The 60,948-nt window shown below is 41.6% G+C and overlaps 3 protein-coding genes, 1 long non-coding RNA gene and 2 other non-coding genes across 7 annotated transcripts in view; 2 read left to right on the top strand and 4 right to left on the bottom strand.

The window, feature by feature from the left end:
* Window positions 1–235: 235 nt before the first annotated feature.
* rps12 (ribosomal protein S12) lies at window positions 236–5,306 on the bottom strand. The gene is given in 6 exon segments (NM_001293042.1): window positions 236–405; window positions 1,229–1,330; window positions 2,067–2,169; window positions 3,420–3,536; window positions 5,104–5,153; window positions 5,278–5,306. Coding segments are annotated over 5 exon segments (414 nt in total). The 5' UTR covers window positions 5,118–5,153; window positions 5,278–5,306; the 3' UTR covers window positions 236–327.
* LOC121848606 lies at window positions 3,674–3,745 on the bottom strand. Its single transcript, XR_006084983.1, has one exon. It is a non-coding gene; the product is annotated as a small nucleolar RNA SNORD101 (small nucleolar RNA).
* Window positions 5,307–8,301: 2,995 nt separating the features above from the next.
* Window positions 8,302–31,074, bottom strand: slc18b1 (solute carrier family 18 member B1). Its single transcript, XM_007903531.2, has 14 exons — window positions 30,984–31,074; window positions 25,646–25,788; window positions 25,131–25,226; window positions 21,809–21,882; window positions 20,623–20,770; window positions 18,154–18,310; window positions 16,968–17,104; window positions 16,505–16,606; window positions 15,706–15,797; window positions 13,872–13,967; window positions 11,981–12,055; window positions 9,298–9,391; window positions 9,157–9,209; window positions 8,302–8,663 (listed from the first exon to the last, which is right to left on the bottom strand). Exons 1-14 carry the CDS (start codon window positions 31,048–31,050, stop codon window positions 8,606–8,608), a joined length of 1,392 nt encoding a protein of 463 aa, XP_007901722.1. The 5' UTR covers window positions 31,051–31,074; the 3' UTR covers window positions 8,302–8,605.
* A 2,764-nt stretch (window positions 31,075–33,838) lies between these two features.
* Window positions 33,839–37,246, top strand: LOC103185152. The gene is made up of 4 exons (XR_488613.1): window positions 33,839–34,057; window positions 34,976–35,092; window positions 35,476–35,541; window positions 37,070–37,246. It is a non-coding gene; the product is annotated as an uncharacterized LOC103185152 (long non-coding RNA).
* Window positions 34,761–34,832, top strand: LOC121848607. The gene has a single exon (XR_006084984.1). It is a non-coding gene; the product is annotated as a small nucleolar RNA SNORD101 (small nucleolar RNA).
* Window positions 37,247–42,140: 4,894 nt separating the features above from the next.
* Window positions 42,141–60,948, bottom strand: part of casp8ap2 (caspase 8 associated protein 2) — a 21,599-nt gene continuing 2,791 nt past the window's right edge. For both annotated transcript variants that reach the window (XM_007903532.2, XM_042333337.1), the window contains exons 2-10: window positions 58,969–59,060; window positions 58,190–58,279; window positions 55,850–55,950; window positions 55,676–55,750; window positions 54,184–54,299; window positions 50,159–52,608; window positions 46,342–49,093; window positions 45,414–45,513; window positions 42,141–44,158 (exon numbers count right to left, since the gene is read on the bottom strand). In XM_007903532.2, coding sequence (XP_007901723.2) covers window positions 44,096–44,158; window positions 45,414–45,513; window positions 46,342–49,093; window positions 50,159–52,608; window positions 54,184–54,299; window positions 55,676–55,750; window positions 55,850–55,950; window positions 58,190–58,279; window positions 58,969–59,035 — 5,814 coding nt within the window. In that variant the 5' untranslated portion in view covers window positions 59,036–59,060 and the 3' untranslated portion in view covers window positions 42,141–44,095. The remainder of the gene's footprint in view (window positions 44,159–45,413; window positions 45,514–46,341; window positions 49,094–50,158; window positions 52,609–54,183; window positions 54,300–55,675; window positions 55,751–55,849; window positions 55,951–58,189; window positions 58,280–58,968; window positions 59,061–60,948) is intronic.

Genomic DNA, 60,948 nt, shown 5'->3' with positions numbered 1-60,948 from the left:
CTGTTTTATGTTCAGTAGAGGGAGCCAAGCAATCAGCAGTTACAGCAAATCATTACTCTTACTAATCAAAGAAGATGGCTTAAAATATAATTCATAGGTCATATATGTCAACCTCAATTTGACATGATTATTGTAGATTTGAAAGTTAGGCAACTTATCCCTACTTAATGTACAATACCTTTGGACCTATTGTCACCAGTTTGTTTTGGCAGGATATGGAATAATGAATCTGTTTCAATAAATCAGTTTAATTCATAGAATGCCTCATCAAAAACAGAAAGCAGTCAACACTGAAAAAAAAACAAGTCAGTAAATGTGTCTGGTCGTTTATTTCTGCATAGTTTGCTTCTTTGAGTTGAAATAGTTTTCAATGACATCCTTAGCTTCTGATTCTTTGCCATAATCCTATAAATAGGGGAGAAATGGATTTTAAGAACATACATCACAATCTTATCACAATTTAATCTCCAACTAACCTATTGATGATCAGATTCACTATAAGAGAACAACCTACAAAGTCATTTACTATAAGAGAACAAACCATATGATGGAGATGGGCTTTTCTCCAATGTAGTCATTTTAGGGACCTTAAGGACTATATGAAGAGTCCCAAAGGCTCGTATATCTGACTTTTATTTCTGCCAGTTTTATTCGTTCCTGCTGCAGAACACTGTCAGATCAGCAGCTGTAAGACACCGGCAAACTACAGCAGATTTGAAGTTTAGGTTGCAATGCATTGAAAAATAATTCCATTTAATACAACTCAAATAATGGCCAGAATGAAAAGTGAGTCTTGTTGCCTATTTATTTGGCAAGTTGCTTTTCAGTAAGTTTCTTCCCACCACCAAACCATTGCGGATATAAATCTATGAGACTTGCAGCTCTTCAATACCTCACCAAAGTGACCATTTTACATACAAGAGACTTGAATCAGGAGGATATTTGTCTGTGGGCCACAACAAAGCTGAGCCCATTGCAATGCTCATCCAACGTACACACTTCCTAACAGTGTCAGTGCAAAGTATCTTGCATAGTGAATATTTTCCAAATCCAGCCCTGGAACAATGAGTCCCAACCACCACCCCAGAAAGATCAGCAAACTGACCATAGATCAACAATCAAACCTTGTGCAATACATGTACCCATTAAACAGTCAAATAACTTTTTTTTAAAAATGTATATTTCTTGATAGTGGATTACTTTTCTTTAAAGTAGATAATCAACTCACCTTTACCACAGTACAACTGCAGCCTACAACCTTGCGAGGTTTTCCTTCTTTGTCTATTTTGCAGAGGCCTACCCACTCGCCAAGTTTCTTGCTGTCATCAACCTTTGTGTAGAAGGCAGTAATTAGTTTTGATTAATATGAAGTTAAGCAGTTTAGTACATTGGAAAATAATTCTACTCTGGCATCAAAAATAAGGCACAATTTCTTGATTGATATAATATTTTCTCAATGGCGCCCAAGTTTCAGGAAACTATTCTGTCACTTGGAAGAATCCACGTGGTAGATATCAGCACCATTTCTTCCTTATACAAGAAATTGTGAAGGTTCCTTATAAGATGAACTCCCTAACAGACTAAACACATATATACTGAGAAAATACCAACCCTGGAATGCCAGTCCTATCTGGTATTTGAGGAGCTACAGCACCCTACCAATCGGGCAGAAACCAACACACAATGCAGTAAAATTAAGATATAAATCAACGTTATCAGCCAAGTAACAGCCTTCTTTAAAGCATGTGATATATTTAACCAGGTGGAAACAAAGAATTTGGCAATGAATAGGAATATTTTTAAAGCCAGTCATTATTCACTATAAATTTATTACAGATTTACTATAAGAAAACTACCTATGATGGAGATGGACTTTTCTCCAATGTAGTCATTTTAGGGACCTTAAGGACTATATGTTGAGTCCAGAAGGCTCGTATATCTGACTTTGATTTCTGCCAGTTTTATTCATTCCTGCTGCTGAACATTGTCAGATCAGCAGCTGTAAGACACCGGCAAATTAGAGATGTGAAGTTTAGGGTGCAATGCCTTACACATGACATACACACCTTAATCAGGTTGATCTGATGTTCAGCACATAGAGCCTCCACCAGCTTAACATATGCTGGTTCGTCACAACTGGTTGCAAGGACACACAGATGAGCTTGACGCCTGGAAACACACATGATATTAGAAACATTTTCTGTAGCCTCAGGCTGTAACATTTGCTCAGACACATTCCCAATTAAACTCTAATAACATTGACTTAAAAGTGAATAAAATAAATCTTAAACTAGCTTTCACATTTTAGTAACAATGGCCAGCAATGATGTATGACAAACAGCCTTCATCACGTGCTTAATATTTACAAATATAGAACAGTCATGGACAAGTTACTTCAGGGCCAATAGAAAACCAGAACAGAAGGAAAAGGAATTAAATATCTTCAAGACTTATGGCGCAAATTGAGGAAAAGGTAGAACTTCACTCATTTCATCCTTATGGGTTTGGTCTTAATAGATCAAAAGCACAAGTATAAACAAGTTGCCCAATAAAACAGTAGCAGATTTCCCGAAGCACTTTAACGTTTAAAATTTCAATTATAAGTGTTGTAATCTGTACCTAAAATCTTAGCATTAGGGACAGTAATTTGGTGTAATAAAATTTTAGTAATTTATATGAATTCTCCTAAAAACTATTTAGAAATTAGAAACATTAAACCACAATTTTAATTCAAATAATACAAGGAAATCTACAATCACTGGTTGTAACTGAAACATTACTTGGGTTATTTGTTTGAACAAAATCCATTTCCTTTAAACTACTGATTTAAGAATGTAATATTTTTGCAAGTAACATTGTATTTAAACCATTCATTAGGAGAGAATATGCTTGTTTTGAACTACTGATGTATTAACTTAAAGATTCCACTCAGTACCCTGTTCTAATTATTTTATCAATGAGGTATGATTTTGCATGTGATTTCAGGAATTTAATACGTACATCTTTTAGACAAAATGGTGAGATCAAGCAATAAACTAGTCAGAATACTACTTGGCTCATTTCAAAATTACACCTGCTCTTAATAAACCTCAGCAAGTTTTTACTAATTCTGTGGGATCCTGTAGATCTCCTTCTTTTATTGGAAAAACGATGATTCCAGTTAATGGCCCATTACCAGGTAGCAACCAAAATTGAAATAATTAAAATAACATAACCAGGGAACCTATTAGGAGAATTCAATCAATCTATTATACCAAGATATGTGTAAACTTACTTTACGGTACACAATGCTTTTTTAAAAAAAATTTGCTACAACATTTCTACCTCTAAAGTTTCACCCATCTTAGATTCTCACTGTATACCTTCATTGAACCAGAACGCACATTCAAGCCATGTTGTGATTTAATTGAAGTACTCACTTGTCCAAGGCCTTGATAGCCTCACGGATGCCACGAGCTAAGCCAGCATGGATGCATGCTGTTTTCAGCACTTCCTGAAGTGCAGTGTTAACATCCATTCCACCTCCAGCAATAATGCTGCAAACAAAACACAACTATTATCAAGAGAATGGTATAACTTCCTCTATTAGCATAATTTACAATTATTTAATTTCTTATCAACCCGGAGTCTTCATCACACTTTTCATGAGAATGTTGAGGATTCAAGCTACAAGGTTGTCAGAACAAAATGACTCACTCATCAGGAGAGTGAAGGGGTATCCGACAAATTAATTCATCATTTCAACAATGTAGCTTATTTTCATGAATAATCCTAACTGTGTGATGAAACACTTAGATGTAAAAAGTAGTTAATACTTTGAACAAACTTAAATAGCTATTGACTTTGCAACTATTACATTTGTGTCTTTCATAATCATTAACAGCGCAATTGGTCACATTGTAGAGGGGATTATGGTATCAACACACAATCTGGAGAATCACGGTATCCTAGAAAACATCAGAAATTAGGAAAAGGAGGCCATTCAGCCCATCAAGCCTGTTCCACCAGTTCATCAGATCTCTGTAGATCTTTTAATCCAATTACTGCATCATTCTCCATACCGTTTAATTCTTTACGACCCAAGTACCTGTCCTCTCCTTTTCAAACAATGCTATTGATGCCAGAATTCTAAGGCATAGAATTCAACGAGTTTCAGGCGTAATGGCTGAAAGCACGGCCGCCGCCGATGGAGAAGAGGGGACAAGGGACGAGCAGGAGGCCAGAGCCAGCCAAGCAGAGGTGGCGGGTGGCAGTGTGGGGAATGCAGGTCGGACAGGTAGGGAGGTTCCAAGGTTTGAACAAATTTTTAGCGAATGTGAGGATCTTGAAATCGACCCATTCTGTGATCACTATTATTTTGCTTACATATGATAGTACGCCTTATCGCGTCATTGAGGCACCTTAAAGCACTTCACAGAATACACTGTGAATTTTTTGTGGGTGAAACATGGCAGCAAGTGTCCCGCAAACAGTTGCGGATTGAAGTGACCAATTTTTTTTAGGGAAGGGAGTATTACCCCGGCAAAAGCGATCCGCCAATCGATTAAGAACCGGGTTCCTGCTTACTGCTAGAAAACCAAGAGGCCTGTGGAGTAAGGAAACTTGCCCAACTGTTCATCCCGCCCAGGGGTGGGGGGGGGGGAGCCGGGGGGGGGGGGAGACTGGGGGGAGCCGGGGGGTGGGAGAGAGCCCGGGGGGGGGGGAGCCGGGGGGGGGGGGGGGGGGGGGAGCCGGGGGGTGGGGAGCCGGGGGGTGGGGGAGCCGGGGTTGGGGGGGGTGGCAGTGGAGCTCAACCCAAAACCGAGTTCAGGAATCAGGCGGATTGTGCACTGTGTGAAACCCTGAGAGCACAGAGCAACTAAAGCCCGAGCCCGTGTGTGTGTGTGTGTGTGTGCGCGCGGTACCCGCCCTCCCTCTCTCTGCACAGCCTCAGCGGCTGGAGACGGAGAGGCCGCGGCTCCGGTGCGCACACGTTTTGAAGAGCCTCCGCAGCTCAGCCTTCAGCGGGGAGAGGCGGCGGCCTGTGCTCCCCGCCCTACACTCAGCCCGGGTGAGCCCTCTCCCCCCCCCAGGCTGGCGGCGCGGTGCGGCGCGGCCACTCACCCTTCCTCGGCCATCTTGGCTTCTTGTTGTCAAATCACGCGGCCTCGACGCTGCAATATAAAAGGGGAAAGGCGGCATTAGCGGTGCGGGTGTCGGGCGCGGGGTTCCCGCCGCCGGGCAGTGCGGGATGGCTGCGATAGCGCCCGGATTCCCCGCCGCCTCCATGTTACCCACCCGAACATGAACCGCCAGCGCCGGAAGAGACCGAGCGCCGTGACGTCGGCCGCTTCCGGCCCCGCGCTCGGCGTCACGTGCTTCAACCCAGACCGCCCCCCCCTCTCCCCCGGGCGGTGTTGGGCGGGTTGGGGCGGCTTCACGCCCAATTGGGCGGGATTTTGTTGCATTGCTCTGCAGGGGCTCATTTTTTTTTAACCACAAAAAAAAACATTGATTTGAACCTGCAGAAGGTTTTGCACAGTTTCGAAAGCACCACTCTGCTACCCATAGGAGGCAACACATAATTTGGGGCTAATGTTTGGTTGACTTTAGGCTGCAAACATAATACAATATCTGGCAACTTTGACCCCCACTCTGCACCAACACCAGCTCAACCCAAGTCGACTGTATATTTTCTGGGTGAAACGCAGCAGCCAATTGCACACAGCAGTGTCCCACAAACAGTCATGGATTAATTTTTTCAAGGAATTATTACCCCCAGACTAGTCGGTCATTTGACATCTGAGAAACATGGATTTGTGCCCTCTCTGTGGATGGCAGATACTAGGAACTTCCTGCAATCAATGCTTAGAATGAAATGGGTGAAAGCATTACCACCCTCACTCTACACCACAGCTGTCATCGTCATCAGCCATTCAACAAGCATCTGTCATCAATATGGTGGCAGGACGTTTACAGGACAGCTTGACACGCCAGCTGCATACATTTGCCAAAGGTCCAATCCAATGATGCATTACTCAGGTTTACTCAGCACCAATTGCTTAATCCATGTCCTTGTGTAAGGAGCTTTGGCAAATAAATGTGCTCACCCTGAAGCTAAAACCACCAATATGATTCACTAGAAACTCAGACATTACTGAGGAATTCTGCTGGTAAGCAACAGAATGTCATAGCAGACTCGCAGCTGAAATCACTGCTCTGAAGCAACAGAAGAACATTGGAAGGTCCCCACAGTTTGGTCATGACATTTCGTGCCGACTTGGTAATTACATTGCAGCCTAGATTTGATATTGTAAATACAGATTACGTTAACTTCATCAATTTCTTTCTAATCAAAAAAGGGGAGGGGACATGGATGAAACAGGATCTCCCTTCTTCTTGTGACTGGTTTCAGCAACAATATTGCAGTGAGTAAATAAGGGTTGAATACCAGCAGATGAAGCCAACAGGCAGTCATCTGCCCATGTTTAGCATTGCTAGCCAACCATTACTGAGGCTTACTCAGCACCAACTTCTTAATCCATGTCCTTGTGTAAGGGGCTTTGACAAATAAATGTGCTTGCCCTGACGCTGAAACCACCATGTGATTCACTAAAAACTCAGGGACTATTGAGGAATTCTGCTGGTAAGCAACCGTATATCATGGCAGACTCACAGCTGAAATCACTGCTGTGAAGCAACAGAAAAACCCTGCAGTTTGGTCATGACATTTGGTCATGGGGGTGGGGGATGATAAGTTATGTATGATATTCAGTTCATTTTATACATTATTTTGTTCGTTCAAGGAGCCACCCATTCAAATACCTGCTCAATGGGTAAAGAGGTGTAAGTACAAGCTGTGGATAGAAGGATGCTGAGGAAGTAAGATGCATCCTTTTAAAGCAGGTGTTTTCAAACTGGATGGGGGAGGGTGTTATTGGGTGCAATTTGTTTTCTTGTCTTCCCAGCAATTTGCCCAAGTGGGGGTGGGAGGGAATGAGAAGTTGAGTGTAAAGAGGCCAGTCCTGAGAGAGAGGTACAAGATACCAATACATCATGTTCCCTCTGATTGAAATATCAGTCACTAACCAACAGCACCAACAAATTACATTTGTATAGTGCTTTTCAGCAGGACAGCCAGGGAACAAAAACAAGATGCCAAGGGGTAAGATGAGCCTGTAGCTCCTGAGAAGTGCATGAGCATGGCATGTTCTATAAAGACAGTGGTGCGCACAGAACAAATGGGGAGACACCACACAAAAGTTTGAAAAACGCTGCTCTAGGAAAAGTAGGTACTATTCTAGACAGGAAAGTTTCCATGTGTAAGTGGTGTACATATGGAACTGGTAATTTGGATACTTGAGCATGGTGTTGGATTTCCAACATTTGACTGAACGAAAAAATCCTAATCCAATTCTCTGATGTATTCCTCACATGAATAGATTTTTGCTTGTTTATGCTAATGCAATCAAGTGGGGCATTTTTTTTAAAAAATGGACTAAGAGGCCTCTGCCAAATTATTCCATATGTTGCCAACCCACTGGGAGAAGTTCTTCCAAAACTTCACTTTTACTCACATAGTCAATCACATCCTTTCGTCCTCAAATTCTCTATCAACAAAATAGTTTCTGATTAATTCTCTCATACCCTATTGACGTAAACACCACCACTCCTGCAACTAACAACAATCCTTACTAATAATTGGGAAAACAGGCCAATTTGATTGTTTTAGGACTTGTTAAATGCCTATTAAAGATGAATTTATACAGCATTTGAAAACGCCTGTGACAAAGCATATATTGATGTCAGATAAGACACAGAAGTAGTCATTGGGAAATATAATTGAATAAAAGAAGTGCATTGCTGGACATTAAGATCAGAAATTCCTGTCAGAGCTTGGTTTTAGTGGTATTGGTGGCTTCACATCTCTGGAAAAATGTTCAAGGTTATTTTTAGCTTCACTAAATAAATGAGTAAAATGCAATCCCTTCTCTATATACAAAAGGCCATTTCTACAATAAATCTTGTGAAGCACTGAGATGTCCTCCAGACACAACAGGCACGATATCAAAAGACAGGATTAAAATGGATCCTCAATTCAATTAAACTACATAAATTACTAGCAACTTCAGTGCATCACAAAATGCTATTTGCATTAACATCTGATTTTTCAGGGACAAATGAAACAGAAAACCAAGAACTTATAAACTAACTTTAGGTTAATTTCATCCAGTTACCAATTATTAAAATTGTCCTTACTCTATACTGTTAGTAATTAATTTATTTCAAACTCCAAAAAGCAAGAAAATGAGAATACAGTAATTCATTATATACTTGTACCTTTAATGTATTCTGTGTACAGTAGGAGGATATTGTGGCACAAAACAGTTTAATGCAAAACCTATTTGCCATATTACATTTGGTGAGCAACTAAATTGTACATCTTTTATATACATCAAGTGAATTAAATTAATACCACTTCTGAATATAAAGCACTTTAACATTAAGTAAATCATTTCCAAGTACATAATATGTGGTTCATCTGAAAAGTCTGTTAAAAATTTTTTTCCCCCTTTGTAGGTTTCCAAAGACTGGTTACAAAACAACTGTAGTTTCTTAAAACGACTTATTTCAGTAGTTGTTTGCTTTCTTCGGCTGTGCAATTCTCAATTCGGGAACAAGACCTTTTAAAAAGGTAGACAACAAAAATGACAAACATCACAACCAAGAATTTAAATAATGTCTAATTTCACAATTACATTTTGAGTCTATATGATTTTAAACTAACACCACTAATATGCAGAAAATTAGTTATGGTATCTTATTATAGTTAGTAATTATACCCTTTAAATCTTTTCCCCCAAACCTTGGGGAAATGCTAGCAAGACACCAATCAATTCTGTGAAGCACTTTGAGACAAAATATCAAATGCAAGGATTATTATTATTAATCAGCATTCCAGGATGGATCATACCCAATGAATCAGAACCAATGTGATTAGTGTAATGCCCAGTTTTCAAAATTCAATTTGAGATGTTAATCTTACATGAAAGGCATTATATACCTTGAAATGCATAGGATCACTGAATGTAGCTCAGCAAGTTAGTCAACAAATTTATGAACTTTATATTAAATGGCCCTAAAACCAGGCAAAAGGTTTAGCAGAATTGTACACACCTCCTCCTTCTCTGTAACATTTCCACTATGAAGTACAAACCCATCAACATACCCTAAAGATAAAGAAATTAGTCTGATGGTGATACCGTAATGTAAAAATGTTTCTAGGTACTTTACCTAGGTTAGATGGCCAATACTTACAGAAACAAATGGTAAACTTCCTTGTATAGCTGCAGCCCATTCAAAATCAAACTTTTCATATAGGAATCCACCCAGGGTCGGACCAATAAATGTTCTGTGTGGTTTTGAAAAGGATTAGTTACCAGCTAAACATAATAGTTTATGCCATTGCAAAATTTACAACGTGATGTTCATACCATCCCAAATTTGATCAAAACATTTATTGCCACTTTGGTGCTCAAATTCCTCACTGCGGTACACTAGCCAGACCTGCAATAAAAAGCTGCCTGGGGTCTTATGCAATGCAGAGTCATGACATACACATTTGCTTATTTTTGTCTGACTGCTTTATAAAGTACATGTAGGTAGGTTTACAGCTTATGTAGGGCACCCACTTCCTCCAGGTTCAATGTAGAATTGACTTAATTGTGAACAACAACAACAAGAAGATTTAATTTATAGAGTGCCTTTCATGTCGGGAGGACGTCCCAAGGCACTGGACAGTTGGGTCGGGAACTGAGCAGGGGGGAAATGGTCAGGGTGAGGGGAGGGAAGGGAGGGAGTGAGCAGGGGGTAGAGAGTCGAGAGGGGAGCTGAAGGCACGGTCGAAGAGAAAGGTCTTGAGACCGGCCTTGAAGGAGGAAAGGGAGGAAGCAAGGCGAAGGCACTGGGGGATGAACATCATACTGTGGGGGAGAAATGCCACCTGGTTTAGATTCACTCTCTTGTTAACATTTCAGATTATGCAGAATTTGGCAAATTGTTGAATTTTCATAACCATAATTTTGTATTTAGGAATATAATAATCCTTGCATTGATATACCGCTTTTCACATCTTCTAGACGTCTCAAAACACTTCACAGAATATACTGTAAAGTGAATTGACTGTATTTGTGGCAAAACGCAGCAGCCAATTTTGCACAGCAGTTTCCCCACAAACAGTTGTGGATGAAGTGACCAATTCTGTTATTTTTTTTCTTGAGGGTTTATTATCAGGCATGTGGAAACTTGCCTAAGGTTTGCTCTGCTGGGAATCGAACCCACGTCCCTTCCTTGCGAGGCGAAAACTCTAACCACTGAGCTACAGGACTTCACATACAGATTATGCCAAATTCCTGATGCTTTTTAAAAAAAAGGTTAATCTAGATCCATGTGGAATTTCCAACTCTTAAAACCTTTGCATAAAGTTTTACATACAATTCACTAAAACCTCCATAATGCACAGCATTTTGTAAACTAGATCTATAGTGGTAATTTTAACAATTTAAAGGCATAATTCTACCGTGGAGTCCTGTAGCTCAGTGGTTAGAGCACTCGCTTTGCAAGCGAGAGACCTGAGTTCAATTCCAGGCAGGGCGAAACCTTGGGCAAGTTTTCTTACTCCACACGCCTAATAATAATCCCTCCAAAACAATAATAAATTGGTCATTTTCAATCCACGACTGTTTGTGGGACACTGCTGTGCGCAATTGGCTGCCGCGTTCGCCCACAAATATACAGTCAATTCACTTTACAGTCTATTCTGTGAAGCGCTTTGGGACGTCCTCCCGACGTGAAAAGCGCTATATCAAATGCAAGGATTATTATTATCATTACCAAACATATTGTAAGACAATTAGACATTGAAATAATTGGCAAATTAAAACTCAGAAGCACAATGCAATCTAGTGTCTGTTGCCATTCAGCTCAGGTTACAATACAAAATTACATTTGGGAGGACATCCCAAGGCATTGAACAGTCAGGGATTAGGACCTGAGGGGGCAGGGGGGAAGGTTAATAGAAGTGCAGAAAAAATTGCACAAGCTGAAGTCCAAACCAGAGTAATAAGCCTCAAAGAAAAAGGCAGTTCCGTTTAAGCCTTAAGGCCTAAAGAGGAACCCAATACAGCAGGCGCTTTCAGAATTGTTTCTCCTCTTCTCTAGGAATTTTTTGAAAATAAAATAGCAGATGTTGGTCTCAGACCAACTGACCAAACACATTAAGCTCATTCATATCAAGAGTCGTTGTGGAATCAATTTAGCAAAATATGAATCTGTATCATAAGCAAAATAAAGGGCATATGCTGGAAAATCAGAGCAGATATTCTACCAAGATGCTATCCGAAGTGAATGGCGTTATATAAAAGCAAGTTGTTGTTGTAGATATTAGCAACTGAAAGAAAAGGTGATTCTGATAAAGGTCAATGCCTGGAACAGGTGCCCAATTAAAAAAAAACTTTCTGATGCAATTTGATAATATAATTTATATTTCTCCTCTCTCCTCTTTGTTCTTATAGGAATGTTTTTTTTAAAAAAAAGTTGGTCAAGACATCCAACAAAAATATTGCAGCATGCACACAGTCACCAGTTAAGATCATATACAAGCAGCATTGCCAGAGACTCCATTTTGTAAGAATCACTGCATGCATTCACAAAGTAGCCTTTCACTTTTGACAAATTAATGGTCCACACTCATTTGACAAATAATGGTCAACACCCTAAAAAGATTTAAAAATGTTAACCAAAGGCATGGTTGGAGACACATTTAAAATTTTCAAAGACAGGAGAGAATAGCAATCTGGTGCTTTTGAAAAAACAGCCATTGTACAAGTTACTTATTCCTCAAGTTTTGTTTAAAAATCCAATATGTTAAAACAGAACATGACAGATGAGGTACAGCAGAGCTTGCACAAAAAACCCTCAAGTTAATTAACGGTATACATACCCCAGAGACCAAAATGCTCCAAAGATTCCAGACACCAAACCTAAAGTACCCAGTCCTTCTTCAAAGCCATTCTCACTGAAAGAGAAAAATTGCCAATATTTTTATTTAAAGTATCTTGTTCTAGTAACTAATAGTTTGAGCATCAACAGTGGCTCAACTTGAACAGCAAAAGCAAGCCAGAAATATACCAAGATGCACTGATCCGTCCAATAGTCTGCACATCCAATTTCCCTAAAGATCCATCTCATCTCTCAATAAGCCCCAGTACAATTTAAAGAATTTGGGTAGTTTCTCTTCTCTCCCCTCCACCCCACATCTTTTTGCTTGAGACAGTCCAATAAAGGACAATATCTCCTTGTACTGTAGCTTTGCTATAAAATCTGCAATTAATCTGGTTGTCCTCTGCTGCACTCAATCTGAAATATTTTGAATTAGTGAAACCAAGACTGCATGCAGCTCTCCAAATGTGGTCTCACCAAAGTCAGATACTTTAAAAAAAACCTCCTTTGACTGAATACAAAACTCTTTGCCACACATCATTGTTTGCTTTCATTTGCCTACAAATACAGTCACCCCATTTCAAAGTAAATTCTTTGAGACCTCCTTATACAATGTGATAACATGCAGTATCAAATGTAAGGATTATTATGCTAAAATTGAAGGCTTCACTTTAAGATTAGCTGGGGAAAGATAATCAAGGGGATCCAGATAAAGTACTGTCCTGTGATGAGGCCAGTTATATTTCATTCATTAAGTCCAATTTGTTTAAAAGGGCTGAAAGATCAAGAGTGTTCAGCTGTCAATAACAGCCTCGTGCCCCCAGTTATTTATTGGTCAGGAATGTGGAATTCTCCTCCACATGCAGATTACACAGTTGAAAGTCTATAGATTTAAAAGGACATGTCTGACAAACAACCTTGAAGTGATCAATTTTATTTGGGAGATTGTTGTCCAGGAAATTGGGAGAAACTCTTTTGTCAAATAGTGCTCTGGTGATTTATGGAGCCAACAGTGGAGGCAAAAGTGCTATGAGGAGACACCAGCACTAATTTGATCTCAATGGTCAGTTTCTGTAATATCCCAGGAATCTGGCTTCATTCTGGATAATTGCAAATTCTCACCAGGTCTTCAAATTTGAGCACAAAATAGTAACTACAAAAGGGTTCAATGATATTAAAGTAGTATCAGGTTTTGATTACACCATTTCCACAACATTTATCTCTACCTTACAAATATTCTGTCACTCCCACAAAATACATCTAACAAATGTAAAGTGCATTCAGCCAACAGCACACACAAGGACAAACTTGTTATGGCCATTTGGTGAACTAACTACAAGCTAAACAATTAATTTCATATTAAAAAAATGATCTTGTAGTTAGAGGGATTGAATAAACAAACTGATTAAAGGCACCACTGCACAACAAAGCCATACAAACCAGAAGGTCACAGGTTCAGAGCCTTGTTGAGCAAAGTTGACCGATTTCAGCCAGGGCATTAAAATTGGCTTCAGTGGTTTGGGGGACAGAGTTGGGACGAGGGAGGGCAGAGAGGGTAGGAGGGCAACCGAAGGCACTTGAGTCATGCCTTGAAGGAGGCAAGAGAAGGAGAAAGGTGAAGGGATTGTGGGATGGAATTCCAATGAGTGGGGGCAGAGAGGCTGAAAGCCTGGAGATCACTCATCACATCTCCCAGGAATTGTTAAAATATTAATTCTGATTTCAATTATGGTCATCGCTCAAATTAGATTTGGACCAGTATGCAAATTCTGATTTAATACAACTCGATGCTGAGAGAGAATGAAGTTGCTTTATTCAGTGCAGTTTTTTTTAAAAACAATAAAAAAATTATCGCATTACAATATGCAAGAAAGGCATCAGAATATTCTTACTAGGCACAGTTGATGATTTCTGGAAACGTTGGAATACCGCACATGCCAAGTGAAAACCCAGTGAGGATTAGCATGGAAATAAACATCCAGATCTCACTGAAAAGAAAGAATCATCTTAAATCATCTTAACTAGTTGTGCCACACACACACACACACACACGCACGTGTGCGCATTCTCCGAATGACCAAGGCAAACACAATCTAACTTCACATGTAAATATCTATTAGAACTTGCACGGTATTTTTCGCGTGGCCTGGAGGATTAAACTTTCTAAATGGGAATCATAAGATCTATTGAAATGATAAAATTACTACGACAGATGCCAGGATTGACCATAAATTCCCACTGAAATTTCTGATGGAAAAAAATGAGCTAGATGTCAGACCATAGCAGTTTAATTAGAGATAAGAAAGGATTTGGAGCAATATTGATCATTTACGAAAATCTTTGCTAGATATTCCGACGTTTGGATTGTAAACTGTGTGGGAGCACAAAAATCAGAATTCCTTGCGCTGATCACTAGAGGTTTTTGTAATTCAGTCACTCTGTCAATGCCCATTTCTCATTATGAGACTTTTGAAAATTGCTGAGCTTTTTAAAAGCATAAAGGAGCATTAAGCATTTGGAGCCCTGTAGCTCAGTGGTTAGAGCACTCGCCTGAAGTGAGAGACCTGGGTTCGATTCCCAGCAGGTGAAACTTTGGGCAAGTTTCCTTACCCCACATGCCTGATAATAATCAAGAAAAAAAAAATCAATTGATCACTTCAATCCACGACTGTTTGTGGGACACTGATGTGCGCAATTGGCTGCCGTGTTTCGCCCACAAATATACAGTCAATTCACTTTACAGTATATTCTTTGAAGCGCTTTGAGACGTCTAGAAGACATGAAAAGTGCTATATCAAATGCAAGGATTATTATTATAAGGCAGCTGACCCAATGTCGCCATGGCACTCTCAAATGTTTTGCTGATTAATCCAGGCTGAGGGATCTGATGCTTCACAGCTCCTCTTCATGCTTCAAGAGTGCCTACCTCTCCCCCATCCTTACTAGTACATATTGTTACTCATTACATTTTTATATAATATGCATTAGAAATCCTTGCATTTGATATAACACCTTACGACAGACATGTCTAAAGGTTTTTCACAAGATACTGTAAAGTGGAGTGGCTCTATTTTGTGGGCGAAACCCAGCATCCAACTGTGTACAGCAATGACCTACAAACAGCCATGGAGTGAGTGACCAATTTGTGGGATTGTTGACAAGGGTATAGTAGAAACTCCCTTCCTTTTTGAATATTGCCATTGAATCCTTAACAGGCAGATGGGACCTCAGTTTAATGTCTCATCTGAAGGACCACACCTCTGACAATGCAACACATCCCCAGCACTGCATTGGAGTGTCAGCTTGGCCATTGCTCAGACGCGTGCTTTTTGGGGCCATTAGAAACCTCTTCTCTACTTTACAGAGTGAATATGCAGAATAGATGACCAGGGAGATTCTATAAACAAAATCCATGAGTAAATTATAGTTACCTGGTAAATACAATTCGAGAGAGTGTACAAGAACTTAAGCTTTTCTAAAAAAAACTGTTGGGTAAGATATTTTCACCACAAGAACCAAAGAGTTTTGCCGACAATTTTACACCAGGTCAGACAGTCACACACAGAGCTCAAAGGCATCTGAAATGGGAAATAAAATCATTCTCCTGCATCCGGTACATTTTGCCAGGGTCATAGTCCAGATTGTCATGACTCAATTATTTACCATATCACATAGTAAAATATTTTAATAAGTCACAAAATAAAGTAGATGAGAAACAGGACCTACCTCTTGATATGAAAAATAGGTATTGGTCCCAAAAATAGAAAACTGATAGATGTTAACCAACTTCCTATTACTATTAGCCACTTCCTGGCTCTCTAGGAGAAAAAAATACAAGTGAATACAATCCAGTTCACATTTATATACCGCTTTTCACCTCAGGAAGTCTAAAAGTACTTCACAGTACTGAATGGGCACCCAAGCTGGGGATTTGAGGGTGTGAGGGGAAAGATGATCAGTATGTGGGTAGAGGTATTGTAACATGCCTTGAATGAGGGAGGGAAGGAGTCAGAGAGACTCAGATGGAATTCTAGAGATCAGGGACAGAATAAGGACATTGGGAATATTATTCCCTTGTACAAGTGCACTAATAATGTGCATTACTATGGTAGAATTACATATCAGATCCTTCAGTTACAAAGGCATTTTAATTTGAATTCCAAAGATAGATCGGATTACGGGATTTAAATATCCTACTACAGACTGATAGGATGCAAGCTCTCTATTTCTTGATCCTAAATTCTTGTTGGATGGGGACAGACACTGCACAGGGTGACTCACAGCTTTGGGAGAGAAGAAAATAGAAAGGTAGAAACTATACAGTACCACAAAAGTGTGGTGTTTATTAAGAAATTCAAAAGCCTGGTTGCATAGTTACAAATAAACCAAATCAACTCAGTTAAGTGTTACTCAGGAACACAACAATGAAAGTGATAAAAGTGAAATGGAAAAAAAAGTTTCAAACTATACACACCAGATTTAACAGCCAAAGAATATCAAACAAAAGTGAACTATGTCAACTTACTGGTATTCGGTCACTGACAAATCCAAGTAAAGGAGAAGAGAGCGCATACGACAAAGCAAAGCCCACATATACCAATCCCACACGACCAACTGGAAAGTTGAACTGTAAAAGATTTAACATTCATTAAGCTTTGACCATCAAGATTCTGAATGCAAAGGAAACATTTAGAACATATTACACCTCCTATAAACTAAATACAGATAGGGTTGCAGAAGTGACACCGTGCTTGTATGAAAAATGTCTAGCATTAATGCAACAAAAGTTCTCCTGAGAGTGCGAGTTATGCTAGGACACCTAGAGGATCTGGAGAAGGAGGAAAAGTAGAAAAACAGGCATAACTAGACACACACTGCATTGGAGTTCAAAGACAGACAAGACTCGTTCAGAATTTGCCCCTTGTCATTGTGTTCAATCTTCAGCAAGGTGGTTACATTTTTACCAGCTTAGGAAAACAAATTCTTACCTTTGCAATAACAAACAGGGACATGGTGGGATCCAGAAACCCAATGCATGAACTTATAGAAAATATAATCAGTACTACAAAAAACACTTTGGGAAGTGCAAGTAGTGTCCAAAAGGCCTTGGTGCTACGAATTCCATCTGAAAATATGAAATCATTGATAAAATACAGATAGTTTGAAATATAGCTTATCAAACAGAATGCACCTCCTGCTTTCCCGTTGGTTAATTTAATACTCAAGAGTCCTGTTAATCAGTGCGAGGAGGGCAGCTCCAACGATCCAATGTAGGTCAAGTTGGTAGCCTGCAAGATGGTGGCAATGCTCTCAAATATTTCATTCTGACCAGTATTGCCCACCAGAAAGCTCGCAGGGATTTCCTGGTACCTACCATCCATCTAGAGAGGGCTCAAACCTGCACCTGTCCAACTAGAAACTAAGCCCTATGCAGGGAAGGTGGGGGGGGGGGCAGGGAAGAAAGGAGGTAAACGGGGTCTCCTTGGAGCTGAACTGGCTGCAAGGCGACATGTTTGGCAATGGAATGTCAGAAACAAGCCAGTACTCTGTGGTGGTCTCAGCAGTCCAGTTCCTAAGCCAGATGGGTCTGCAATACTGCAAGGGCACTGCTGCTGACAGTACAGCCAGCCAGGCTCATTGGACCTGAAAGGGCAGACCAGTCACTGGGGGCAGGGAGTCATCCCACTCTGCTCCTGTTAATTCTGCCAAAAATCAAAGTCTGATGGATAGGTTGGTCCTAGCTGGACAAGCAGCAGGAAAGCTTGCTCAGCAGTGATAGCAATGACAAGCTATGCGATTTTAAACTCTGGTTAGACTCCAGCAGTACAAACACTCCGGGGTCACAAAGGCTCAGGTCTCGCGCCTAATACTTTCTGGGATCAGGTAAGCAGGATACGTCCCTCCAGGGAGAGAGTGTGCATTCCATTCCAAAAATGATGTGCAATTTCCATGTATAATTCACAAATTGTTCCAAATCTGACTAGACTTTTTATGCTCATTTCAACGTCTACCTATTTCCAAACAAAATGTTAAACTAATGATTATACGTGCCCCAGGATGATGCTGATTTTTTTTAAAAAAGACACACGATTTGCAATCTGCATTTTTGTTTTAAAAAATGACCCCCAAACAACTCAATATAAACAGCGATAAAATATAATAATAAAGTCTTACCATAGCTTGGTAAAATCCATATGTTTAAAGGCACCATTAAAAGAACAAGACATCCAAGTACGATGAAAGGAACTTCATATCCAAACGACTGGTACAAAAAACCTCCAAATGGTGGTCCCAGCACTAGACCAAGTCCACTGAATATTTCCATGCATCCCTTTTATATAAAAAAAATCAGCATTGATATCACCTTATCATGTTGAACATCTCAAAGTGGTGGATTTGAGATTTACTGTAGGGTATAGAGACTGCATTTGTAGGTGAACATGGCAGATAGTTTGCACGCAGCCATATGCTCATCTGAACATAATGTTACAGCAGACGTCATTTGACCATTGTATCCATGCTGGCTCTCTGAAAGAGCTAACCATTTAGTCCCAGTCAATGCCCTTCATCCTTTTTCTAATTCAGTTTCAAAACCCATTATGGATTCTATGTTACTGTTTTTGGTAGGAGCGTGCCATGTCTTAATGTGTAAAAAAAAATTACTTATTTTTGTAAGAATTATTTTCAGGTGTTCTGACTCATGATCATCTGTGTTAAACTCTAACCTTTATGGTCAGCCAACAAAATAAATTCTTGATTGAAGATTTCTTGATTTGACAAAAATTTTCAATCAAGAAAAAAAAACTGAAGTCACTCTACCAATTGACCACGGATTCACCGAGATTCATTTGAATGTTCAGGGGCTGCTTCTTGATAGCCCTCCAGCCATTTCCTGCCAGTGGGCCACAAGTTGGCCATCGCCGCTTTAACATGAATGTTCTTTAAAACAAACTCATTGTAGGAGTTTGGTAATTTCCACAAAAAGATGATCAAGACACGATTTGAAATGAATCGCAAGACAAGTTGAAGTCACAGGAGATTTTTTAAAAAAACAGTTAATTATCAACTAATGTTGCTAAGAAAATTTGAAACTCAAATAATGGGTTGTTGAGGTGTCATTTTTTTCCCTTTATTTAGGCATTAGGATATTTATTTATAGTACTTCTATTCATATAACACATTTGATGACTAATCCTCCCACAAGTAGATTTTTCAGCATGTGTAGACATACTTTAGAATCAAAAGTTTAAGACTGACAGAAATTGGTAGATATTTATCCAGCTACTTTTTAATATTAAGCATCTTCCACATCATGACATTTCAAAGTGCTTCACAGCATATCCTGTAAAACGTAGTGACTTTTGCAACTGATTACAGTATGAGCATAAAACATCTGCTTATCCTATTTGAGCAATTTATTAAGGTTGCATTGATTCTCTGCGTGGTTAGCAAAAAAGACACTTACCAAATCTGTTAATACAAAACACAGGTTACACCAAATTAATTCTGCAACCAAGTCCCCATCATGCCTCTTTCAATCGATTAATCTTATTTTATTAAGCCATTTAGAGCAATTTCCCAATGTCTTGAATTGTGCATTACATGTTCTTTAGCACAAGGGAAAAGGTTATACAGAACAACTATTTATTTTACTGGTAAGAGGATAATGAACTATTACTGGCACTCACACTTGTGGAAAACAAGAGGATTGGGCAGCCTAATCACAAGGTGACTTGAACTCAGCGTACGCAAACACTCCCAGAGCAGTGCTCACGGACTGCTAAATTATCAGAGGTGGCATCCTCTGTCATTTTGGCTTAGTGGTAGCCAAAGTGGTACCCAGAAATTTGTGGGTTCAAATCCCATATAACCTTGAATTTAAGTAGTCAAAGATGACACTGTGGGAGAGGGGTTTTGTTGTCAGAGATGGTGTCCTTCGGATGATATGTTAAACTGAGGTCCTGTCTGCCTGTTCAGGTGGTCATTAAAGATTCCATGGCACTAATCGAAAACAGAAGGGAGTTCCTGCCCAACAAATCCCTCAAATAAAATTGGTCATTCACTCCATGGCTGTTTCTGGGATACTGCTGTGCACAACTGAGCTGCCATGTTTGCCTAAAAATAGACAATCACTCCATTTAACAGTGATTCCTGTTAAGTGCTCGGAGACATCCTTCTAATATAAGGTGCTATACCCAATGAAAGCATCATTATATCCTTACAAGATGTTTAACCTAGGTCCTGTTCTAAAATCCCATGGCACTAATCAAAATAGGGAGCATCACCCGGTATCCTGGCCAACAAACCCCCAGATTAAAAAATTGGGTCTCACTTCATAGCTGTTTTGGGGGTCAGTACATTTTATTGAAATTGATGAAGCACTTTTAGATGTCATGGCTTGATAATAATAATAATAGATAAGATGCTATATCTGATGCAAGGACCATCAAATGATGAAAGAGAAGATCTAATCAAGCATGTTGTAGGATATTTCATCTTGGTTGCTAAACTAAATGTTTATAGAATGCATTTATTCACTGGAGAAGTCATGCATGTATAGCTTCCTAAAGATATAAACTAGCCATATCAATGGAGCAAGTCTATTTCACAACTATATTAGATAATCTGGTCACATTTACTTACCATAACTGTGGCAACATTTTCTGGGAAAGCCCTCGCAAGAATTGAAAACGAAGCAGTCATGGACCCAGCAAATCCAATAGCATCAACTGATCTTATTATGAAACACAGTGCAATAAAGATACCTCCATCAGGAGCTCGATTCAATAAACTGGGGAGAAGGGAAAAGACAAAAAGGATGCATTCTCTTTTATAATTTAACAAATGCTGCATGTTTCAATTAAATACTTTAACTTTTTTTAAAAAAAGCAATAGCGAGATTCATTTAATCGAATGGCAAATATTGCTGCAGAAAAGTACATTAAAATTTTCCCTGAAAATGGCACTTAGTTATAATAATAATTTTATGATATAGCAACTTATGAGTCTTTGAGGCATCTCAAAGTGCTTCACAGAATACACCGTAAAATGAATTGACTATTTTGTGGGTCGTCCCTTGAGATTGTTAATCTGTAACCTCTTTGAGTAAAAAGTCGCATGGACATTGGATAAAGGCAACATCAATGCTCCAGTCAGATAACCAAATGAGTCTTGATGTCTGGCATACAAACTCGAGAAAGTAGAGGGCAACCGGATGTAGCAACAGTTTACTTTCAGGAATGGAGAGGAAAATAATTGCACTTTTTATCTCCAACACACCCATGTAGACAAAGATGAAGTTTAACTAAACCTGGTGTGTATAGTGTACTGTGCAACAATATAGGAAAAGCTTCTACCACAATCAATACAGATGCAAGTCAAAGTGTGTAGAGTGAACAATACAATTAATGTCAGATCTGAGGTTATCCTGATGGAATTTTTAAAATTAAATTTGGACAGAAATTTCAGACGTTAGATTATTGCTGTGAATCCCAGGGATGCACCCAATGGTTCAATCTCAAATAACAGAAAAACCTAAGAATGGTTTGGTCAGTTTTCAAACATTCAAGAAAAACAATGCTCTGAAAGCTAACATTGTTATTATTGTTCAAGTGGAGTACTACTAAAATGGTCATTTTATATCCCAGGGCTGTAGAAAATGAGCATTATGGACGGATGTGATCAAATTGGCCAAGAGACTTCATCCAAACCAACATGCCCATAAATCCATTTACAATTAATAAAGTGGTTGTTTAAAGAGAAAGTAGTTATGCTGAGAGATTCCACGATGCAGGCATCCAGTAACACAGGGCGAAATGGAATAACTCACCCAAAAAGAATGGTGCAGCAGCCAGACACAAGCATACCAACCACAAAGAGGAATTTTGCTCCAATTTGCACAATCTAAAAAAACAATTTGAAGAAGGTTTTACCACAACACAGTCATGGTTTAGAAGAGTTGTGTTCATTTTCTCAGGTGTGTGATCACACAAGACAGTTTTAGCAAACTTTTCTAGTCTCTTTTTAATCAGCACTAATTTATTTAGCATTATTCATGATAGCTAACTAGATATGATGAACCTTTATAAAACACTTGTTAGCCATCAGCCAGTAGTCCTGGAGTTCAGGATGGAGGTAGAGAGGTAGAGTTCCACATACATGTGGAAATTTACCCCATATCTGCAGATGACGTGACCAAGGGGGAGCATGTAGAGGGTGAAGAGGAGGGGACCGAGGACAAAGCCCTGAGGAACACCGCACAAGATAGTGCGGGGACTGCAGGAGAAGCCGTTTGCTGTGATGAAGTGGAGGCGGTGTGAAAGGTAGGACCTGAACCAGTCAAGGATAGAGCCTTGAAAGTTGAGGTGGGAGGAGAGGCGGTGGAAGAGTGGTCCACTGTATCAAAGGCGGCGGAGAGGTCGAGGAGGACGAGGAGGCAGAGGGAGCCCTGGTCACACATGGTCAGGATGATATTAAGGTTTACAACAGAGCAGATGGTCTGGATACAAAGTTAGCTGAACTCAGGAGAGAAAAGTGCACATATGAACTGCTGCTGGCTCAAATATGTACAAGAATTCTGTGCATCATACAGAAGCTAGTTTGTGGAACTACTTCATTGGGCCATATACTTTAGTTTGGCCAACTAATCTCTGATCTCCTTCTCCTCTGTCACCACCTCCACTCAGCTAACTCAAGCCTGCTATACATCCCCCACCCTCTCTGCAAGATCATTGGTGCCGGGGCCTTTAGTTCCTAATCCCCTAACCTATGGAACTCCCTCCACCACTCTCACCCCCTCTCGGTCTTTAAGTAAAATCATAAACCCTACCTCTTCACCTCCCTCAGTATTCAATTGTGCACACACAGGTGTGTAGGTGTGTATCCTTACACTACAGAAGTAGTTAATTACCTTCATTATAAAGTGCTTTGAAACATCCTCTTCACATGAAAGGCACTGTATACGTTCTATTCTAGCTTTCAACATCCAACATTAACTAACCAATTCAATAATAATGCTTGCATTTGATATGGAACCTTATCACATCATCAAGATGTCTCAAAGTACTTCATGGGATATACTATAAAGTGGTTTTGTCTGTATATGAAACATGTACAGGCAAAACCCACAATCTCCCCTAAAGTATTCACTAAATTAAACTGATTGGAATTCTTAGAAAAACATCTCTGTGCATTAATGCAAAGGAGAAAATATAAATGGGCAGCAGCTTATACTGTTACAAAAAAAGTTTCCAAAAATGCAGCTTTTTGCTCCAAAAATGTATACAAGTTCTATCATCATTTTGGCTGACAAAATGTACACTTAATTTACCCATTCCTTGGGCTGAATTATTAAAAGTAAAGTTGAAGTGTTTGGTGGTCTTCACCATAGCATAGTATGTAGCTTCTTTACCAGTGGATCAATCTGCGGCCACAAATCTGGCCAAGCACAGTAAGCCTTATACAAAAGGGTACAGTTAAAATATTACATATTTATTCCTAGTACTATTTTCTTTTTAACTTTGAAAGTTGTACCCTGTCAACACACCAGCAACAATGTATATTACACTTTTTCAGAATGCACACCAAGTATTAACACAATTGGATTCAACTTTTTCCTCTTACACTCCTCTGCCTTTCCAGCTTTTTGCCAACATAACCTTCTCATGCCTTTATTTTCTCCCTGGAAATACATTATAGGGCAACCCAATTATAACATGCTGTTTTGCGATTCATAAAATTAGACATTCTACACATCAACTGCCTACAACAAAAATGTACACCAGTTCACGTCTGGTTTGAGAGGTTACTGCTGAAGTAAATTATGGCACAGACTTGCCACTTATTGTGTGTAACATAAATATTTTCATATGACTTGGTGCCCTGCATGTTGGGGTGGGTGGGGGGTAAACATCACTAAGTGCTTCCCAGGATTTTCAAAATCTGACGATTTTGTAAGCAAACATTTGGAGGAATCCAACCAGTGAATTATAACTATTCGAGCATCAATACTAGAAACACTTGCAGGAGTAGTTGAGACCAACCAGTCTGCTTCCTACGTGCAGAAAGTGAGCCAATCCTCACCAGAAGCAAACCACACTTGCAGTAACTGCAGGTCCATAGTGTTATGAAGGAACTTGGCGAGACACCAAGCAGTGTAGTTGTCCTGGATATAGTTATTTCCAGAAGATCATCCATTCTTTGGTCGCCTCATTAACTTTAAGTTCTGTCTACATTGTGATTCAGGTGGGCGCAAGAGAGGCCCTGCTAAAGACACATGGAATAGTTCTAGTTAATCCTGCTCGATCATCCTTTCCTAATCCAAATTTACCCCCAAAATGCAACTTAAATGACTGCTCCTTATGGATTAAGGAATATTGCTGGCAGATTAGCTGCTGCATTTTCTGGTCTATTATAATTTTGTAAAGGTACTTTGAGACTTTGGCAATTATACAAATGCGAATTATTAAGTTATCATTTAGCACAAAATAGTTAATGGGTTCAATTATTCATTGCATTAGTCGACCAGTATGAAGTTTGGTCAGATTCAAATACATTTTGTTTAACAGTCAACTTTATAATCCTTGCATTTGTTTCTTGGACAATTACAACAGAAATTTATATAGTATCCTTCAACAACTTCCATTTACAGTATATAGCACCCTACACGCAGGTTAGTGTCTCAAAGCGCTTAACTTTCGTGGAGCTTGAAACCAAATGGGGAGAGATGGAAGATGACCTTAGACACGGTAGAAGAGATCTGAAGATGAGCAGGTGGAGGGATTGAGGGGGAGAGTTTGAGTCTCAGAGTGTGGTGGCGGAAAGTACAGCCAATGATGGTGGAGCAGAGGGGATGGGGGACGTGCAGGAGGTGGGATCCAGCTGAGCAGGCGAGGGAGTTAAATAATCAGGGGTGGGCAAGAAACTATCGATTGGAAAACTAAGCTACATCCTTACGTTTCACTACTTTGACAAAAATGATAGTCATTATATTCGCAATGGTAGATCTTTGCTTTTTTGTAGACATAACTGGAAGAGAGAATTAGAGTAAATAAGTCCTATTAACAGTAACTTCAAAATGTTCAACTTTCAAACACCCAACAATGCCAAAGCTGATGTCAACAAAAATCCTCCCCAAATTATATTGTACTTACATATTTTCCTAATATCAGTGAAGATACAAGGTTAAAGAATGCAAAACATCCAAAAATCATTCCAACAATGGTGTCACTGACGCCTTTATTTTCTGCCTGGAAATACAAATATAGCATTGCCAATGAGCTGCTCAAAACAATTCATACAAATTAACGAAATGCATTTATATCCTATAAATGTGGGGAATTATAGTAACACATGGCTTCACCTCTCCACAAGAAAGAAAAATAACTACATACAAGCCTTTGTAAACAAGTTACCAACTACAAAAACTCAATATGTTAAAAGTATTTTACACTAATACAGTGGTTGCAGAGAAGAAATGGAACAAGTGTAGGGGGCATCAATTCTCCATGGTAAAGTTAGATGATCCCGGCATCTCCTTTAAATTATGTACTACAAGATATTTAGGTTCATTCAGAAATTATGGGAAAAAATTCCCAAAGCAAATGTTAGGATCTACAAAATAGACATGGTAATTATTAGGGTTCACGGGTAGAATTGTATACATTACCTCCTTCGGAAAGAAAGGTCCCAAAATAGAATAGCAAATCATAGAACTAAAGTTCACTGATGCAGATGATACTAATGTGAATATTTGATATCTCGTCATCTTTGTTGACTCTCTTGGGTTTTCATGCTGCAAATCACTTGAACCTGTTACAGAATAACAAGAATAAAGACCTCCCACAAGCAAGTCACATTACACACTTTCACATGGGGTAGAGATCAGGAAACCCAAATTTTGTCCTCTCAAGCCAAGGATGTTGAGACCAATTTTCTAACACACACATGTTCAGCATCAAACCATAGCAACTCTTATGAACTATTCAATTTGGCTGCACAATTTTAAACATGAAAACATCACACTGGTTATAAAGCTAGAATACTATAAAGTTTGTAGAATGCAATGTTTGTTGCACAAGTAGAAGGTTGCAGAACTTTTTCAACAATGTGCATGTCTGACCTCTCGGCAATATCCTGTGTATTTTGATTTGAAAAAGTATTGATAACTGCAAAGTACACTATTTCTATATTTCCCAGGTTAATTATATGCAACAACAACAACTTGCATTTATAAAGCACCCTTCATGCGGGGTAGCACTTGGCAATGAGCCAGGGAGAGAGGGAGGGAAAGGTGGCCATAAGCACAATGAAAAAGGAAGGTCTTTGGATGGGATTTGAAGGTGGGAGGGTGGGGGCAAGGCGGAGGGATTGAGGGAGAAAATTCCAGAGTTTTCGGGGCATAGTGGCCGAAGGCACGACCACCGATGGTGGAAAGGAATGGAAAAGGGACAAAAGGAGGCTGAGACGGCCAAGCGGAGGCAGTGGGTGGGGGAGTGGGGATTAAGCAGGTTGTATAGGTAGGGAGGTGCGAGGGCACAAAGTGATTTGAAAACAAGTGAGAGGATCTTGAAATCGATCCGGTCAGTAATTGGGAGCCAGTGGAGCCTGGTAAGGACTGGTGTGATGGCGGTGAGTATGCACTGAATCGGCACTTCCAATAAAGACACAAAACATAAGACAATGCTATAGAAATTGGTAATGCATTGAATTTACAATTTTTTTAAAAATCGCAATTTTTTCCTTTTAAAGAAACAAGAGGTTGAAGCGCTCAATAAAGATTGAGCACAACTAATGTGCAATGATGGTGCAAGTTAGTAACCTGGAGGACAACTTTGACTATACTGTTCAAGTGCTTACTCAAGTAAAATGTGTTACAAGTGGTCAAGAATACCATAAATAAATAATAATCCTTGCATTTGATATAGCACTTTTCAAGTCTTCTAGATGCCTCAAAGCGCTTCACAGAATATGCTGTAAAGTGAATTGACTGTATATTTGTGGGCGAAAAGCAGCAGCCAATTGTGCACAGCAGTGTCCCACAAACAGTTGTGGATTGAAAATGACCAATTTATTATTGTTTAGGAGGGATTATTATTAGGCGTGTGGAGTAAGGAAACTTGCCCAAGGTTTCGACCTGCCGGGAATTGAACCCAGGTATCTTGCTTGGAATACAAGTGCTCTAACCACTGAGCTACAGGACTATTTCAATTGCTCTTCAAGTCTTGTTCTATTGGTTTGATATTTGGAAATTTCCAAGTTTTTCATCTTTTATTTTGCTTTTGTGATTTTTTATCTGTTTTTGAAGCCCTGAATGATTTTCTTTGTCCTGTACTGAAGCTTGCAATGCAGTATTCAGTTTACATTCAGAAAATTTACCAGAATTTACCATGATTCAGTCTACCATAGAGGAAAGGAACACCAGCACAAAGTCAGCAGCTTGGCAACAAGCTTTCATCCATCACATACAGTTATGCAACTTTGTTATGGATGCAGGGTAGAACTAAAGAGTCATTAATAACAATTCAGAGCCTTTAAACTAGGATGCTAAATAGGATAGAGAAAGCAAACCAAGAATAATATTTTAATACACCAAGATATCAGGATAAGCCGGTCCAGGATTGTGAAGAGCTTTTTTTCAGGACAAATTTACACTGAAGGCAAGTCGTGGACTGGGATTACCATTGAATGAATACTTAAAAGCTTCAAGAACATGAAGCATATAAATTCTTTCATCCAAGCAATTCTCTCTTGATAATGAACATTCTGCTGTCAAACTCTTCACCAACCTATTCAGGGAAGGCAACACCAAGGAACTATGGAAATTCTCTTCACTCTTAAAAGTAATTTAATAGTGCTTTTCAAGTCAGGAGGATGCCTCAAAGAATTTACTACAGAGTGTAGAGACTTTTTGGGGGTTATCGCAGCAGTCAATTTTACACATAGCAATGTCCCATAGGTACAATAAACCACTAACCAGATTGGACAGTAGAAAATGAGAACACATTACAAATCTCTTCCTGAAGATCAATTTCTCAGGTTTTAAACAAATTAGCTCATTCACATCCAGCTGTAAATGAAAGAGGATCTAGACAACAATGAGTAATAAAAGGGTCTGCGGTTTCACCTTTTAGCTAAAAATTGACCCATGAAAAGTTTTAAATAGACATGAATTCTAATTCCTGGGAAAATGCTGGAACACCTATCAGCCTCTGTGCTGGCATGTAAAGTTTAGTGTCCCAATAAAACAAGCACTTCTGGAAAATACATTTGGGTTTAGTTAGGCAGAAAAATTAAATTTGGAAAGAGTCTTTTGAAAATAATTGTTTTCCAACTTCACAATGGTTTAATGGGCAAATTCGCTGCAGCATTAGGCCATATAAATGAGCTGTTTCAGGCTCAGATTACCATCCGGGCTGTTAACTGATCTCCAACCAAAATAGTGTCCCATCACCCTTGAATTGGGGAGGACAAGACAGAATGGCTGCTCCCAATTAATATCCAGTGACCCATGCAATTATGTGAACATAGAAGTGGACTCAGCTGTGATAAGTAGACACCAGTTAACTAGCTTCCAAACACAAACTTCACATACTTGGGCAAGGTAATGTAAGAATATATTTGTGATCTTTCATGTTTTTTAAGGCTTTTAATGAACCTTTATATACATTTAGAATGTAACCTACCCATAATCCTTTAATAAGGTTTGTTTGATTTAATAAGGTTTGTTTGATTTAATAACTAACTTAGCAGAGGTTAAAAGCAGCTTTGCTGGTGGACCGGTTGAAGTCAGCTTCTCATTACATTTCATGTTTTCCTGGGAAGATGTACACTCCTCTGAGATAATGAGCAATCAGGTCCTTAAGCAGAGATGTAAGAACAATGGACCACAGAAAGAAAAGGCGGTAGCCTCAGACATAAAAAATAGCAGCAAGAGTAGGCCATTCGGCCCCTCAAGCCTGCCCCGCCACTTTAATAAGATCATGGCTGATCTTCTAACCCAATTCCATTTACCCACCCTATCCCCACATCCCTTTAGTTTTTAAAAATCTATCGATCTCAGTCTTGAATATGTTCAATGACTGATCATCCACAGCCTTCTGGGGTAGAGAATTCCATAAATTCACTACCCTCTGAGTGAAGACGTGAAAGGCGCTCTATAAATGTAATTTTGTTGTTGAAGAAATGTTTTCTCAACTCAGTTCTAAAAGACACCTTGCTCTCTCAAGATTAAGAAACAAGCAGGCTGTGGAAGGCTTTCTAGAAATTGTCCATATCTCCCTCTCTGCAAAGCAGCTTGTGATCAGTGGGGGTATCTCTGTGACCAGGGGAGATGGAGTTAGAAACAGATTAAAGAAAGATGTAGCTTTGAAATTGTTGAAATCGTCGTAGAGGGTCAGTGCACTTCCCAGTGGAATTAATATTGATTCTATTATACCTATGGTCTCCGTTTTAAGAATAAGTTAGGCTGTTTTTACTCCACTGTATTGGTTGTCTACATCCAAATCTCTTACAGTACCATATGGCAACTAGTACACATTGGAAAAAGTAAACCCCTTTGAGGAGAATTTCATATAATATACATAAACTATAAAAGGTAAAGTAAAAGATTGTTAAAGAATAAATGTTAGGCAATAGCCAGACTCAGTAGGGACCAATTTTCCATGGGTGATTTCAAGCTTCCTATTGGTACTTTGCACTTAATCCAGACTTACGTTACAATGCAATCCTGGGATGTTGCTGCAATGTCAGAGGTGCTATGCTTCAAATGAAACATTAAACCTGTTCAAGTGGACATCAAAAGATCTTGTGGCACAACTGTACTGTATGCAAAAAGTTTCTCCCAATGTGCTGGCCAACAGTTCCTCAGAAAACAATGGTCATTCACTCATAGCTGAGTGTGGGCGTTGCTGTGCACAAATGGTGCATTGTATAAAACAGTGAATACATAGTAATCCAGAGAAGCACTTTGAGCACTATGTCAAATGCAAGATTATAAACAGCAAAAAAAACTTGATAAAATGCACAGAGGCTCATCTCAGAAAAACTTGATGTCTGAAGGGAATTATCAGTGAAATTAAAAATTTTACATGCAAATGCTCATCTCAAAGTGATGTTTCAAAGTTATATTCATATCACATCTTTCATGTCAGGATGACATTTTTCTTCAAAGGAAAACTGCCATACATAATGTACTCTTTTGTCTCTGGAACTCCATCCCCCAGTGCCTCCGCCTTGCTTCCCCCTTTCCTCCTGCAAGGCCGGTCTCAAGACCTTTCTCTTCAACTGTGCCTTCAGCTCCCCTCTCGACTCTCTACCCCCTCCTCGCTCCCTCCCTTCCCTCCCCTCACCCTGACCATTTCCCCCCTGCTCGGGTCCCGACCCAACCGTCCAGCGCCTCGGGACGTCCTCCCGACGTGAAAGGCGCTCTATGAACGCAATCTTGTTTTTTTTAAAAAAAAGTGATTTTAAACAATCTAAATAAAGATAATTCCAAGATTAAACCTGGAATTCAATAAAGGCTCGCCAACAAATAGTTATAACACAACGGGGCTTTGTTTTAACAATCCAGAGCATTGGGATTTCTAAGCCACTGTTCCTGCTTTCAGTAAATAAAATTTCAAGGTTATCAACAACGTTTAAGTACCTAAACCTCTCAACGCTGTTCACCTGGAGTTCAGTAACACAACAACTCTGTAACACACTGCCCCCACCATCAGGCATTGGCACAGCAGAGACTGTGAGCTTTCCAGATTGAACACACACACACATATAATATATATAAACACATACATAGTAAATACACATATATATAACACATACATATAATAAATACATATATATATATAATAAACACATACATATAATAAATATATATATAAACACATAAACCCACACCTGTATAAAAGACACATATTTATAATAAACACACACACAGTCTCCAGAGGTACAGCCCCACAGGGCCTCTCGCTGTGGAACATATAAAAAGGAAATGAAATGTCCGTCACCTTGGATTGTGCTGTAATCTGCAGAGACGAGCAGTGCCCGGGTCTCCTCTGCCGCCGCCGCGCTCATCCCGCCCTGCCCTGCCCTGCCCTCCCTCCCGCCCTGCCTGTCCTGCCCTGCCTCCCGCCCTGCCTGTCCTGCCCTGCCCTGCCTCCCGCCCTGCCTGCCCTGCCCTGCCTCCCCTGTCCTGTCCTGCCCTCCCTGCCTGCCCGCCTGTCCTGCCTGCCCTGCCCTCCCTGCCTGTCCTCCCGCCCTGCCTGTCCTGCCCTGCCCTGCCCTCCCTGCCTGCCCGCCTGTCCTGCCTGTCCTGCCCTCCCTGCCTGCCCGCCTGCCCTGCCCAGCCAGCCTCGCACCCACAGCCCGCGGTCGGCACCACAGGCACAGCGAGAGGCTGGAGCTTCAGTCAGACACCCTCGGGGGGGGGGAGGGCTGTGGCTCAGACCCTCGGGGGGGGGGGGGAGGGCTGTGGCTCAGACCCTGGGGGGGGGGGAGGGCTGTGGCTCAGACACTCGGGGGGGAGGGCTGTGGCTCAGACACTCGGGGGAGGGGGGGGGGAGGGCTGTGGCTCAGACACTCGGGGGGGGGGGGGGGGGGGGGGAGGGCTGTGGCTCAATCCCTCGGGGGGAGGGGGGGAGGGCTGTGGCTCAGACACTCGGGGGGGAGGGCTGTGGCTCAGACACTCGGGGGAGGGGGGGGGAGGGCTGTGGCTCAGACACTCGGGGGGAGGGCTGTGGCTCAGACACTCGGGGGGGAGGGCTGTGGCGCAGACCCTCGGGGAGGGGGGGAGGGCTGTGGCTCAGACCCTCGGGGGGGAGGGGGGGTGGAGGGCTGTGGCTCAGACCCTCGGGGGGGGGGGGGAGGGCTGTGGCTCAGACCCTGGGGGAGGGCTGTGGCTCAGACCCTCGGGGGAGGGGGAGAGGGAGGGCTGTGGCTCAGACCCTCGGGGAGGGAGGGCTGTGGCTCAGACCCTCGGGGGGGGGGGGGGGAGGGCTGTGGCTCAGACCTCGGGGGGGGGGGGGGGCTGTGGCTCAGACCCTGGGGGAGGGGGGAGGGCTGTGGCTCAGACCCTGGGGGAGGGGGGGGGAGGGCTGTGGCTCAGACCCTCGGGGGGAGGGGGGGGGGAGGGCTGTGGCTCAGACCCTCGGGGGGGGGGGGGAGGGCTGTGGCTCAGACCCTGGGGGGGGGGAGGGCTGTGGCTCAGACCCTGGGGGGGGGAGGGCTGTGGCTCAGACCCTCGGGGGGGGGGGAGGGGAGGGCTGTGGCTCAGACCCTGGGGGAGGGCTGTGGCTCAGACCCTGGGGGAGGGGGGAGGGCTGTGGCGCAGACCCTCGGGTGGGAGGGAGGGCTGTGGCTCAGACCCTCGGGGGAGGGGGGAGGGCTGTGGCTCAGACCCTGGGGGGGGGGGAGGGCTGTGGCTCAGACCCTGGGGGAGGGCTGTGGCGCAGACCCTCGGGTGGGAGGGAGGGCTGTGGCTCAGACCCTCGGGGGGAGGGGGGAGGGCTGTGGCTCAGACCCTGGGGGGGGGGGGGGGGCTGTGGCTCAGACCCTGGGGGGGGGAGGGCTGTGGCTCAGACCCTGGGGGGGGGGGGGGGGCTGTGGCTCAGACCCTGGGGGGGAGGGCTGTGGCTCAGACCCTCAGGGGAGGGGGGAGGGCTGTGGCTCAGACCCTCGGGGGGGGGGGGGAGGGCTGTGGCTCAGACCCTCAGGGGAGGGGGGGAGGGCTGTGGCTCAGACCCTGGGAGGGGGGAGGGCTGTGGCGCAGACCCTCGGGTGGGAGGGAGGGCTGTGGCTCAGACCCTCGGGGGGAGGGGGGAGGGCTGTGGCTCAGACCCTGGGGAGGGGGGAGGGCTGTGGCTCAGACCCTCGGGGGGGGGGGGGGCTCAGACCCTCAGGCCGGAGCCGTGCCCTGACAGGTTGCTGGTGTTTGATCGTGGGGTTGGTTTGTGACCAGGACGGCAGCTGTGGGGATATTAACTGCTCCGCGGGTTTGCAGCCGCTTCTGCTCTGGTTTATCATCTCCACGTGATTCACAGGAGGGGACGTTTTCTTGCAAGTCGCCATCTGCAGTTTCGTTCTCTCACAACTTAAAGGAGAAGAACAGACCTGGAGGCCTTTCCATTGTTAAATGACATGTTTTGTTTATTCGTTTCAATTCCGTATTTCAAAGGTCATCGCGTTGAAAGGTGACAGTGTTGAAGAATGAAATATCTTTTCATTTGGTATCTGTCGCATATCAAGCATTTTCCGCTGCTCAACTGCAGCACATTTGAGCTCACTTTCTCCCTCTATACCTGAAACCCAGCATCTGAATTGTACCCAACTCTCCCCGATGGCTCAACATAAACTCATGCGCCATGCAATTGTAATTAATAACTAATAACTAATTAATTAATAATACTTTCATACCATTACTGTAAATATAACTTGACAATACCTCTTTAGGATTCAGATTCATAGTGACAACAATAATAATCCTTGCATTTGCTATAGCGCCTTATCACGTCTTCAAGATGTATGAAAGCCAATCACAAAACATACTCTAAAATGAATTGACTGTATTTTTTTTTGGGGGGGTGGTGGTGGAATTGTATTATAGTATTAATATCATTATGAAATAGTATTGTTCTTCTATCATTTGAATCCCTATTCCGGATTCTAAGTAACATACTCTAAAATGAATTGACTGTATATTTTTTTTTGGGGGGTGGGGGGTGGTGGTGGAATTGTATTATAGTATTACTATCATTATGAAATAGTATTGTTCTTCTATCATTTGAATCCCTATTCCGGATTCTAAGTAGCAAAAATAATAATCCTTGGATTTGATATTGTGCCTTCGAAGTTATAATGTTGCAAAGTGATGGGTTTCCAGATGTGCCGGACCAGCTGGCTGACCAAATAAAATCACATGAAAAACAATGCCTTACAGTAACAACAGTAGCACAAATTGCAATTATATGGTGCCTTTCACAACGGGAGGATGTCCCAAGGAGCAGGACAGAAGAGGGTTTGCCCCCAAGATGGATTTGGATTTCCCAACATTCTTCGCCAGTAATTGCCAGCATCAGGAATTATGGTGAGTTCGTTTTTTATATATACATTATTTCATCCACAAAATACACAATCAATCCAACTTTACAGTATATCTTTAGAAGCGCTTTGAGACGTCCCAACCACATGATAAGGTTTTATATCAAATGCAAGTATTATTGTTGTATATGATCCCTGCTTCCTGACTGTCCAGCGCCTCGGGACGTCCTCCCAATGTGAAAGCGTTAAACAAATGTCATTTTGTATAGTATTATAACTTAATAATATATAATAATAATAGTATTGTATTATATTATATACACGTGCCCCCGGATTTGTATAATGTATAATGGCGTGTGATCGGGCATTCTGATGTGAGGAGGGGTGGGGGATGAAGGGGTCCTGCCGCCGGGCCCGGCCATTGAAGAGGTGACATCAGCGGCGGGTCAGTGAGTCAGTGACAGGGAGAGGAGTTCCCCCCCTCCCCCTCTCCCAGCACTCACCAGCCCCGGGCTCCCCGCTCCCTGAGGGCGTCCACCACAGGAGCGAGTGAAAGCTCACCCTGTGCCCGGGCCCACACTCCCCCCCCCCCCCCCGACACACAGTGTCTGTAATGCAGGCAGGAAGACTCCTCGGGGTGTCTCCCCCCCACTGCCGGCCTGCACACACCAGACCCTGCAAAACATGCCATTTGTGACTGCACACAAAGTACCCCCACACTTATGTAGCTTATATAAATAAGCTACGTTGTTGAAATGATGAATTAATTTGTCAGATACCCCTTCAATCTTCTGATGAGTGAATCATTTTATTCTGACAACCTTGTGACTTGAACCCTCAACATTCTCATCAAAGTGTGGTGAAGACTGCAGGTTAATGAGAAGTAAAATAATTGTAGAATATATAATTACGAGAGGAAGCTGTCTACTCTTTTTTATATAATGGCATGTCGTCCTTTTTGTAGCATAATTGCTGGAGGTGCAATGGATGTTAATACCGCACTTCAAGAAGTGCTGAAAACGTCATGCATCCACATTGGCTAAGCTCGGGGCATCCGTGAAGCCGCCATGGCATTGGACAAGTGAGTACCTCAAGCAAGTCCTGCCGTTGAGCCAGGGTGGCTGTGCTGTCATCAGCAGCAGCGCTGGTGTACTGCGGACCCACCTGGTTCACGAACTAGACTCCTGGGACTGATAAAAATGTTGCCTTTGATTTAATAAATCTGCTGAAATATTTTAATGGCATGATTTGATGTTGAGATTTGTTTGAGAATTAGTAATTAACTGGTGTCAACTGAATTTAAATATGGGAGTACAGTTTGATCAGTGAAACAGCTTCTTAAACTTTGTAGTCAGAAAAATATCCTGAAATTACATTGATTTCATTGAAGGTATGTTTATGTAAGTAACAAATCAACCTGAAACCTGCTGATCCGCTAACTCAAAGATGTGCTTTTTCAAACAGAATGCCCACCTGCGTGTCATGTCAAAGAAGAAAAACCTCACAAAGTTGTCGACTGCAGTTGTAAAGGTGTGTTAGAGAATCATAGAATATTGCAGCACAGAAGGAGGCCGTTCGGCCCTACGTGTCTGTAGCGGCTCTTTGGAAGAGCTACCCAATCAGTCCCACTCTCCCGCTCTTTCCCTGTATCCTTGCAAATGTTTTCTCTTCAAATACCTATCCAATTCCCTTTTGAAAGTTGTTATTGAATTTGTTTCCACCACCCTTTCTTGCAGTGCATTTCAGAGCATAACAACTCACTGTGTAACAATAACAAAATTACATCTGTATAGCACCTTTCACATCGGGAAATAGGCGCTGGACAGACAGAGTTACGGACCCAAGCTGGGGGTCGGGGAGTGTGGAGGGCAAGGGGGGAAGCAGAGAGATCAAAAGCACGGTCGAAGAGGAGGGTCTTAAAATGGGTCTTGAAGGAAGCAAGGGAGGGGATGAGGCGGAGGGACTGCGGGATGGAGTTTCAGAGGGTGGGGTCAAAGTGGCAGGAGGCCTGTCTGCCAATAGTGAAGCAGTCTGGAGCCCGCTGAGCGAAGGGAGTGAGCAGAATGTCGAGGTAAAAGAATTTCTCCTCATCTCTCCTCTGGTTCGATTGCTAATTATCTTGAATCCATGTCTGGTTACTGACCCACAGTTTCTCCCTATCTACTGTTATCAAAACCCCTGATAATTTTGAACACCTCTATTAAATCTTCCCTTAACCTGCTCTGCTCTAAGGAGAACAATCCCAACTTCTCTAGCCTCGCCGCATAACTAAAGTCCCTCATCCCTGGTACCATTCAGGTAAATCTTATCTGCACCCTCTTTAAGGCCTAAACCTCCTATAGAGTTGATTGTATTGTTTATGATTAAGAAGTATACAGAATTTTTATAAACAAACCAATGGCTTAATGAGTAAATATACTCCAAGACATAATTGGCATACAGACTGGTTGGGTTTGATCTTGTCCTGTATTCAATTTGTTACTCTCGACCAGAGTGGTATTTAACAAATCTCTATATTTGTTGGGGGGGAGGGGGAGATATAGACCCATGACAATTCAACGACATGGGGTGCAGGTGGCAATGAGCTTCATCTGTGATTCTGTCAACAGTCAAATAGCCTGCAAAGCCTCATTGTCCAGGCTCATATTTAAAGAACTGTTACTTGGAGAGGTACTGGGCGGCTGCAAATGTACTCTGGCACTCATTCCAGGGGATCATCATTGATATGTTGAATTAGATAGCGTTACTTTAATGATATTCTGAACCAAATTTGAAATCTTGTGTCATTTGTCTGTGTCTTATAGCTGCTGATCTGACAGTGTTCTGTATCAGTATTGAATAAAATTGGCAGAAAAGAAAGTCAGATGTGCGAGCCTTAGGGATTCTTCGTATAGTCCATAAGGTCCTTTAAAATGACTCCATTAGAAAAAAAACTAAGGAAATTCTGACATGTTCAAAACTGGTATAACTACCATAGCCTGGGTTTCAATAGGAGAAATTGTCTAGTTTTAAAATGTTGTGATGTACAATTCTCAAAAATATTTTTTCTCTTTTCTAGGAATATGGCAACGAAATTCCCGCCAAAGATGTAATTGAAGAATACTTCAACTCAAAGAAACAGACGATGCAGAAATAAAGAACAAGCTTCATTTACTGACTTTTTATTTTGATGCTGGCCTATTTTCTGTTTGTCACGAGGCAAAGTGCATTAAACGTATCTCCTAATCCCTGATAAGAAACGGATTGCAAAAATATGTCTAGGACTATTACTAACCCAAGCAACCACACATACAAATGAAAATCTAAGTACATTTTACAGAAATTTATTTATTTGGGATCTTACCAGTTTATCCTTATATATTCTTTATTCTTGCAAATTGATTTAATTTCCAAAATATTACTAGCTGATGGTAGATACCAACCTTTGATCGCTTGGCTCCATCTACTGAATGTAAATGGTGAGGAAATGCCAAAGTGATTGAGATGCAGTATGTGGTGATATGTCATTGATCTTGTATTGCTGAAGGCTATACATATTTGAGGGTAATACTCAGTTTTTAACTTTCACAAATACTGGAAATGAAATTTTAAAATTCCGACCAGAGTGGTGATTGAAAAGATAGTTGGATCCCGTTTAAACAAGTCTATGTAATGCTGGCTTCTTGTGCATAATAATAATAATAAGCCTTGCATTTGATACAGCATTTTTCACGTCTTTGAGACATCTCAAATCGCATCACAGAATATACTGAATATACAACAACAAAATTACATTTGTATAGCGCCTTTCATGTCGGGAGGATGTCCCAAGGCGCTGGACAGACAAAGTTTCGGACCCGAGCTGGGGATTGGGGAGGGTGGAGGGCAGGGGGTGAAGCAGGGTGATCGAAAGTAGGGTCAAAGAGGAGGGTCTTGAGATGGGTCTTGAAGGAGGCAAGGGAGGGGGCAATGTGGAGGGACTGCAGGATGGAGTTCCAGAGGGTGGTGGTAGAGTGGCAGAAGGCCCGCCTGCCAATAGTGGGGCGAGCAAGGCGGGGGACATGAAGCAGGTGAGCGGAGGGAGTGAGTAGGATGGTAAGGGGTTAGGAGGTCGCAGAGGTAAAGGAAGCAAGACCATGAAGGGCTTTTAAGGTGAGGACCAGGATCTTGAACTGTATCCTCTGTGTGATGGGAAGCCAGTAGAGTCGGGTGAGGATAAGGGTGATAGGATCACGGAGCCTGGTGCGGGAGAGGATGTGGGCTGCAGAGTTCTGGATGATCAGCAGCCCATGGAGGGAGGAGTGGAGAGGTCAATAAGCAATGAATTTGCGTAGTCAAGCCTCAATGTAATGAAGGTGTATGAGGGTTTTGGCAGCCTGCGGTGTAAGACAGTGGCGGAGCCGGGCGACATTGCAGAGGTGGGGGAAGGCAGAGCAGGTCATGGCACAGATGTGGGTTAGAAAGGATAGTTGAGGATCAAACAAGACCCCAAGGTTCTGGACTGGCTTAGCAAGGTGGAGTGTGCAACCACGGGTGGTGATGCTGTCAGCGCCTGAGGTGTGGAGGCGTTGACGGGACCAATTAGGAAAGCCTCGGTCTTGTTGACATTCAATTGAAGAAAATTAGCTCTCATCCAGGACTTGATGTCTGACAGACATTCTGTCAGGACAGCAGTGGCCCTGGAGTCAAGGGTGAGGCAGAGAGGTAGAGTTGGGTGTCATCCGCATACATGCGGAAGTTGACCCCATGTCTGCGGATGATGTCACCAAGAGGGAGCATATAAATATTGAAGAGGAGGGGACCAAGGATGGAGCCCTGAGGAATGCCACACACGACACTGCGGGGGCTAGAGCAGAAACCATTTGTGGAGATGAAGTGGAAGCGATATGAGGTACAATCTGAACCATTCAAGGACAGAGCCATGAAGTTTGAGGTGAGGGGAGAGGTGGATGATGGTAGAGTGGTCAACAACAACAACAAGATTTCATTTATAGAGCGCCTTTCACGTTGGGAGGACGTCCCAAGGCGCTGGACAGTTGGGTCGGGACCCGAGCAGGGGGGAAATGGTCAGGGTGAGGAGAGGGAAGGGAGAGAGCGAGGAGGGGGTAGAGAGTCGAGAGGGAAGCTGAAGGCACAGTCAAAGAGAAAGGTCTTGAGACCGGCCTTGAAGGAGGAAAGGGAGGAAACGGCGAAGGCACTGGGGGATGGAGTGCCAGAGCCTAAAAGCTGAGAGGCTGAAGGCCCGGCCACCGATGGTAGGGCGGTCAGGGCGGGGGTTGTGGAGACCGGAGCCAGAGGATCGGAGGGTACGGGCAGGTAAGTGGGGGATAGTAGGTCGGAGAGGTAGGAGGGAGCAAGACCATGAATGGCCTTGTAGGTGAGATGTCAGAGGCAGCAGAGAGGATGAGGAGGCAGATGGACATAATGTCATTTGTCACCTTGACCAGGGCTGTTTTTGTGCTTTGGGCGACACGGAAAACCGGAGGGGTTCGTGAATGGAGTGACGGGAGAGGAAGAAGCGAGCTGGGAAGCAACAACTCATTCCAGGACCTTGGAGAGGAAGGGGAGGTTGGAGATGGGGCGGTAGTTTGGGAGTAGAGATGGGTCCAGGGTAAAGTGAATTGACTACATTTGTGCATACAGCAATTGGCAATTGGCGAAAAGCGGCAGCCAGTTGCGCACAGCACTGTCCCACAAACAGTCATGGATTGAGTGACCAAATTATTATTGTTTTTTTTTCTTGAGGGATTATTATCAGGCATGTGGAGTAAGGAAACTTGGCCAAGATTTCGCCCTGCGGGAATCAAACCCAGGTCTTTTGCTTGCGAGGTGAGTGCCCTAACCACTGAACTATAGGAATCCACTTTTCATCCTTGCAGAAGGCATTGTGTCAGTAGTGTCCCAGTGCTGCTTCAGTGGGCATGAGGGAAGGGCATATTGCTCAAGGTGGAAGAAAGCTAGTTTGATGATAAGAGTTGATGTGGGATTTGAAATTCAGCTCTGGAACACTCAGGTTCAGCCTGAATGAGCAGCCAAGGAATGGAAGTATAGGTGCTGGTGAGAGGTAAACAAGGTAGCTCCAATTTTGATGTGAAGTTGTAGAAACGTTTGTTGATTTGATGACAGAGAAGCAGCTTATACTTAGGTTTGGGTGACGGAGTGGGGGTGGTAAGCAGATTCAACTTGGAGCTGAACTAGGTCCAAGGTGGCATATTTGGCATTGGAATGTCAGAATTGAGGCAATCTTCTTGTGGTCCTGGTAGTCTGGTTCCTGAGCCTGATGACAGCACAGCCAGCCTTGCTCATTGTGGGGGGGGGGGGGGGGGGGGGGGGCAGACGGAAGGCAAACCAATCCTTAGGGGTTGGGATTCATCCCATTCAGTTCTTGTTAACCAAAGCATTAATAGGTAGGGTGGTCTGAGCTGGATAAATGGTAGGAACCATTTTCAATGGCAAGCTATGGAGTTTTAGCTGTGTCTAACTTGTATTCTGGTCGCCAAGCCTTGGCCAACCTGCACCTAATACTTTTGGAATTAGGTAATATGTGTGTTCCATTGCGGGTGTAAATTTTCATGTGCAAGTAGAATGCTGTCTGGTTTGGATACTCAAAAAGCGTTGATGGGTTTCTGTGCATGTCAGTTACACGGCTGACAAAAAAAAAAGCCACTCCCCTGGAATCGACAGAAGTGACTGAAAGGTGAAGTTGGTTATTGTCATAACATATTTACAAAGTAATGTGCAATCACCCACTCCAATAAAAAATTTCAGATTTTTTGAATTGTACATAAGCTTTGAATAATATGTGTGGGGATGCATGTACAATAGAAAGCTGATAAAGTACACTCATGTGGACAGGCACTATTGTAAATGAGCAAAACAATGTGAATAGACATCATGCAAATTGAAGACGGAAGCAAACAAACACTACATTAGAAGATGAACTATCATTATTGTACCACACCACCATGTTCTTTCTCTCTTTTCCCTCCCCCCGGTCACGGTGAAGGTACCGAAAGAAAATATTTGTCATGTTTTATTTAAAAAAATAAATTACAACAGTGAATGAAGATCATAAGTGTAACAGTAAAATGTAACAGAACTATGCAATGCAGGCTTCTCAGTAGTTTTATATCAAACTGATGCTAATAAGGGCAAAATAGGCCAACCTTACCAGATTTTCATGCATCAGTGGCATTGATTTGTTTAACTCTGTGGTTTAGATACTCACACTTGATTGCTTTCTGCAGATGTCAGACACCTAACTGGCCAAAATGAAATTTATTGAACACCCTTAATAATGTGTTTCCACCGTATAATGAATGTTTATACGATCCACGCAACATGAAAGGTCTGCAGTGTTTCAAACAGAATCAACACTGTTCAAATACCAAACCAGGGAAGAACACAAAATAATCAGCACAACCATGGATAAACATGAAAAGTGATTATTTCAGAACACGCATAAGTGAGCATCACCAGATTCAAAGAACTTTTCATTGTATGTTTATAAAATGGAAATGACAATTCTTCCTCCCATACGTGACCTGATCAAGAATGGGTGGCTAGAACTGGCTCCATCACATGATGGAGCCAGTTCTAGCCACCCAGTCTTGATCAAGATGATAAAGTAATTAACACCCACAACACTTTTAGTTCTTTTCCTCTCATCTCCAGTCAACCATAGCTGAGCCTCACAAAATTTGGCTCATACTGGTCTGCATCAAGTTTCTCAACCACAGAATAGGTTGGAAACAAAGTTGTTGAATATATAATTTAATTTCTTCCAAGAATTTATTCCTCATTGTTAGCAGTTCCTGAAATGATGCATATTGCAGTTATTAGAAAATGAGCACAGGTTATTCTTCTTTAGTAGCCATGGTGAACAGAAAAAAAACATGAACCACATGAAGATTTTCCGATTTCAATTCTCTCACTTTTCTAAAGGCACTTGTTGAGACGCTGTTCCACTGACATAGAAATGGTCATAATGTTGAAATTGGACAGTGAGAGAAATCGCTTCCATTCTACCAAGTCCAGGAGTACTGCAGCCAATCAAATAATAGCACTGCTTGACACTGAAGATCAAACTGGCCCCACAAAATACATAGTTAATCCACTTTACAGAATTTCCTGTGAAGCGCTTTGAGACTTCGTCAAAGATGTGATAAGGCGCTATATCAAATGCAAGGATTATGACAACTCCATACCATATCAGGCATTTACCAATTGAGCAAATATCTACATTGAGCCTTTTAAGACAATGTTCTTTTAAAAAGTTGATCCAATATTCATGCAAATGAAATTTCTACATTTGCAGTTCAGTAATTTAACACTATCATTCATTTTATGATGTACCATCAGGCCTTAATAGGCAATAGGTTATCAGCTGCATCATATATGCTCATTCTACACTTAAATAATACTGTGCCAAAAGTCCATCTATTTATTTCTCTAACATTCAGACAACTTTAAAACCCTATATTTTTTATATTTGGAGGTTTTTGGACTGAAATACAAGATTGTTCCTCTCAGCAAAATTGGCTCCCCTCAAATTGCTTTCAGGGAGAGGAACATTGGGAATATTAGAATGTAGCCTCAGGTATAGAGACTTCTGTCAAAATGTCAGCAACATTTTAAAGGTTTAAAAACGTAAACAAAATAAATTTGGTTGAGATGAGTCACAGCACTAATGGCAGAAAATGTTCAGAAAAATAGGCATTGATTGGCAAAAACTAGATCATTGACTACTCCAGCAGAACATTGTAGAGGAAGGTATCCTTCATAGCAGTGAGCATTTCTAAAATTAATATTTCTAGATATGTATGAGAATAAGAACACTTCAGCATCTTGTCCTGGAATGTTACTACAAGAGTCAAGATTTTAGAAGTTTTTTTTAAACCATTAAATGGTGCTCCCTGTCCCTTCACTGAAAAGTTCAACATCCAATTCCAATCTATTGCTACCAGATCAGGGACCTAAGGTCACTTGATGGAGAAATACAAATGAGTGACTTGCAGTTTACCTCTACATCACCATTCAAAGTCAGGTTAAAAAACAAAATTTGGCAAGTTCATTTCCCAATGAGCAGTCAGGAACGCATGATAAACACCTCACATTTAGCCTTCGTTAAATTGCTATCCTTTCTAAAAATGCCAGCAAGTAGAGAAAATACATCTTCCAGCGCCAGCCAAAACAAATTATAATTTACATATTTCAATTAAATGATTATAAATTTTCTTTAAGTATATGAAACCAAATTAACCAATCTAACTGCAATATGTTTCAAATTCGATTATCAGTAACCATTACAAGAAAACTGAAATGAGCAGAGTATCCTACATGTCTTTCCTAGACATGATACAAAAATACAGAATACAGAAATTAAAAATGTCTTTTTACTTCTCACATTGAAACCCAGCAAAAATAAATTACACTTAATGTTCAACTTTTGAAACATACATTAACACTGTTGCAACTTCAAAAACTTGTTTTTATAATATAGACAAATTTACAACATTCTATTGAGCAACACTGTAAAAACGGGTCAGAATGGTGTACAAGTTCAAAAACAAGGTCTGAACCAATCTTCAAATATACACATAAAAAATATAAACCGTCTGAACAATAACTCTATGTACAAATTACATATACTCGATCGTTAATGAACAACATAGCTCAGTGGACATACTGTAAATTCCTGGTGGATGCCTGTAAATGCAGATGCTTTTGTGGGGATAAAACTGCAAAAAATGATAACAAATATATGCATTTAAAAAGAACTATTGAATTTATATTCACCATTGTTTTCTTAAACTGATGAGCGCAGGAGTAAACCAAGTCCTATTGTTTAAAACATGAAAGAGTTTGTCGTGTTTCATTTATTCTGGTGCAAAGTTATCAATGGTCACATTCCATTGACTTCCCTTTGTACAAGTGAGCCATTTCAAATATTTTCTCTACATCTTGGTAGGAGATTGAATCAATTAAACTATTGATTTAAAGCTTTTGGGTTGTAATTTGTGTTGAAACTTTAATGCTCTCTTTTCCAGAACTATTTGAGTGTCTTCAGCAAACAACGCACATACAATCCATAAGACGCACGTTTTCAGCTGTTCATGCTTTCTGATTTTTTGAATAATTTCATTAAACGGTAGAATCTTTCGGAGACCTGAAAAAGAAAAATCCATGCATTACAGCTTGCTTTTTTTAAGTAACAACAGTGTAAAATAAAATCAGGATTAACAGTCATTAACAGATTACACAATATGTTAAATTTCTTAACTTCCTGAAGGCAGAATGAACTTGAACTTTTGTATTGCCTTATTGTGTTAACATCTAAAGACACTTCACAAGTATAACTGTCCGGAGTAGTTATTGTTTTTGTAGATAAACAAAACATAGGAATGAAATAATAAATAATAATTCTTACATTTGATGTAGTGCCTTACTACAACAAAAAATTACATTTGTATAGCACCTTTCACATCAGGAGGAAGTCCCGAGGTGCTGGAGACATTGTTCAGATGTCTCAAAGGGCTACACGGGATATACTTTTAAAGTTATTTGACTATTTTATGGCAAATTGTGCACAATAACGTCCCACAAACAACAATGAAGTGATCAATTTTATTTGGGGAACTGTTGGCCAGGACACCAGGAGAAGCATGGGGCTTGAACCCACAACCTTATGACTCAGAGAAAAGAGTGCTGCCATTGCACCAGGCTGACACACTATCGTGTGCAGTTCCGATTAAAAGATAAAATTATTGCTAGGCACGAGCGCGTGCGTGCGTGCGTGTGTGAGAGAGAGAGGGGCGTGCTGTGAAACCACCCTTTCATTTCCTTCAATTAACTTCTTTGCTTAATCGCTACCAATTCTCTCTCATGTTGTTCGGATCTGGAATGCATTGCCTGAAAGGGTGGTTGAAGCCAATTCGACAACAAATTTCAAGAGAGAAGTAGATAGATACTTATGGAGGACAAATTTGCAGGGCTATGGGGAGTGGGATTAATTTGGACAGCTCTTTCAACTGAATGGCCTCCTTCTGTGCTTTATAATTCTCTGTGCTTCAATTAATTTATTTGCTTCATGGCTACCAATTCCCTCTAGTTTGTTGACACAATCTGCCTGTTACCTCCCTGTATGAATCATTCTGCCTGATCATATCTGAATTGTATCTTCAATATCTTTCCGTTGACCACCCACACAATCCCTAGCTCTATGTTATACATGAAACAAACAACATTGTAGTGACCTTACAATTTCAAACTCGGCCATTTTTGTAGTCGCAAAGGTAACTAAAATCAAAATGATCCGGAAAATATTAGAAAAGAATAAAAATTTATATTATGTCGAAAATATATTAAAAAACCTTATTCAGAACTTAAAACCATCATCACAATTTCTAGTTCACCTTATTTACCTGACGTGGGGACCTATTCAATGAGGTAGCTAGGTAACTGAATGTTGTTTCATTTGCCCCCTTTTGTTGACAATCCAATAGTATGGCTCGATCATTCTCCCTGAAAAGAAAAGGTAGTGGGATTCATGTCTTTATTTGATTACAATCTGTATCACTCCAGTATTAAATCACCCGAATGCAACAACTTATCTCAGTATCTCAGTTCCGTATCCACCAATTAGAGAATAAAGTCATTCGATGGAAGCAATTTTATTCAAGGAAAAAAGGATTATATTCATCAATCCTCCAGCCCAAGTGATTCTGGATGAACATTCAGATTAAGGTGCAAAGACCACACTTAGCTTGAACGGCATGTCTCAGTGTTGGAGCCCAGTCCAGGATGACCAAAAAGTCATGATACCATTACAATGTCTAATAAGTCTTAAAGAAATGATTTTTGTTTAGATAATAGGGTAGTGCTCATGACTTTTTGATCACCCTGTAGTTGTGTTCAGCATCAGATGATGCAATAAAAGTGATGTGTGCAGCAAAGGTCAATCAACCGTCCCCCATTCCTGGCTCAACAGAAGCCCCAGCAAACAGTGCAAATATTGAGACATTCATTACCCTGACCCACCCTCACCGGAAAATATGCTATGTGAAATCAATACTAAGCTTCTCTATCACCCTCCGCACTCCATTGCTCTAAGGCAGCTGAAAAATCACTAAACTCCATTAACCAGACCTCAACTGGAAAGAGAAACTAAATTATCACTGGAATGGATAAAGGACTGTTTTTAAAATTGTCATCACTTTTGAGTGCAAGACTGTTCAGTCTTAAGGTTAAATATCTGGTGACTCGCAAGAACCAACGTGAAAATATTTCAATTGTCACATTTCCAGACATATTGAAGCCTGCAAAAAACAAATACCACTGCTGCACTCTTACCTGGTCCACATTACCACAACTGCACCATTCTTCTTAATAACGTTCTTAGCAGGGAGGCTTGTTGGAGATGAGACAGATGACTGACTAGATCCATTCACATTTTTTTCTGGAGTAACAGCAGCTTTGCATGGAGTTCTCTTTCCTGAATTTCTTTTGCTGCTGATTTCTTTAGCTTTCCTTGTTTTCTTATTGCTTTTTATAAGCTTGTCTTGCTCCCGTGACTTTTTTGCAAAGGGATCTACCTTCTCACTGTTTTTCCTTTTCCTGTTGCTTGAACCAAGGTCATCATGTCGTTCCACCACAGTCACGTCACCAGGAGATGCAGTGACAGCTTCGTCAGCTTCTTTCAATTTATCACAGGCCTTGCCTGGCACCTCAGGACGCTTGTGATCTTCTGTTTCTGACACGCGCCGTTCGTGTGAACCAGGTGTCTTTGCGCCTGCATCTGAATCCGACTCTGGCTCGCACATGCCATCAGTCAAGGAACTAGGCAACTCTTGTGGTTGTTCAAGCGGGCACTGCCAATCACTATGCACCACTTCCACATCTCTGCAGGGCACTGCCACCTCCTCACCAACTGTCTCTGAGCCACACACAGCGCTCAGCTCCAGTTGAGCTCCTTGACCCTCTTTCACCAGCGCTGAGACAGGAGAACCCTGCTGAACATCGTTAGAGCTGGGCGGCCGACACCTTATTTTGACAATAAAATGATCGTTCGATTTCTCCATTACCACCGCCTGCATTGGGGAGTGGAGCAAGTGCTGCAAAGTGGAGGACGGGAGCGGGATGTTCCACATTGAGGAGCTGCTCGATCCGCTGCTGGAATTATCCGAATCCAGAGTCAGGTGTATGTCCTGCTCTGAAGCATCCTCTTCTTCAAGGAGTGCATTTTCACAGTAGTTCGCTGACAGTATAGCATCAGTCCTCATGTCGCACAAAGTCTCTGCATCCTGAGAGGTTAGAAAGCTAATCTGTCCGTCTGACTTCAGGGGTGAAGGGACTGTGAGAGAAACAGCCAGATCCTCCATCAGAATGGAGGAAAGAGAGGATCGCATCTGTCTGATGCAACTGTTTTCAGGAATCTTTTGGCCATTGCAGTCTTCCTGCAAGTTGACCACAATATCATCTTTGGCTTGCTCAACAGTATCAGGAATTTCCATCATGCAGCTTTCATCCAAAATATCTGGATCCAGAGGTGGTGGTATGGCAACTTCATGTTTATTTGGTGTAACAGGAGCCCAGGATAGACTATCCCCCTGAGGCATCAATGGAGTTTTATCTGGAGTAGAATCAATGCCAGCCAAGTCTTGCATAGCATTGGCAGATGTGATCTTTTCCGGAGTCGACCAGGAATTACACTCCAATGTCGAAATGCCTTGGTCCAAAAAATCTGCGCCTTGTAACAAACACTTAAATATTTCACCCATCTGAGCATCGCTCACCAGGTTAAATGTGAGCGTGGAGGTCTGCTGTTCAGTCAAGATTCCCAGTTCAGCTTTATCATGGGAATCCTTTGTGGAACTCAAAATTATCTGTGCATCGCTGGGAGGGTTTGCATCGCTGGGAGGGTTTGCATTGATGATTGACAGACCATTTGGTTCTTTTGGAGAGCATACTTTGGATTCTCCTCCATTTGTGGTACCATCACCTGAAATATCCACAATTTTTTTAGAATGCTTCTTCACGACTTCGCTTCCTTTCCCTTTCCCTTTAGTATGCTCATTAACTGGTTTGGTTTTCCCAGAGCTCTTTTTATTGGGTATGTTATGCTTAACAAATGACTTTGAAGATGAGGAGGACACTTGCGGGTTTGGCAATTTACGGTCTACTTTTTTGTTCAAGTGTTCGAGAATTGTGTCTCTCTTCCGCTTTCTGCCTATTCTCTCACTCTTCTTTTTCTCCTCCAGAGCCAGTTCTACATTTATACTGTCACACGAGATGAAAGTTTCACGCACCTTGTCAAACATGAAATCCAACTGCTTTTCTACAAATATCCACAACTTCTCCTTCATGTTTGGGGCCTGCTGTGAGAAAATACTGCTAACTATTCCATTGCATTTTACCTGGGACAGCATAGTCTTAATTGCTACACAGATGCAGGACTTCAGATGCTGGCGAGACTGTGGAAAATCTGTCTGTTTCACAATGGATGTGAACTCTGCAAAGGCAATTTCAATAATCCTTTGAAAACTGCGGATTTCAAACTGCTTATGTAGCTTCATGTACCTCGTCCGGATATTCTTCCGAGTGACCGTTAATGATTCCATTAAGACGGACACTGCAGATTTAACCTGATTTCTCTCCACAGAACTCCTCGGGGAGGCCAAACGCTTTGGCCGTTCGCTCTTTTGATCCGATAACCTGGAGTTCATCTTATTCGATTCATCTCCTCTATTTGCCTCCTTAGTTTTGGTCGAGTGCTCAGTGGGAGAGCACTTAACAATCGACTTTGTAGTTGGCTTGTCATGATTCATAGATCTCTTCTTATGTGGGTTGTTGCTTGGCTTACTCTTCTCTTGGCTATCACTCCCTTTTGGGGCCTGAATGTTACACCCAGATTTTTGTGTGGCAGGTGTACACTCCTCTTCGTCACTTACAATTTCTCCTTCCTCCAGTTCTTCGGGCAAAGATTCTTCGGAAGAATTCCCCAAAGCCTTCCCTCCCGGGTTACACACTGGCTGACAATTTTCTTTGTTTAACTCCAAAGCGCAGCTCCTTGAGCCATTACCCTCTTGCACTTCAGGTACAGAATCTTCACAAAGGATAAAGCAAAAAAAATTAAGACTTCTGAACAATTGATGAATTTTATGCACAATATATTTATGTGCTTTACTACTATCCCTGCTCATATAGTTGAGGGATGGTAATGGAACAGTTATTTGCACCTCAGACCAGTATCTCCAGTGAGATGCAAAGCTCCATCTAACTTGCCAGTAGTCATCCCACCCAGGCATCCGAATAGCCTGAGTGACACTGCTAATAATGGCTTTTTGCCTTTATAAGAATTCTCAAACATCATGAAAATCATAGTAAAAACCTTACTCATTCACAGAAGTGTTTGTGGTAATCAAACTCACTTTATTTTGCAAAAGTAAAGTTTGTTTGATGGTCACATACTTCTTTGTAAAAGATTGTGAATCCTACTTGAAAACCATGCGATATGAAAATCATTGTTGGTTTATTGTACCACTAGGTTTCCTCACAAAGGCCTAAGGAAGGTTATACATCTGTAATGGCACACAATGTAAGAAAAGCAACAAGGTTCACCACAATTTTGGGGGATGAATAATGACAAACAGTTGAGAAGCGAGGACTCTTGAGCCTTGAAGGAGACATCTCATAAAGGATTTATAGAGGTATACAAGATGTTAATTGGGAAGTAAACCCAGAGCAACACTTTCAGATACACCAAGACAAAAGGATGAAAGCACAGATTTAGAGTTGTGAAGAGCGATATTAGGATAGTCACCAGGGAGTATTTCTTTACTCAGAGGGTAATTAAGCACAAGAATAGGTCTATGGAAGGTGTGTATTCTGGAACGAGATGAAAGGAGTTGAATCTGTACCTGCCCATCTTGTGACAAGGTAGAGGACTCAAACCTATGCTTGGCAGATTTCTAATGGCCAACTATTCAGTATTCCAGATTATGGTGCAGGCTCCCTGTCATCTGATTAGACAGTCTGATGTGCTAGATGCATTCATATACATCTTATGGCAATGCAAAATGCCAGTGTGATCACAATTCAATTTTTAGATAACCCTCACACAGCAAACAGAAGGAACATCTTTTTATGTTAGATGTACAAAATGCATTACCTTTGTGCTCAAAGTTGATAGCAGGCGGTGCACACAAGCTCTCCAGTGCTAAAGGTTTTACAGGACGCAGGGGACTGGTTAGTGGACTGATGGGGTCAGGGATGTGCCCAATGTAATTGAAGTCAATGCTCTGAATGGAATTTTCTTCCTGTTCGTAGGGCACGTAATCGCTATTAACCGGAGTTTTAGTCACAGTTTTTGAAGCCACTTCTACATAGATATTCATCTGCTGCAGTTCACAGCTGGTAGAATCTGGTTCTATATTTGGGGCCCATTTTTCATCAGCGGGCCCACGTACATCTAAAGATATATCTGAAGCTTCAAGCTTTCCATCAGCAACGTTGGTGTTGATTTCTGCTGGTTGCTCCGAGCTCTCTCCGAGCTCTCTCTCAATGCCGGGAACCAGGTCCACTTCCATAAAGAGTTCCGATTTTTCAGCAACTTCACCGCCATTGTCACAATTGACCAATTCATGTTCTTTTATGGGTTGTGCCTGGTCTCCAGTGACAGCACTGCCAATTTCTATCACCTCTGAATTTCCATTAACTGGAGAAAGCTCTTCGCTGATAACTTCCACAGTTCCAATGGTCTCTACGACAACTTCAGGTAACATTTCGGGGTCATCTGCAGTGCATTCGGAGAGTACAGTCCAAAGTGGCGCGCTCTCCTCCAAACCAACTTTCAGGTTATTCTCTTCTTCTTCATCCCATTGAGGTTGTGAGCAAGAAGGAATTACTGATTTGTCCCCTATCAAATCCGTTTGAGAAGCTTGAATCTCAGAAGTCTCCACTGGTGACCTAACAGCTTGGCAAATTGTCTCCTCTGCTTCAGTTTCTTCAACTGTCTCAAAAAGCTGCTTGGAATTGAAGTTGGGCTCAGCAGACAAGCAAGAATTCATTTCTGCAGCCTCCTCGCCCCCAGCTTCATGGCTGCACTGCTTTTCAAGATTCACTTCACAAGCCACAGATGATGGCTGCTTTACAGGAGAAACTGTTAGTTGCAAAGTTTCCATGAACTGCAATTTAGGATCTGTAGATTTTGATAGACTATATGTAATTGCTGGAGTTTGCAAGTTATCTGTGCCATTTACATGTGACCTTTCTTTCTTTGAGTCAACTGCTTGAGATTCTTCCGACATCTCCTCACTGCTGTCAGCCAACCTTGTTCTGTCTTTCCCTCCTCTCTCCTCTGTCTCTCTTCTTGTAACATCTTTTCCATCTCTTGTACAATGCCCGCCATGGCTGTGGTCTCTTCGATCATCTTTACGCTCGCATTTATCTTTTTCCTGCGGTTTACTTTCTTCCCTTTTTAGATTTCGGTCATTTCCAACACTTCTTTTACCATTCTCATTGGTGCTCTCAGCGCCTCGTTCATTCCGATTTGAACACTTACTCTTTTGGTCTCTGTCCCCTTTGGGGTTCCGAATCTCCTTTCTTGAGTTCTCGCTCGCAACCTTTCGCTCTCGCCTCTCTCTGGAAGTGTGCTCCCTTTCTGTGCTCACGACTCCTCTACTGCTTTTCCGAGGGCTCAGAGGAGACACCCGTTTAAGCGATTCTCTCATTTTTTCAGATTTTCGTCTTTCTGGTTCCCTGTCCTTTTCATGCAGCCGACTTCTCGCACGGTGGTCCCTTGGCTTATTTTTACTGTCTTCCTGATCACTTTGCCGATCTTTTTTCCTGTCTGTTTTCAGCTCTTTTGGTCTGGCATCACTTCTCTTTGCCTCTTTGTCTTTATGCTTTTCTTCTTTGTCTTTATGCTTTTCTTCCTTCTCTGCAGATGTTCTCTTGTCTCTCATCTCTGGACTGCCTTTGGAAGTGTCCTGACTAAAGTGATTCCCAATCTGGTCTCTTTTCTCCGGGTTGTGTCTTACCAGGCTTCTCATTTCAGAACGCAGTTTTGTTCTCTGGCAAAGTTGTTCAACTTTATCAATCTCTGCCAGAATATCAACTTCTTTATTCTTATTTCCAATGCTTGGCAGATCAATGATGCAGCCATTTGCCTTTCCAACATTTGTACATCTACCAGAGTTTTGGATGTTTATTTTCTCCACCACTACTCTCGCCTCAAAAGGAAAAGGTCCCATTGCATCCACACCTGGGATTTTTAGCTGAGGTGGAACATTGTCTTGATGTGCCGGAGACCTAAGTGGAAGGTCACTGCATAGAGGCAGCAGAGGGTTGGAAAGAGATGATGTGCTTTTTCGTAAACACCATTTTCTTTTGGATTCTGAAACATTAGTCTCTGCTTTATGCGGCTCAGTTGGCAAACATTTACCCACTTTGTTCAAACAAGCAGTTGCCGGGCTCGGTTCAACATTTCCAGGTCTGGAGGGACAAGGACGAAGTTTACCAGGATGCAGGCCTTTTGCAGTCTGTGGTGAAGCTGGAACATTGAACGATCCAGGAGGAAGATTGGAATGACCGCGTTGACCAATCCAATTCATGGACTCTCTGGTTGAATAAAACACAAGTTTACAGACTATTCTGCATCATTGATACAGCATACTTTTATAATGCAGTATGGGGGGAGGGGAGGGTGGTTGAAGTGTCCAAAAATACCCGATCCACATTATAATGGGGTCACAACAGTTGGTGTTGCTGCATGAAAATCTGCCATCTTTAGCATGAGAGCTTTCCACATGCCTCGTGAATGTGGTATATTCACTATCCCCTATTTGTGCTGTATGCAACCCTGCATTATAACAAATCGCATTACAACAGAGGTTCTCCTGGAGAAAGTCCACATACCTAAAAGCAATTCAGTGTACAAAAAGACACACAACTTGCACTTACAAAGCACCTTTTGTGCAGAATGGACACTTAAAGTGTTTAACAAATACGACTAGGAGCACTGAGAAACTAATCGGCATTCAAAAATGTTGACTAAAAGTTGAAAATGATGTGTTTGTAAGAGGATTTTGGATTCAAGGAATATTTTGTAAGAGATTTGATAACCAATAGTGCAATGGAGAGTGATGAACGAGTAATAGAATAGACCATGAGGGGATTTGAAGTTAAGGATAATTATCCTATGTTGATTGTTTGGAGCCAGTGGAGCATGGAATGGATTGGAGCAATGTGCTGCACAATCTATAGTGGAAGAGAGTACAGGCTGCAGAATTAATAATACTAATAATAATCCTTGCATTTGACGTAGCGCCTTTTCACATCTTCGAGACGTCTCAAAGCGCTTCACAGAATATACTGTAAAATGAATTGAATATTTTGTGGGCAAAACATTTTTCATGAGCTGAAGCTTATAGAGGATAGAGATAGGGAGGCCAAAAAGGATAGGCCTAGAGAAGTCCATCCTTGAAAATGATAAAAGCATGAATGAAGATTTCAGCAGAGTGAGAGAGACAAGGACAGAGAGGTAAAGGATTAAGCAGGTAAAATTCTTGAGTTGCAAAGAAGAGGTCTTAGCAATGAACTGACTGTTCACTTTGAAAGACAGCTGGGGAGGTGGGGGAGGGGGCTAAGGACGAGAACCAAGCAGTACATAAAGAATGAATGATTAGTGTCGAAGTTGGAGCCAGAGTTAAAAATACATTGTACTTTATGTATACAATACTGTACTTTATGAATCATTAAAGTTGGTCCAGATGTACATCACCAATGGAATCTGGTACTTTGGAGAATAAATTCAACCCAAGTATCCAAGATAAAAAGTGCTTGAGAACATTGTTGCTCTGAGTAAGTTTAAATGTGTTTTGCACATGACTCCATCAACTTGCTGCCATTTGGGATCTACATGCTGCCATTTGGGATCTAATCCCTCCAAAACCAAAAGCAATAATAAATTGGTCATTTTCAATCTACGACTGTTTGTGGGACATTGCTGTGCGCAATTGGCTGCCGCGTTCGCCCACAAATATACAGTCAATTCACTTTACAGTGTGTTCTGTGAAGCGCTTTGGGACGTCTTCCCGACGTGAAAAGTGCTATATCAAATGCAAGGATTATTATTATTATTATTACAGTACATTTCATGCTCAGTGTCAACTCTTTGCTCAGGGACTATTTTACCTCCGGTTCAGCCGATTGATTTCTTCATCCTTGCGGACAACTTCCAGACGAGCAGTTTTGATAAGTGCTGACATGTTTTTCTTCAGCTGGATGTTTTCATTCGCCAAGGTGGAGTTCTGGGAAGAAGCAGAATGGAAACAGACCATTCGATAACTCAATTTTCTGATTCAATTAGTCATAAGTACTTATAGTACTTTATTAAGTTTGCAGGGTTATAGGGAGAGCAGTGAGGTGTTAGATTGATTTTGGATAGCTCATTTAAAATAACCAGCACAGACACGATGGGCAGAATGGCCTCCTTCTGTGCTGTAAAATTCTAAGATCAATATTCCACTCGTACCTCTTACACATACAATCAGTATATAGCTTTTCAGGATACAATTTAAAGGCTGAGCCACAGCCCACAAAGTCACCAAATAAGTTAAAATGTCTTGGTGGTTATAGCAAAATTCTACATGTGCAGAAGCGAAGCTACCTTGAGTAGCTGAGTTATATGAATCAAGTAGCAATAAGGTTCCAGATTTGATTCAGAGCTTTTACTGAGTTAGCTAATCTCACTCAGGTTGGCTATAAAATTGCTTAGTGGCTTGGGCTTAGATCTTTGGGACGTCCTCCCGACGTGAAAGGCACTATATAAATGTAAATCTGTACTGTAAATGGAAAAATGAAAGTCACTCTTGCATCACGGGGAAGTAGGCACGTTTAAGTAGCTCCGAGCAATTGATTTCAGCAGCACATTAGTGGAGATCTGCGAATTGGACATTAATTATGGAGGGGCCAGAACAATGAAAGTGAAACAATACATTTTTTTTTAAAAAAGCCCCATCCCAAAATAGAATTACTGTTGGAAACTACAGCAAACATCTTATAACTCAACCTTGTCTTAACTTGTCATGACCACTTAAGACGCCATATTGTCAATATCCCGGCTGCTTCCCATGCAAAATGTTAATAAGGGTCTCAACTTTACTGGTCACTCTGCTTAACACGTAACTAGTTGCATTCTAGAAATTCTTATAATGCTTACTTCAGATACTTTGTCCGATAAGGTAGGGTCTTGCATCGCAGAGGCTTCCCACCCTATCCTGTGACTGGTGTGAGCTCAGAGCGGACGTTAAGCATGGCTGCTCAAATATAATCGCAGAGACCTCTCATCTATTGGAGATCACGCTGTGGTTTCCCACCCTATCCTTTCAGAGGCCTCTGTGATGCATCTGAGCATGCATGCCTAACCCCCGCTAAGTGCCCGAGAAAACCCTGGCCTCACCAGCCACTCCGGATAACCAGTCACTGAGTTCCTTCCCCTTGGAACATCGAGTTATCAAGAGTTTGCTGAATTACACAGAAATGCAAAAACTTAAGAGAATGCTGGTGTATCTTTGATGTTTGTCCTTGTGTCTACAAAAGGGCAACAGCTCTTGATGGTGTAAACAGGTCAGTTACAATTTGCACGAAAGTCAAGTCTGCAGAGTAATGTGCAGTGTTTGTTTACCTGAGTTTGTAATTCTTGCATTTTTTTCATCAGCTCTCCGACTTGTTTCTCTCGTTCCTTGAACTTTTCCTGAAACTGGCAAAAAAAAAATCCATGAGGATCATATTTTAAGGCTAACCAATAATTTGTCAGTCAGAAAGGTCTTGCAAGCAACTCCCCTACAATCAAGGTTACCTCTTTGAAGGAGGTTTCCTTTGCTGTCCTCTCTTCAGTGAGAATCTCCTCATACAGATCGAAACAGTTCCTAGCTGGTCTATTCTCTCCTGTAGCTTCATCTGTAGGAATAATACATGTCTATTAGGAGGATTCATTAAGTTATCTTTTATTAAGGAATAAAATAAACGGGCAACATTACAAAGTGCAAATATTGCAGAGCACAAATTGCCAAAGCATCAAGGTCACCTGTTTACAGCTCAATACCAATATATGCTGCACTGAAACCAACCAAGGAGGAATTAGATGAGGACATCCAAGGCCAAGTCTCTCTGCAACTTCCCTCCCCTCCTCCGTAGCCTGCTCTCCCCAAATCCAAATCATGCCAGTTGAGGACAGATGGTCAGAATGTGGGATGTACTGTACACGATCCAGTGCCCCATCAGCCTCCAAACACAGAATGCTTAACACTCCACATTTTGTTCTCAGGTGAATGTTGAAGATCCAGTGACACTATTGGAAAAGAGAAGGGAGTTTCTCCTGAGTTCCTCGTCAATAATCCTCCAAATGAATTGGTTACTCACCTCACAGTTGTTTTGGGATCTTGCTTGCACAAATGGCTGCTATGTTTGCTTACAAAAACAGTCACCATATTTGACAGTAATCGCCTGTGAATCACTTTGAGATGTTGTGACGTGATAAGGAACTGTGTAACTATGGCATTTGAGCATTTTTATCAGACAATTGGACATACCGTGGTGATCTACGCACCACCATACATACTACAGATCAATCTAATCTTCCACCCCACCCTCAAAAAATGCAGGGTGGGGAAGGGATGACTTATTAAGCCCCCTTAGTAACCCTTTTAAACTTTTCTTATTTCCAATCCAATTATGCTTGCAGTCTTGTACTGACATCTTTATCACTATGAATTCTGCCACCTTCGTTTCTTGCGAGTTTTTCCCTTGTGCCTCATTATTTGACTATTATATTTTGTATTCTCTGGATTTTGATGACGTGTGAAGAAATTGTCCCAACTTAAAAACATTTGGCTTCCTCGTGTTTATATGTAGGGTATCGAATGGATCTCCCACTCTCCATCCAAACTCCTGGCAACAATTGTTTTCTGCTGGTAAAGTATATTTTTCTTTCCTTTCCCCTCACCCTCACAGAATTTCATGCAACTTAGGAATTTGAAACAGATTTCTTTATCTCTTTATTGTTCTGCCAGTACTTCCGTGACATTGTACTCCTGCTTTCTGTTGGCACACAGTTCTCCTTCTTTCTCTTTTTTCTTTCTTCTTAGGATGCCATTTATTTTTGAGGTTTATGAGCTCTTTTATGATGATTTATTTAAAACAAAATTGCTTCTTATTCAGAATGCAAAGTCAGTTAAAAAAAAGACACAAGTATGCCTCCATATACCCAGTGTGTAGGTGAGCAAAACATACCAATTCCTATTTTGTGCTGAATCAGTTATCTCAATTACCCTCAGTGCCTCTGGGCTGGAGAAAGAAAAGAAATCAGCTGGTGCTCCCAATCCCAAATACTACAGAGTAACCCAAGCTCTAAAGAGAACACATGTGGAGATTGATTGTTGCTTCCATTGACTCTGAAATACGCATCCTTGCCTCACCCTTTAATAGTCACTCAATGGCTGATGCCTGTGGATTTGATACTCAGCAGTTAGGAGTGAGTGGAGGAGAAAGAAAGCTCTGTGATATTGGCAAACCCCAAATTCTTCAGGGCCTAGGTTTAGGCTACAGATCAATACTTTCTCCTAATAACACAATTAAGAGATTCTAACACATTTGGAGGATTTTTCTTCTTTAAATGTCATTGCCTTGGCATCATTGACATTGTGTCATCTTTGGCCCTGATAACTTATCACCCCACATTATCCATGAACAACCCAATTCTTTCCTTACCCTTGAAGAAACTTATTAAAATAATTCACCACATACTAGTTCTCTCCCAACAGACCCACATTTTCCTCCACCACTTCTTTTGGATCTGTTCTCTGGAACTGTAAAGGCTGTCTATCCTGCGTTGCCTTTCCGAATGCTATACAACCCATTTCCTGCCATTGGAAGGTTCCTCCCCAACTTACAAAGCCCAGTTATGCAGCATTTCAAGCACAGGCAAAAAAAACTCTGTATGAAATGCCTTGTCCTGAGTATCTTCCCCTCCTTTCAATCTTAAAACACATTATTTGTAGATTCAATTATTAATTTGTTCATATACTGGCATTGTACATACATAAGCAGGAATTCAATCCTCTTTATATTCATGCTTACTGTCACACGACTCCCACCCAAAGTCTTGACTAGCATTAATACAAGTTATTTTCAAACATACGTGAAGTAGACTGCCCTCCTCCATTATGGCTAACGTCCAGACCATCGTAGATATCCACAGATGTTTCACTTTCAGACCTCGCTGGAGAAACTGCAAATTTCAGAAAAAAGGGCAACAATAAATACTGTGAATGCACTGTAAAAATTGCAACAAAATTGAAAAATAATTGAAAGCATTGATATAAAATTCATGAACAATAAATTCTATTTTCTGGGGAAGCACAACAGAGAAACTCTTTCTACAAGGTGTGAGGTATAATGTGGTATAATACTCCTCATTATTCCCTCCTCTTTTGAAGTTGCTGAATTGGCGTGGTCTTGAATTCCACCTGATAGCCATTGAGTTTACATACAATCTTAAAACAAGTGTCAGTGGCCAATTGCAGCAGTGCTGATGTTTTTAACTGAATTTCTAAACATGCACTTTCCAGTAAATGATACTGGATAGTGGTCAGAAGGAGAAACTGTGACTGATTTCCTCCCTCACCTTGCAGGTGCGATGCCCTGCTATTATGGCCTGACTGGACAGCACAAACAGCGATGGAACCCAAAATCTGGATTTGTATGGCTTACTTTTATATTAGTTATTTATTTTATCACCAGAGAAGGTCTCTGGCCACTACTGAGCTTCTGAAAACACAGGACAATGCTGTGAAACCCTGGGAGACCCAGAAATATAAGTCCACTTACGTCACAATTTCCAAAGCTAGCCCACCGTGCAGCAGTCATACAGAATTGTTTAAAAACAAAATAACACAATCAAACATTATAACTCCTTACCAAAACTGTCCTGTTCCAAAAGTTCACAGTAAAGATAATCTAGATTTCTCTTATCGCCACTGTCCATGGCAACCTCTTCATAAATTCGCCATCTGAGTAAAGAAGAAAACGTCAAGTCTTGCAAACAACACGGGTTAACTTCCTGCATAATAATACAACTTTCACTGAATTTCACAATCTGCATTTGTTACAAACCTCTATGAATCTAAGACTGCAAAGCCCAAAGAATAAAAGAAAAGCAAACTAATTAGCTCCAGCTCCTGTGTCAAGTAGAGAATCTGACTGAGATCCTAAGCCTTTATGAGTTTTACAATCAGTACGTTTTCTCAGGGAATCTGCTAAACAACACTCTGATCCTCAAATATAATTTCCCCTTTAGAACCTACAACTTAAAATTCAAGCAGGCTTCTTACAGTACTTCCTTATACTTTCACTTTCTGTGTCCTGTGCTATTGGGCTTTGGTCCTTTGGAGAGCAGTCTCAATCTAAAAACATTCCCCAAATGAAACACCATTCTGAAATAAATTACATAAGTAATAGTTAAAAGTCACAAAAGAGAACACTGTTTCTGCTTCATGCTAAATCCATCACTGATTGCACTGGGATCAGTAGAGAGCATTAAAAGGCACATTCGCTCTCTCCTAAAAAAAAGCCCGTCATAATAATGAAGAGTTAAGGACATTAGATCCAGGCAGGGCGAAACCTTGGGCAAGTTTCCTTACTCCACACAGAGCCTAATAATAATCCCTCCAAAACAAAAAACAATAATAAATTGGTCATTTTCAATCTACGACTGTTTGTGGGACATTGCTGTGCGCAATTGGCTGCCGCGTTCGCCCACAAATATACAGTCAATTCACTTTACAGTGTGTTCTGTGAAGCACTTTGGGACTTCTTCCTGATGTGAAAAGCGCTTTATTAAATGCAAGGATTATTATTATTATTATTATTTAACACATTGAATGCAGCAGTGAAATACATTGTCCTCCATTGTGCCACTGGACAGTGTGCTGCATGGGGTCACCAGGGAATCTCCCACAGAGAGTTGCCAATACTCCATTTTTAGAAAGATTTTGAATGAGTCCTGAATATAAAAAGTTATAAGCATTGAGCTTAAAGGCTCCAGTCACCTCAGGTATCCTTTTTAAAAAAAAGTTATTATTGTACTTGTACTATTGTACTTGAAACCCTCATACATCGAGGCTGGACTATGCAAACTCAATGCTTGTCGGCCTCCCCAACTCCTCCCTCCACAGGCTGCAGATCATCCAGAACTCTGCAGCCCGTGTCCTCTCCCGCACCAGGATCCACAACCCTATCAACCCCCATCCTCGCCCAACTCCACTGGCTTCCCATCACACAGAGAATACAGTTCAAGATCCTGGTCCTCACCTTCAAAGCCCTCCATGGTCTTGCTCCCCCCAACTCTCCGACCTCCTAACACCTTACCACCCTGTTTGCTCCGGCCTACTTCACGTCCCCCACCTTGCTCGCCCCATTATTGGCGGGCAGACCTTCCGCCACTCTGCCCCACCCTCTGGAACTCCACCCCGCAGTACCCCCGTCTCGCCCCCTCCCTCGCCACCTTCAAGACCCACCTCAATACCCTCCTCTTCAACCGTGCTTTTGATCTCCCTGCTTCCCGCCCTCCCCCCTCCCCCACCCCGACCCTCAGCTCGGGTCCGTAACTCTATCTGTCCAGCACCTTGGGACGTCCTCCCGACTTGAAAGGTGCTATACAAATGTAATTTTGTTATTGTTGTTGTTATTTCTACCATCAATGGAACTTTTTTTAAAATCATCTATTATAACAAGCTATTATACCTAATAGCAAACCTGATCTCACAATTTTCTAGATTAGAAACCAATGCTTAGAATCACCCAACCTTTGAAGGGACGAGTAAGGGGCATAAATACATAACACAAGGAAGCTACAGATTAGTATCAGACAATTACTTCTGTGGAAAAATTAACACAAGG

This window comes from Callorhinchus milii, unplaced genomic scaffold, assembly GCF_018977255.1.
Source record: "Callorhinchus milii isolate IMCB2004 unplaced genomic scaffold, IMCB_Cmil_1.0 Scaffold3, whole genome shotgun sequence".
In the NCBI taxonomy this organism is placed as follows: domain Eukaryota; kingdom Metazoa; phylum Chordata; class Chondrichthyes; order Chimaeriformes; family Callorhinchidae; genus Callorhinchus; species Callorhinchus milii.
Note: the sequence above shows the minus strand (reverse complement) of the source record. Positions and strands in the feature narration are given on the sequence as shown.

Excerpts from the sequence above, each read along its gene's own strand:
- slc18b1 (XM_007903531.2), bottom strand. The coding sequence starts at position 31,050 with ATGAGCGCGGCGGCGGCAGAGGAGACCCGGGCACTGCTCGTCTCTGCA. Across the intron at positions 20,771-21,808 it reads TGCTGCACCATTCTTTTTGG|TTTATTGAATCGAGCTCCTG; the intron begins GTGAGTTATTCC and ends CCTTCTCCCCAG. Across the intron at positions 16,607-16,967 it reads CCCTGTTTGTTATTGCAAAG|TTCAACTTTCCAGTTGGTCG; the intron begins GTAAGAATTTGT and ends AATCTTTTACAG.